General features: G+C 42.8%; 1 protein-coding gene across 1 annotated transcript; it reads left to right on the top strand.

Annotated features, from left to right (window-relative positions):
- The first annotated feature begins 1,746 nt into the window (after window positions 1-1,746).
- Window positions 1,747-27,231, top strand: LOC137431518 (uncharacterized). Its single transcript, XM_068122902.2, has 6 exons — window positions 1,747-1,786; window positions 4,897-4,953; window positions 6,529-6,679; window positions 18,331-18,582; window positions 18,845-18,909; window positions 24,148-27,231. The coding sequence occupies exons 2-6, from the start codon at window positions 4,897-4,899 to the stop codon at window positions 25,012-25,014; spliced, it is 1,392 nt and encodes a 463-aa protein (XP_067979003.2). The 5' UTR covers window positions 1,747-1,786; the 3' UTR covers window positions 25,015-27,231.
- Window positions 27,232-60,948: the final 33,717 nt, after the last annotated feature.

Below are 60,948 nucleotides of genomic sequence, written 5' to 3'. Positions count from 1 at the left end.
GCGTCACCAAACACCGGAACCAATGCGATTCGAGCATTTGAAAAAATATTTCTAAAACCAAATCACGCAATGGAGGCCGCCATCGACCGGATGCGGAAGTTTGCATAAAACAATTGAGAAAAAGTTCAATAGGAGTTTGTTTCACCCGTCTTTCTTTGATTCACAATCTAATGCACCTCTAATTTGTAATTAAAATACGTTAAAACCAACCTCGTTATCTTCAACGAAAATCGTTACCAAACACCGGAACCAATGAGATTCGAGCATTTGATAGCCGGCGAAGCCGGTGTTGTCAATAAACGCATACGTATTATGTCGAAAACCAGATTATGCCTTGGCTTGAGAATTCCGAAGCGCAATAGAGGCCGCCATCTTGCGGATGCAGAAGTATGCATAACAAATTGAAAAACGTTCAATAGGAGTTTCTTTCACCCGTCTTTGTTTGATTCACCATCTTATGCACCTCTAATTTATTATTAAAATACTTTAAGACAAACCTCGGTCCGCACGGGCCTGGTTATCTTGAACGAAAAGTGTCACCAAACACCGGAACCAATGAGATTCGAGCATTTGAAAAAATATTTCTAAAACCAAATCACGCAATGGAGGCCGCCATCGACCGGATGCGGAAGTTTGCATAAAACAATTGCGAAAAAGTTCAATAGGAGTTTGTTTCACCCGTCTTTCTTTGATTCACAATCTAATACACCTCTAATTTGTAATTAAAATACGTTAAAACCAACCTCGTTATCTTCAACAAAAATCGTCACCAAATACCGGAACCAATGAGATTCGAGCATTTGAAAAAATATTTTTCTAAAGCTTATTACGCGTTTCGGAGGGTGAAAACGGCGTCAAATATTCTAAAATTGACGAAGAATTATTTTTTAGAAATAACGGCGCTATCGTCTGATCTGTCGGCACTGATCTTACTGCAAGCTAACTTCTTCTGGTGGAGGACGAGGCAGTGCCCGGAGAGAACCAGCCCTGACAGCGACTGAAGTTAGAAGACGGCACACATACTGTGAAAACGTATGTTAAGCCCAGTTAAAATTTCTTAAAATAGGCCCTGAGCTAGCACATCGTATAGTTACTTCCTTAAGCTTGTTGTGACATTTATTGTATGTAGGTATTGGGGAGGACTGTCTGCTCTTCTCTTTTACCAAGTCTTACCAGGTACGGTACCTACACCGACCTACTATACTATCAACTACCTAACCTACTGATGCCATAGTGATGGGTAAAATAGTGGCAAGAGGCTTTGGCTTCGCCGGCTCATTGCGGCTTTGCAGTCGGGTACTAGTATTGTTAGAAAGAGAATTACTTCTAGCTTGTCGGAAAGTTAAAATGTAAAAGATCAGACAAGAATTAAGCGAGTTATGATCAAATAACCTACACCGTTTCCATAATTTCCGGCTGTAACACGTGCCCTTTTGTGGTTTGTTTTCAACGTATCCAATCACGTGACTGTTGTCGCGAAGGGGGCACTAACCGGAAGTACGTAGATCCGCGGGCGCCTATGGGGGAGCTCAATCTGGCGGTTCCAAAGGTAACATTAATTTTATTATACGACAGCACGAACCCTTTAGAAGGACACGGAAGAAGCAAAGAACATTATATATACTGTACTGGAGTAATATTTCTTGAAACAATAGAAAAAAATTATAAAATACATGGAAGAGCACACAAACAAACAACAACAACAACAATATGGAAGAAGAAGAAGATTAAGAAGAAGAAGAAGAAGCAGAAGAAGAAGACGAGTAAGCTGAAGAAGCCTTTACCAGTAAGAAGGTTAATAATAAAAAGAATGAGGAAGAAGAGAAAAGCGCAGAGAAGGAATTTTAAAAGATCCTTTTATACGTGTTTTACTTCATTTTACATTCTCGTTGATTCTCACAAATACTCAAATAGACATGTAATATCTTTGCCTTTGTGAAGTACAACAGGCCGTCTTTTGATTAAATCTGTCAGTATACTGTATAGCGACGGATACGGGATAGCAACGTCTCGTAATCCCGTACATTCATTACGTCACCGATAATAGTAATAGTAATAGTAATAGTAATAATAATAGTAATACATTCATTCGTTTGGGGCGATTTTAAGAACAACTTCCTCTAGAGTCTAAACTAGATTGAGGGGTTCGTCGAAGCCGCTTCACCGCTCACAGTAAAGCTGTGTTATTATTTTATTCGATATGCAAACAGAAATACTACAGTGGCTAATGTAAATTACTTTCAGGACTATTCGATGGATATTCTGTCCGTGGTTGAGTGAGTTGCGATTTTAAAATATTTTAACGGAAGTGACGAACGAGTGGACTTCCTGTACAGTTTTTTTTGTACAGTTGTGTCGGTTTTTCGTCAGCATTTGCGGTGAGGTTTTAAAATATATATTTCCCTTTTTAATGCAGCTCTTTCACTTTCTTCGTGTTGCAATTAGCGTGTTTCTAATGCTAAGGAACTGGTTCACTACAATACTGTATATGATATGTATATATATATAGATATATCATTTTTTGTTTGTTTGTTTACGGTACCATTTGTGGTGAAGGATGTATTGCACCATTCCCCCAATCGTCGCAGTGTATGGGTTGAACTGTATTTCGAAGGATGGTCGCACCAGTGACTCTCAAATGACAAATGCAACCTTAAAATGGTTTGGACTGCCTCACTCATGGATAGATGTCTGAGTACCAAATCCCAGTGATGAAGTGAATTTGAATAGATCTGCATTTTTAGAATCGTGACTGTGTTTATTTTTCTTATCCCCGCGCTATTAAAAACTAGAGCTTCCAGGGAAGCAGAACTCAACTGAACTGACTGGACAACATTAAAGTCCTAAATTCTTGTGCTTTTCTTAAGAGCTGAAAAAAATATGCCGGCCTATGGCGGCCATTTTGTGACAGATCGGGTTGACATGCGATAGCAACCTACCTTGTGTGGTAAGAGTCTCACACACACCAAGTTTGATCAAAATCCATAAATATTTGTGGACGTTAAAGTCTTAACGTCGTTTCGGAGCTGAAAACAATATGGCGGCCTATGGCGGCCATTTTGTGACGGATCGGGTTGGAATACAATAGCAACCTACCTTGTGTGGTAAGGGTTAAACATTCTAAGTTTGATCAAAATCTGTTAATATTTGTGGAAGCTAGAGTGTTAACGTCGTTTTCATGACCAAAAACAAAATGGTCGCCTAAGTCCGCCATTTTACAACGGATCGGGCTGAAATGTAATACCAACCTGGTCCTTGGGGTAAGGATGCTGCATGTCAAGTTTGATCAGAATCAGTTGACATTTGTGGACGTTGGAGTGTTAACGTCGAAAAGTTAACAGACGACCGACGACAGACGCCGGAGGGTTCAGTATGTGATGAACTCAACTGGACGGTCGTCCAGTTGTTAAAAAAAAAAAAAAAAGAGGGGATGTTGTTGGAGTCTGTATGGAGAGTCCTGATATGGCGTGTGTGGAAAATTCTGGTCACGTGGTCCGTGTGCGCCATTTTGTTTCCATTTCCCACGAATCTGTCCGCTTCATTATGAGAGAAAATTGGATATGGTGTTTGGATATGGATATAGTTGGATATGGAGAGAAATAATGAATAACACATGATTGCATATGGTGTTTTGGTGGCAAAATATGATAAAAACATCAACATGGGAGACCTTTTTCTTGATGCCCAAATGCAATTTAAATGCAGTAACTATTTTTAATCTTTCTCCTTATAATTATTTATTTAATCTTCACTCACTCATGTTCACTATCCATCTTTTTCTGTCTGTATTTCCATACTATTGACTTTCATCTCACCTTTTTATCTTCTTATGTATGAAAACATGGGCTTCTACTATGCATAGGATGGATAATGTCAGAAATAGCGACGCCCGATAATGGCGCGAACCAGCAAGTCTGTACCAATTACCCAAAGCTGTCATATTGATTTGCTTGTTTTTAACAAGTCGCACATATTCAAAGATAAAGGTTTTGGAACCTGGGTAGTTGAATCGAAGCCGTTCAAAAATGCCAGGAGTGTTCCTGGCTCTTCACCTTCACCTAAATGTATTCACCTGTGCAACGGTGGTAAATATAAATGGGATGGTAAAACTTGGAGACAACTTGCACATAATTTTCTTTTGTGATATGAAGGGGAGAAAAATACATTGTAGGGGGAGGAGTGGAGAGGAGGAGCAGCTACTTTAATGAGGTGTACAGTTTATGACTTTTTTTTTTTTTTTTTTTTTTTTTTTTTTTTTTTTTTTTTTTTTTTTTTTTTTTTTTTTTTTTTTTTTTTTTTTGTATACTGAATCGAGGCTCGTGAAAGAGCTAACTCTTTATACAGAGCTGTAGATATATACTACAGTATATATCTAAGAATAATATATATATGTGATCATTAAGATACTTGAAGTATATTTCTTTATACTATTTCTTCTTTCTGTCATTGCTAACAAGGTTTTTGGTTTTGGCTTCTTTTAATTTATGGCCTCTTTTCGGTTTAATGGTTTCACAGAAACCATCTTTGTTGTGATGAAGCCTTCAGACAGAAAGAGTACCGTATAAGATGTGTTCATATAAACTTGTACAATGCAAATCCACATAACCATTGCATAGTAGTGCTCCCTCTGTGTAGTGCGTTAATCTTTGCGTAGTGCGTTAAACTTTCTGTAGTGTCTTAATCTTTGCGTAGTGCGTTAATCCCCGCGTAGTGCGTTAATCCCCGCATAGTGCGTTAATCCCCGCGTAGTGCGTTAATCCCCGTGTAGTGCGTTAATCCCCGCGTAGTGCGTTAATCTCTCCGTAGTGCGTTAATCTCTGTGGTAATCCCCTGTGGATATTTTTTCTTTAATCCGAACATGTTTTTGTTCATAGTTTTTCAATGTTTTATTTTCAGATGTCTTTTCCGAGTGACAGCGATGACCTATCAAGCTGGACTGAACTTAACCCAGAGGTATGCAAATTGTACGTTTTGACGTCCGAATTGCGATCTTGAAAAATAATTTGTGATTATGGTAGGAAGGGTGTGCGGTGGAGGAGAAGCTGAGAGGGTGTGGGGCTGAAGGGGATGGGCAGGGGGGAAGCTGATATTGGGTGAGATGGAGGGGTTTGCCACCATTAATGTAAGTGAAGGGGAATTGATTGTTGGGTGCACGCAACCTCTGCAAAATTGACCTCAGGTTTTCCAAACTGAACATGTACGGAGATAGACATAATGGGAGCAGTGGGAAAAAAATGTTAAGGCCACGGATGAGAGGTTGGATGAACTAAGGACTTAGGAGTGAAAAGGTTTTTGGAAATAAACCTTGTGAAAAAGAATATGAAGAGGTGAAGAAGAAGAAGAAGAATGCATGTGTTCCTGATGGAGTAGTATGGAGAGAGACATTTTAAAAACAGTGAAGATTCAGTTTGAGGATATTGAAAATGAGAAGGGATGGATAATGAAGAAGGAATTGTGCATGGTCGATAGAGTTCATTTTTTGTTGTTATTCCTTTTGGAGCAAAAAATAGCTTTTGGTGTTTGAATTTTTTTCTTTTTTGGAACAGGGAGGGATCAAGCTGAGGGATCAGAAATGATAATACTTGGGAGAAAGAAGCACAAAATAAGCATGTGGGGTCACAACAGGGACAGAAGCAACTAGATGAGTGGGCTGGGCTTTAATAGGGACATCAATTCGACAATTCAACATGACTAGCTATGGTTTGGCATGGAAAATTGGACATAAACGTGACCAGCAATACAGGAATGAAAATAAAACGGTAAACGATCTGACGAAACACAACTTATCCGATCTGAGAAACGTATATTTGATGAGCTGGAGGGTGGACTCGTGAAGCTGCGTCACACGTCATGGGAACCCGGACCCAGATTTCCAAAAGGACCGTAATGGTGCACCCAACCTTCATCACCTATCATCTTATCTCCAGTCAGTCAAACTAGCAAAACCACTCAAATTGCGACACTTCTTCTGGCAAGATTTCGCCCGTGCCATTCCGTTAATCTCCTATTACCCCACCGCATGTAGCTTACTCTACTGTACTTTTGAGGTGCGCCAGAGGGACAAAGTTTTGCTCGTTTTCATTTTCACAGGGGGGAACCTATAACGGAAATCATTTTAACATTATCGATAAATAAAAAGTACAATGCCATAAACTAAAAATTGCAGTTTCAGTGGAGAAAGGAATAAAACAACACTGTACTAATTCACAGTTAATTAAATTTTATTGTTCCAAAACAGTAAAATGGAAATCGACATAAACTGCTGGTCGTACTACGTTCAACAGGTGTACGTATACCACCAGCTGTTACAGAGCATCGACTTGCTGGTACAGTAAGCAGCTGGCTTGTATATACAGTATACACAGTTTTGACCATAACGTGCAATCATTTTGCATAAAGACTTAATGGGACAATATTTCAAAAAAGTACTTTTCACTGTCGCTAAATAAGCAGGATGTAACTTTTAATTTCCATGTCGTTGTGCCATAAGCATTCAAATGTCTAAATACAAATTTTTTTTTTTTTCAGCAACAAATGGAGGGCAAAGCTGGAGTTGATGATGATGATCATGACAGTGGAGAAGATTCAGATATAATAACTCTAGACATTGAGCCTCCACAGGTGCTGCAGCCTGGAGAGCAGGAGGCTGATGTGACCAACAGACCACTGTGCCTCACAGGTATGGAGCAAGCAAAAGGTATACGATTGAGATGTGTAATTATATTGGTCACATGTGATACTCAATATGTGTATGCATGTCATATTCACGATAAATTCCTTTACAGATGGTTTAGTTTATATAGTTGCCTCTTGAGGATGAACAGTATTTGATTCAAATTTCCCCAGAGCAGCAATTTTTAAATCCCTACTGAGCAGTTCCACAAAACTGCAAAGCAAAGGGTTGAATTTTCAAAATGGTCCAAATAGGGTGTTGTAACAGAAAAGGACAGGGACAGTCTTTGCTGCTATGCTTGCATGCGTGAACGTTTTTTTTTTTTACTGCCCACAGAATCTTGTTTCTCAGTCTGAGAGTCCTTTAGGTGCTTTTTTGCAAACTCCAAGCGGGCTTTCATGTGTCTTTCACTGAGGAGAGGTTTCCGTCTGGCCACTCTGCCATAAAGCCCAGATCGGTGGAGTGTTGCAGTGATGGTTGTCCTTCTGGAAGTTTCTCCCAGTTCCACACAGGATCTCTGGAGCTTAGCCAGTGACCATCGGGTTCTTGGTCACCTCTATTACCAAGGGCCTTCTCCCCCGATTGCTCAGTTTGGCCGGGCGGCCAGCTCTAGGACGAGTCCTAGTTGTTCCAAACTTCTTCCATTTAAGAATCATGGAGGCCACTGTGCTCTTGGGAACCTTCAATGCAGCAGAAATTTTGTTGTAGGTTTCCCCAGATCTGTGCCTCGACACAATCCTGTCTCTGAGCTCTGCAGACAGTTCCTTCGACCTCATGGCTTGGTCTTTGCTTTGATATGCATTGTCAGCTGTGAGACCTTATATAGACAGGTGTGTGCCTTTCCAAATCATGTCCAATCAATTGAATTTACCACAGGTGGACTCCAATCAAGGTGTAGAAACATCTCAAAGATGATCAAGAGAAATGGGAGGCACCTGAGCTAAATTTCAAGTGTCATAGCAAAGGGTCTGAGTACTTATGTAAATGTGATATTTCCGTTTAAAAAAAAAAAAAAATTTGCAAAACTTTCTAAAATCCTGTTTTCTCTTTGTCATTATGGGGTATTGAGTTTAGATTGATGAGGGAAAAAATGAATTTAAACGATTTCAGCATAAGGCTGCAACATAGCAAAATGTGAAAAAAGTGAAGGGGTCTGAATACTTTCTGAATGCACTGTATGTATATGTATGTATGTATATATATATGTATGTATGTATATATATATATATATGTATATATATGTATATATATATATATATATATATATATATATATATATATATATATATATATAGTTGCGGTTTTGAGTTTGTAAAGTGAGTCGAATAAAGGTTAAAATTTGCCCCCCATAGTTAGTCACACAAGCCACATGTAGCCTCGCGATAGTATAGTTATGTCTTAGTATTTGTGAGCTTAGTTCCTTTCCATTGTTAATTCTGCGTTGAGTAGGAGCCAGGGGAAAATAGGCCCTACTGCCACCGATCATCCTACGTCCGTAGCCTCAATCCCTTTTGCGTTAACGTTGTTTCATTTTGGGCGAGTTAACACGAGGCAGGCCTAGGAAGGTTGGGGCGGAGCGGCGGAAGCGCTGACGGTAAGCGCCGCCAATCAGGGCTCAGGGGTGGTGACGGCGGCGTTGCGTCACAGGGCGTGGTGAGAAGGTTTGAGAGAGTGCCAGAAGGTTCGGGGGGCATAGCTATAAAACCCGCTGCGCAAAGCCCTCGACAGGACTCGCGAGAGAGGGACGTGCCTAAAAGAACTGCAGCAAAGAGAGAGGATTACACAGGAGTCGCGTTGCACAAGGGTTTGTAAGAGGACTTGAAGCAGAGAACTTGCACGAGAACGCGCGCACAAAACGAGCTCGGAGGATCGAAGAAGAGGAGTTGGCCGCGTGTGAGAACTGTACATATACGCGGGCGCAGCCAAACGCGCTTGAACCGAATACAGTGCATTTGAGACGCGCGAGTGAGAACAGCTGAGTAATCGCCAGCCGCGCAAAAGTCCGCCCTTTGCCGTTCCGCCCCAACATCTGCCTTGTTCGGGAGACGCGCGACGAGTCCCTGCCTTCGCCTGCCACCATCTTCGTGGGACGTGCCGGGGCCGTGGAGAGCCGGACTGAGGCCGTCTCTGGACGACCACGTGGACGCGTTGGGGAACATCTGAGTTTCACCGCTGATTTTTATATGTTTTGTTTGTCTGGTTGATTTGTTTGTGAAATAAATGTTAGCTCTTTCACGAGCCTCGATTCAGTATACAAAAAACAAAAAAAAACAAAAAAACAATCTACCCATCTGCAATTCCCTGTGTGAGTGTGAGACGGGCCCGTTGTCTGGGTATAAGTTAAGATTGTTTAAGGCTACTCTGTGTCTCTGCGTCCCTGAACATTCTATATACGTGTGGGAAATAATTAAACCCTTTGTTCTTCCTTTCTTCCTGATTCGACCGTTTCTGTGGTTTCTTCGATTGGCTAAGCGTGGTACGGGTAGAACCGCTCCAATCTGGTTCCAACATCTAAGTAACTGCGCGGACCACGTGCACGCAATCCGCTCGGCGTACTCAAACCACACGTGGTTCGTTTCCTCGCTCCCAGGGCAGCGCGGTGAATTAGGTACGAGCGAGAAGTGGTCCCGAAACCCTACTCCGCGTTTGTCCGGAAGGGACGTTGCAAGTCTCGGTTCCACCAAGCCCAGCAAAGACAAGGGGATTAATCCCCCCTTGGTAAGGGGAAGAAGGGCGGCGTAGAGAACCGTAACAATATATATATACACCACCACCACATATATATACACCACCACATTTGTATATATATATATATATATATATATATATATATAGTAAAACCTTGACTTACGAGTGCACCAACTTACGAGTTTTCCGAGATACGAGCCGTTGCTCGGGTGGTTTTTTGCTTTGAGATGCGAGCCGAGATCTGAGTTACGAGCTTACGCCACCCGCCACTCGGTGGCCCAACGAGCGTTCCGGTCACGTGGTTATCTTGCCGTGCAAGCATCTCTGCCGTATATCGCTGCTGCTTTGTTTTCGCATGTTGGTTATTTTGGAAAATTTCTTAGTTTTAACCATGGGTCCTAAGAAATTGAGTGCCAAGGGCAGTACTGAGAAGAAGAAGAGGATGATGTGCTTGGATATAAAACACGCAATCGTCGAAAAACATGAGCGAGGTGTGCGTGTTGTCGACTTGGCGAGGCAGTACGATCGAAACATTTTGAAAGGGAGGAAGAAACAAACCTCGTTGGACAGGTTTTTATTGAAACGCCCTGCAAGTGAAAGCGAGGAAAGTGTGGCGAAAAAGGCAAAAGTCATCTCCTCCACCTCCGCCAGCATCTTCGTCTGATCTTCAAGGTAAATACACTTAATAAAACCAGTTTATTTCTTTACATTGTGGCGGACACGGAAGCTCACTGGCGTGGTGACATCATTCTGCGCACCAAGTGGGCGGCGGCCACGCCGAGGGGTAGGCGTGGCCTCAGGATATACACCGGGCGCGCAGCCCGGAGCGCGCCAGTGTTACAGTGAGCTCTTGAATAAAGACTCTTACAAATTACCGCGTTGTCCGCTTCCTCCTTGTTTACAAGCAGCGCGCGTAACGCCGCTTATTATGTACAGTATATACGAGGTCGTGCTTGTTTATACATTATTTGTTATTTATAAAGTACATTTTTCTTATTTAAAAACACGTAACAAAAAAAATTGGTGTGGTTTTTGGGGGCTGGAATGGATTAATAGCATTTCAATGCATTTTAATGGGGAAATTTAATTTGAGAAACGAGCAAATTGAGTTACGAGCTCGGTCACAGAACGAATTAAACTCGTAAGTCAAGGTTTCACTGTATATATATTACATGGGAGCGTACGCTGGATCAGCACGTCGCTGTGTCCTTGGACGACTCCTCAGCATCAACCTGACACACCACTGTGTGTGCTATGGAATGAGGTGTTTTTACGGCGAAAAACATGAGCGAGGTGTGCGTGTTGTCAACTTGGCGAGGCAGTACGATCGTAGCAGTACGATCGAAACATTTTGAAAGGGAGGAAGAAACAAACCTCGTTGGACAGGTTTTTATTGAAACGCCCTGCAAGTGAAAGCGAGGAAAGTGTGGCGAAAAAGGAAAAACATCCGTGTTCACCTCCTCATCGATGCAGCCATCTATCAACACATCATGAAACTTGCCTTCACTGAGGAGGAGCGTGGTGACATGAAGACCTTCATGGAGAAGGTGGCTGATGGGAAGATGGGAGCCAGACACTCAGACCCAGTAGTGCCAGTGTTTGAGCAAAGGTTTGAAGAAACCTTCAAACGACTCGCAAAAGGAGGAAGAACACCTGCACTCTGGGTGGAGTACCACCACATGGTAGATGTGATCAAGGTCTTTATCAGAACCGAGCGACTTGCAGACCACAATGGGCATCTGTCCTGCATTGTTACCAAGATGCTTCACATCTTTGCCGCTGCAGGCCATCATCAGTATGCCAAGGGCGCACGGCTGTACTGTCAACTCATGAAGGAACTAGAAACTTTGCCTGTTTACAAAGACACCTTAGAACGTCTCACTGCCCACGGGAACCACGTTGTCCGTTACTCAAGTCATGAGTGGTCCGGCACATGGTGTGACATTTGCATTGAGCAGACATTAATGAAGGCAGCCAAGTCACAAGGTGGACTGAGCAGAGGAAGAATGAGAAACAGTTTTTCTGTGCAAGTGCAAATCCTGCCACCAACCTCCTTAAGAGAGGACCCAATACCCTGGTACTCATTTTACTGACCTCGGAAGGATGACGGGCTGAGTAAACCCCACCTGGTATTAATTCAACAGCTGAACGGGATTCCAACTCACAACCTTAGGATCCCAAGCCTGCCGCTCTGACCATTAGGCCAACACGAGGAATACATTTACTTTCATTTTCCACAACCAGCTGATCAAATATTCTCCTCCACAAAAGACGTCATCGTAATGATAGGCCCGCCTGCAGTTGTTGGTAACCTAGTTTCCTTGTGTAATAAGCATTTCAGAGTCAAATGAACCAACACCCAGGGAGATGGATACATATGGCAGTGAAATTTCCTTTTAAGATGTTGCTAATCAGCAAAATGAAGCGTATTTGAACGGACTTTGATAGCATAAGACTATATTACACTCTCGCACTACCAACGTTTCGCTGAGCCCATGGGACAGGGCTTCAATCGAGGGAGCAAGTGCACTGATTACATTTCCCCTCAAATGGGCAACAGAACTAACCACTTCAAAAGGACCAGTGACCGAGAACGATTCTAACGCAAACTGCTTTATTGAAACGGTGATCCAACCAGAGAATCAGCCAGGAATTGACATGATGTCAACCATTTGTAAAGCTGTGGCCAATTCATCACAACACCTCCACTCTAACTCCCCAAAACGAATCCACAAACAAGGACAATCACAGGTATTTTATGGTAAATGTAGCATATGAATGTTTTCCACACAACGCTGGGAATTATCACAGCGAGATGGCCTTTCACTCACTCACCACAACCAGGTAGGTAGTCTTTCTGTCTTCTACCGACTCCTCTCCGGCCTTGCTCCCCCAGCTCTCTCTGTGCTTTGTCCCCTAAATATTCCTACAGGTCGCACAAGATCTGCCAGCAACCCTCTGATGGTTAAACTGCCGAAATCTCGGCTCTCTGCTCACCTTCACTCTTTCATTCCTCTTTTCTCCTGCCTCTGGAACAAACTCCCACACTCCCTTCAATCCCACTCCTCCCTCCAGGTCTTTAAAACAGCTGTTCACCACCATCTATCTTTCCCCATCCAAAACCTTGATCTTTTCTACCCCCACTAATTCACCCCAGATCCACCTTGTTTGAAATTCCAACTTCTTTCCTGGAAGTCCCGGCAGTGTCCATATGTTTTATACCTTTCCCACCCCCCTCCCCTTCCCATGCCTCCCCCCCCCAAAGCCCTCTCCCTCCCACAGATCTCTCGATGTCCCTGCTCTCAGATGTTGTGTTTGTGTTCCTCCCCCTCTCGCCCCATCTTGTCTACCGCTCCCCATGTTATATGTTTTATGTGTCGGTTTGTCTTTCTGTGTGATTAATGTTAGCTCTTTCACGAGCCTCGATCTTGTATACAAAAAAAAAAAAAACCTGAAAGGCTGAAGGACCCGTTCAAAAGCATGTTCCCTTAATGGCCCACAAGAAATTTGTCTTTTAATGCAGCACACTGATGGACAAGCAAAGTTTCAGTCATGCTCAAGATGCAACTTTAGTCTTTGTAACGATTCGATGAAATGGCATTTGTAATGCGAAATAATGAATGGGGAAGTGAATTTTGGGCGGTCTTTCAATGCTTGTCAGAAATAGCGCATGAAACATGCGTTCCTGATAGTCAACATTATTTTATTGTACACCGCACCTTTCCTATGCCATCTCCAGGCGCTGCATAACGTCATTGCCGGGCACCGAAGGGGGCTCAGCAGTGACGCATGCTGAAAGGGAGTACTCAGTTTTCACTCTGGTTGTTGTACACCGATCCTTTCCGATGCCATCTCCAGGCATTGCAAATCGTCATTGCCGGGCACCGAAGGGGGCTCGGCAGTGACGCACGCTGAAAGAGAGTACTCAGTTTTCACTCTGGTTGTTGTACACCGCTCCTTTCCGATGCCATCTCCAGGCATTGCAAATCGTCATTGCCGGGCACCGAAGGGGGCTCGGCAGTGACGCACGCTGAAAGAGAGTACTCAGTTTTCACTCTGGTTGTTTGTTTGTTTTCTTGTTTTCTTTCTTGTTGTACACCGCTCCTTTCCTATGCCACCTCCAGGCATTGCAAATCGTCATTGCCGGGCACCGAAGGGGGCTCGGCAGTGACGCACGCTGAAAGAGAGTACTCAGTTTTCACTCTGGTTTCTTGTTTGTTTGTTTTCTTGTTTCCTTGGTTGTCCGGACGATATCTCAGCCATCCTTTGAGCTAGGAAGCTGAAATTTCGGCACAATAGTGAGCAAGTCCTTTGTCAAAAACGGTATTTTTTGTTTTTTGATTAATCAATAAATTGAGGAGTTATTTAATTATTAGCGATTAATTCAGTACTTATTTAATTAATCAAATTTCCTTTCTCTTCTGACCATTAACTCAGGCACCTTTTGAGTTAGGAAGCTGACATTTGGACATGCCAATGACCAGGTGATTTGGCTGCAAAGGATATTTTTGATTTATTAATTAATAAATTAATCGATTAATTATGTAATTATTTGATTAATGCCAAAAAAAAATTTAAATTTAAAGTTACAGATTCTGATGAAATAGTGGTAGTTTATGTGTTCTCTGACCAAATTGATTAATAATTTAATTTTTTAATGATTATTATTTATTTATTTTCATTATTAATCATTTATTTATTTTCTTTCTCATTTGGCCAATATCTCAGGCACCTTTTGAGCTGGGAAGCTAATATTTGGACATGAGTGACCAAGCGATGTGGCTATCAAGGATATTTTTGATTTATTGATTAATCATTTCATCTATTAATTATTTATTGATTAATCGATTAATTATTTATTGAGTAATCAATTAATTATTTAATTTTTTATAAATGACTTATTTAATTACATTTCTAAAAGATACATCTTCGGATGAAGCACTAGTGGTTTAGTTATGCGATTAGCCAATTGATTATGAAAATATTTTGTGATAATCTTTTATTGATTTTAATTATACAATTAATCAATCAATTAGTGTACACCTATCCCTCCCAATGCAGCCTCAATGAGCTGCACTGCGGTATTGCCGGGCGCCGGAGGCGCCCCGGCAATGCCGCGCTGCAGCATATTTAATTATTTGGCATGGGGCGGTGTACTTTGAATGTGTGTACTTGTTGTACACCGCTCCTTTCCTATGCCATCTCCAGGCATTGCAAATCGTCATTGCCGGGCACCAAAGGGGGCTCGGCAGTGACGCACGCTGAAAGAGAGTACTCAGTTTTCACTCTGGTTTCTTGTTTTCTTTCTTGGTTGTCCGGACGATATCTCAGCCATCCTTTGAGCTAGGAAGCTGAAATTTCGGCACAGTAGTGAGCAAGTCCTTTGTCAAATACGGTATTTTTTGTTTTTTGAATAATCAATTAATTGAGGAGTTATTTAATTATTAGCGTTTAATTAAGTACTTATTTAATTAATTAAATTTCATTTATCTTCTGACCATTATTAACTCAGGCACCTTTTGAGTTAGGAAGCTGATATTTGGACATGCCAATGACCAGGTGATTTGGCTGCAAAGGATATTTTTGATTTATTAATTAATCAATTAATCGATTAATTATTTAATTATTCGATTAATGACAAAAAAATTTTTTTTTTTTAAGTTACAGATTCTGATGAAATAGTGGTAGTTTATGTGTTCTCTGACCAAATTGATTAATAATTTAATTTTTTTATGATTATTATTTATTTATTTTCATTATTAATCATTTATTTATTTTCTTTCTCATTTGGCCAATATCTCAGGCACCTTTTGAGCTGGGAAGCTAATATTTGGACATGAGTGACCAAGTGATGTGGCTATCAAGGATATTTTTGATTTATTGATTAATCATTTCATCGATTAAGTATTTATTGATTAATCGATTAATTATTTATTGAGTAATCAATTAATTATTTAATTTTTTATAAATGACTTATTTAATTAAATTTCTAAAAGATACATCTTCGGATGAAGCACTACTGGTTTAGTTATGCGATTAGCCAATTGATTATGAAAATATTTTGTGATAATCTTTTATTGATTTTAATTATACAATTAATCAATCAATTAGTGTACACCTCTCCCTCCCAATGCAGCCTCAATGAGCTGCACTGCGGTATTGCCGGGCGCCGGAGGCGCCCCGGCAATGCCGCGCTGCAGCATATTGTACACCGCTCCTTTCCTATGCCATCTCCAGGCATTGCAAATCGTCATTGCCGGGCACCAAAGGGGGCTCGGCAGTGACGCACGCTGAAAGAGAGTACTCAGTTTTCACTCTGGTTTCTTGTTTTCTTTCTTGGTTGTCCGGACGATATCTCAGCCATCCTTTGAGCTAGGAAGCTGAAATTTCGGCACAGTAGTGAGCAAGTCCTTTGTCAAATACGGTATTTTTTTTTTTTGATTAATCAATAAATTAAGGAGTTATTTAATTATTAGCGATTAATTAAGTTCTTATTTAATTAATTAAATTTCCTTTCTCTTCTGACCATTAACTCAGGCACCTTTTGAGTTAGGAAGCTGATATTTGGACATGCCAATGACCAGGTGATTTGGCTGCAAATGATATTTTTGATTTATTAATTAATCAATTAATCGATTAATTATTTAATTATTCGATTAATGACAAAAAAATTTTTTTTTTTTAAAGTTACAGATTCTGATGAAATAGTGGTAGTTTATGTGTTCTCTGACCAAATTGATTAATAATTTAATTTTTTTATGATTATTATTTATTTATATTCATTATTAATCATTTATTTATTTTCTTTCTCATTTGGCCAATATCTCAGGCACCTTTTGAGCTGGGAAGCTAATATTTGGACATGAGTGACCAAGTGATGTGGCTATCAAGGATATTTTTGATTTATTGATTAATCATTTCATCTATTAATTATTTATTGATTAATCGATTAATTATTTATTGAGTAATCAATGAATTTTTTATAAATGACTTATTTAATTAAATTTCTAAAAGATACATCTTCGGATGAAGCACCAGTGGTTTAGTTATGCGATTAGCCAATTGATTATGAAAATATTTTGTGATAATCTTTTATTGATTTTAATTATACAATTAATCAATCAATTAGTGTACACCTCTCCCTCCCAATGCAGCCTCAATGAGCTGCACTGCGGTATTGCCGGGCGCCGGAGGCGCCCCGGCAATGCCGCGCTGCAGCATATTTAATTATTTGGCATGGGGCGGTGTACTTTGAATGTATGTGTACTTGTTTTCTTTCTTGTTTGTTTGTCCGGGCGATATCTCAGCCATCCTTTGAGCTAGGAAGCTGAAATTTCGGCACAATAGTGAGCAAGTCCTTTGTCAAAAACGGTATTTTTTTTTTTTGATTAATCAATAAATTGAGGAGTTATTTAATTATTAGCGATTAATTAAGTACTTATTTAATTAATCAAATTTCCTTTCTCTTCTGACCATTAACTCAGGCACCTTTTGAGTTAGGAAGCTGATATTTGGACATGCCAATGACCAGGTGATTTGGCTGCAAAGGATATTTTTGATTTATTAATTAATCAATTAATCGATTAATTATTTAATTATTCGATTAATGACAAAAATTCTTTTTTTTTTAAAGTTACAGATTCTGATGAAATAGTGGTAGTTTATGTGTTCTCTGACCAAATTGATTAATAATTTAATTTTTTTATGATTATTATTTCTTTATTTTCATTATTAATCATTTATTTATTTTCTTTCTCATTTGGCCAATATCTCAGGCACCTTTTGAGCTGGGAAGCTAATATTTGGACACGAGTGACCAAGTGATGTGGCTATCAAGGATATTTTTGATTTATTGATTAATCATTTCATCTATTAATTATTTATTGATTAATCGATTAATTATTTATTGAGTAATCAATTAATTATTTAATTTTTTATAAATGACATTTAATAAAATTTCTAAAAGATACATCTTCGGATGAAGCACTAGTGGTTTAGTTATGCGATTAGCCAATTGATTATGAAAATATTTTGTGATAATCTTTTATTGATTTTAATTATACAATTAATCAATCAATTAGTGTACACCTCTCCCTCCCAATGCAGCCTCAATGAGCTGCACTGCGGTATTGCCGGGCGCCGGAGGCGCCCCGGCAATGCCGCGCTGTAGGATATTTAATTATTTGGCAAGGGGGCGGTGTACTTTGAATGTATCTGCACTTGTCTGAATCGTCTGAGATTAATTTTTACCTGCGATACGTCGCAGGTCTACAGGAGCTCCGCACGGTTCTTGCTGCTGCTGTTCTTGTTGGGGGTCGATTTTTTGAAATATATATTCATTGGTTGGACAAGCTTACGGACCCCACCCACAGTTGTCGCTCGATTCCACCCACCATGGCCATATTGCACCCATGCAAAATAATATGACCGCCATCTTGGTTTTCTCATGGGCCTAAGACACCATGCCTGTAGGCCTCTGCTGATTACTTACTGTCTGGGTTTGTTGCGTCAGATTTTCATTGGCTTTGTTTGGGTCAAGTGTTGCTCACGATAAGTTGCCCTGAAATATCTAATCGATGTCCAAAAAAAATTATTAGTAACATTTAAAAAGCCTGTCAGCACACACATTACATGGCTCCCTAAAAATATAGCATTATGTAATTTTTGGACGGCCTCATATTTAGTTAAAAACAATCCGTGACCATGTGACAAGTCAGCTCGTTCTGATATAACCGTGGTGGCTGTTGTCATGGGTGAGAAGTGTTGAGTTAATATTTTAATAGCACAAGAAATTTGTTTTTCAATCACGCTATTCATCTTTTAAGAGTGCTTTAAATGCGCGTTTCCTAATCAGCCCGTTATCGGATTTTGTCACAGGCTGTGACCACATGGCGGTTAGTAATTCTTGTTGCAAGATAGTCGCCGTGTTATAAACTTTATTTTCATATTCTGGCTCTTTTCCTCTCTAGTTGCTGACCTTCCTTGCAGTCATAATGGAAGTGAAGAGACGGAGATGAGATTGGTGCAGCGGCGTCATGTTCTTGAGCAAAAGGTGTCCACTTCAGAGGGAATGGAAGATGCTGAAGAAGAAGCTGTGGAGGTTGAGACTCTGGGCCAAGTGAGAAGACCTCATCTCTCAAAATTCTCCTTATTCCTTGATGCTTGCATCATCGGCTTATTTTTCCTCCTCATCATTGGTACAGGCTGCAAATACATGCTTGGTAAGTGATACTGTAAAACCCAGAACAGATTGAGTATGAGTGGTACATGGATGGTAGTTTCCACACGACACATGGGATGTTGGAAAATTATAATACCATCAAGTTTGAGTGTTAGCATTAATTTTGAGCCAAAAACAGCAGCGTTAGCCAAAAACAATTAGAATTTGGAAAGGAAATTACCCTCTAGATAATGAGTATTGACAAGTTAAGCTTGACATGCATTTGTCAAATTCAATTTCACCAATATATATTGCATTTACAGGTGGTGACAACAAACTCGAGAGTAGCGAGCTGCATCCGAAAGATTTATCATTTTCAAACAGTCACGTGAGTAATGTGGATTATGAATGTACTACTACTTGTGTTGATTTTGACTTCAGTGACTGCTGGCACAATACCACAACTGGAAAATTGCCGCTAGCTGTCATACATTAGCATTACATACGAAATGGCCAGGAAATAAACAAGGTGGCGTCCACTTACCCGACTCTGGCATAATGATTTGAGTGTTCATTCTGAGTCTGGGAAGTCAGCGGCTCGATTCCGACCCTGGAAGAGTCATACCAAAGATTTTATATCAAAGACTTTTAAAAAAATGGTACATGCTGCTTCCTTGCTTGATGGCCAGCATTTTACTCGAACTGAACTGGGAGATTTTGAAGTATCCCAGATGGGTTGGGCGGAGGGTTGCTACTTACCCCCATCAGATCTGTCATAGATTATTTTATGAACTTGAAAATTTGCATACACATGGATTATCATGTAATGATGTAATTAATTTGTTCATATGTTAATTTTTCCTCTTATGCTAAATATATATGCATATATGAGCCTGGTGATGGCTTAGCGGTTCGGGTGCCGGCTTGGGATCCTAGGATCCTGGGTTCGAATCCCGGTCGATCGCTGAATTAACGCCAGGGGGGTTGACTCAGCCTGTCATCCTTCCGAGGTCGGCAAATTGAGTACCAGCTTGCTGGGATGAATGATCCCGGTGTGTACCCCGGTTTAGAGTAGGTACACCGTATCCCTGCGCATCGTAAGAGCGTGACCAAGGGTTGGCGTCAGGAAGGGCATCCGGCCATAAAAACATTGCCTCAAACAGGGAACCATTATTGTCATGGGGCCCGCAAGGCTAACCTCCGCTCTAGCGGGGAAAATGGCCTTAAAACGATCATTCATTCATTCATATGAAAAATATATGCTAATTTCATGCATTTTTCAGAGAAATCTATTATTCTGGTCATTGCATACAGTACACGAGATTACATGAAAAGTGTATGATATTGAAAAGAAAACATAGGGGCGGCAATACACCCGGCGATCACCTGATAGAACAAGCATTCTGAGTATTGCGCTGCAATACATGTCCCCTACCAAAGTTCAAAGTGCCATAACTTTGTCAAAAATGATCGAATATGCAAATTTATGCACGGTTGATGCTTGTTTTCAAACTTGATCTGAGGTATGCTGAGACACGTGTGTCACGCCTTGCCTCGTTGATAAGCCCGCAAGGTCGCTCCGTGGAGCGGCCTGCACGTGTTGCACTGTGTGAATTATATAAATTATTACCAACTCACGGTCTGAGGTACTAGCGATTCAAGAGATATCCATTTTTTTTGGGCACATTGGAGAAGCCAATGCGAGGTTTCTTCTTCCTCAGCTTGTCACAACTCTGTCAAATGCGATCGAGTTAAAAAAGTCAGAATTTGACCAAATCTGTTTTATTCGTTTGTTAATATACCTCAGATATTGACAAATCTTAAATTAGAATTTTATTTGAGGTTAAAATGACCGCGACAGGTCGTGTCCAACGATGCTTTCAGTCTGTACATGTGATAAATAATTAAATCCGCACACTTGACGCCTCTTCTTCTTCACGCAATAACAACTTCTAGCTTCCAGACCGTACATCCAATCATCTTGAAATTTTGCACACTTGTTATTCTTCATGACGTCTACTATAGTATGAAGTTTCACGTCGACCAATAAAGCGATTCAAGAGATATCCATTTTAAAAATATTTTCGTTTAATTAACGATATCTGCCAAACCACGTGAGCTATCGCAAATTCCAAAAGGACATTTTAGTAGACTGACATGCGGAACAGATCTGTGAAGTTTCCCCTCGATTGGATCAAAAATGAGAGAGGGGCTCGGTTGTAAATGTTCATGCTTAAAAACGTCATAACTCTGAAACCATGTGACGCATGACGTAATGCTCGCTGACTTTTTTGTTCGTCATGGGTATGCGATTCTGCCTGCAAAGTTTGGCCTCGATCTGTTCAGCCATTGCAGAGAAAAAGGGGTTTTCGTGTTTTCACGAAGAACAATATGGCGCCCGAACCACGTGACCTGTGACGTCATAATTCCCATTAAAATATTCTACAGACCGAGGCTCTCCTATGGTGAAAATTTGATCTCAATCGTTCCTATTATTGCAGAGAAAATCTTTTTTAAAGGAAATTAAAACTTAAAATGGCACTGAGTTAAGGATCATCAGAATTCCCAAAGTTCAAAGTGCCATAACTTTGTTAAAAATGATCGAAACGTCGTGAAGTTCGAACTTGATCTGTAGCTTATCATGAGGAAACGATGTGCCAAGATTGAAATCATTAGCATTAAGCGTTTAGAAAAAAAGTCCGGAAAACTGTTCTTTGCGTGACGGACGGACTGACGGACAGACGGACAGAGGGACAGCGTGCAAACCTATAGTCCCCTCCGGTGTACACCGGTAGGGGACTAATAAACAGTAAACTGCACAGACGAAAGGTATTTTAAACCAATTCCAATGCTTACTAGAAGACAGGGCAGCATGTAGAATCATATACTAACATAATCATAAGACTTCAAACAAACAACAAAAAATACCTATTTTTTTGGTGGTGGGGGGGGGGGGGGGGGGGGTTAACTTCCCCCTCCCACTCAGTGTACATCCTCAGACAGCAATTTTTCCAATGCCTTGAACAACATTGGCACATCACAGATGATGAAGGTTGTGGTGAAGTTTCATCGAAATTGTGTGTGTGTAGGTTCTGAGAAAAAAAGCAAATACCTATTTTTGGGGGCTTCCCACCCTCACCGCTTAGACCACCTTAGCCCCCAATTTTTTTAAATGCCAGGAACAAACTTTGTTATAACATGGGTGATTGAGGTTGTGGTGAAGTTTCATCAGAATTGCATGTGTAGTTTCTGAGAAGAAAGCAAATGCCTATTTTGGGGGGCAACCCTCCCACTCCCCCGGCCCCAGTGGCAGATTTTTTAAATGCCACGAACAAATGTTGGTACATCACGGGTGATGAAGGTTGTGGTTAAGTTTCATCGGAATTGCGTGTGTAGTTTCTGAGAAGAAAGCAAACACCTATTTGGGGGGCAACACCCCCCCCCCTCCCTGTCAACCCCAAAGGGGGCAGGTTCTTTAATGCCGTGAACAAACTTTGGTACATCACGGGTGGTGAAGGTTGTGGTCAAGTTTCATCGGAATTGCGTGTGTAGTTTCAGAGAAAAAAGCAGATATCTATTTTTCTGGGGGGTGGGTCAAACCTGGACCCGATTTGACCCCCCCCCCCCCCCCCCCCCCCGTGGACCCCCTCATACTTTGATTTTCTTAGTGCCGTGAACAATCTTCGGTATATCACGGGTGATGAAGGTTGTGATCGTTTCATCAAAATATTGTGTAGTTTCAGAAGAAATAGCTAATTCCTATTTTGGGGGATCAAACCTGGACCCACTTTGACCCCTGGTAAACCCCCTTAGACCCCGATTTTTTTTATTTATTTTTTTAATATAAACGCCGTGAACAAACTTTAGTCACAACACAACAAATATCATTTGTGCCAAATTTGGTCGCAATCCTATCAGCGGTTTTGGAGAAGAAGTTTCAAGTGTTGACGGATGGACGGACTGACTGACTGACGGACGACACACCATCGCATAAGCGTCCCTGAACTTCGTTCCAGGTGAGCTAAAAACCTTTTCTCATGCTGGAAATCATGACGTTCAGGTACTATTTGACCTCCCAATTGAAGTATTATAATCCTGAAAGCGTAGATTTCACTATAAACGAATGTGAAGTCAGCATAACCTAATGTAAATTAATTTACAGGAATATCCATACTCGAGGATGGTTATTTCACAATTTATCATGAGAATGAAGCGTCATTTTGACATTTTCCTGGTTTCTATCTTTTTTTAGAGTTTTTTTCATTTCTTATGTATTCTATTGTTTCTAATTTCATGCAATTTGTTTCAGGAGATAAGCTTAAAATGTTCTGAAGAAATTATTGGACAATTACTTTGTACAAGTAATGCCTTAGTGCATGCAGCATTTATCTACACGTCTGTTTTCTACATACACATGTGCAATAAATGCAGTTTTAATGGGACATGTGACTATTAATTGTCACATGACACCGGAATAGTAAGTCCCATTTGGACACACTTGGTATCAAAATGTGCGAAAGATTCTAGGGGGAAAAGGTCATAAAAGGAGAATTCGAAAACAAATCACAATGTCGAGGGGGTAGGGGAGACGCAATGTGCTCCCCCCCCCCCCCCCCCCCCCCAGTGCAGTTAGAGTTAAAGGATAGAGCACTGATGAACAACTATAAGTGTGGCACGCACTGGGAGGAGGACATTTCTCTTTAAAGGCCCCGCAGAATGTGGAAAGAAAAGTGGTTATAATGATGGCATTGTCTCTATCCCGAGTTCCCTGGGAGGTTACGTCCTATATCCCGCTTTGTCCCCCTGCCCCTCCCGGATCAAATCTCAGCAGCTGTTTGAAGTGACGTCTCGTGTTGTTTCATGTATTTGCTTGCATGCATGTGCATAATTTGTGTTTCAGCTCCTCCATGATGACCCTATGACCCTGTAAATAAATTAATAAGGGTGTTTGCTACCATTGAAGCCAGAAAGAGCTTTCATCAACGTCATTTTGTTTGCAGCCTGTGGCTGCTGGTTTCACCATTACTGGGAGTGTCGCTGTGCTGCTGAAGCAGAGCCCCCTGTCAGTTGGGGCATTAATTTGGAAATTTTGCCATGGTGCTAGTGATAGCTCGCCGACTCTTCATGAAGGTCACCGCAGGATCTTCAACATCGACCAACTAACTCTGACAGATGGGACACCCAGTTTAACATCCATCCTAGGGACGGCGGACATATTGATTAATCTTCTGCCTGGGAAACACCAACATGACAGTTTATAGCTGGGCCAGGATTCAAATCCAGATCAAAGACAAGTGTGTGCACCTCGAGTTCATTCTGCCAACCCACCAGAAATAGCTTGTAAAATGTATCATTAGGCTGAAAAGTGAAATGGCTTCAGTTTGTGGTGGTGCCTATATCATGTTGATAGGCCTCAATGAGAGTCTACAGCAGTCATAAGCCAATGCATATCTATAATATTCACAATGTTGTCATTGTAAGTTGTTTTGCATTTTTGAAAGCAGACATGCAAGAGGTGCTGCATTGTGATATATTAGTATGCCAATGAAAATAACTTAACATTAGCTTTCAAAGCTTTGAGAGAGATTTTTTTTTTTGATCCTTGCTTTTCTTTCTTTCTTTGTAGGATCAAGAAGAATCCCAAATAGCAAATGGAAAAGTCATGGATTCATCCCATTGGCAACAGCAGGAAAATGCACAACCTTTGGCTGCCACTGATAACAAAGATGAAAATAAACAAAAACGATCATTTAAAAATATATTAGTTGAAAAGGTGGTCAAACTTGGACACACTCTGTCTTCACTTCATGATGCCATCTTGAATTCTGGCATTTCTACAACACTGGACAAAAAACGAGAAGGGGAAGAATGCAGAGGAGAAGACTGTAGCAGAAACGGCCAATGGGATAGAGTTGAGGCCTCTGAAAGAAGGATATGGACACATTTGGAATTGTTGAAAGCTGAAGTTCAAAAAATTCAAATTCATCTGCAGCAAAGTATAGAGACGTCCAAACCTTTTGGAGAATCTGTGGATTTGAAAATTCTACACAAGCTTATGAATGACTTTCTAGATATGGTCGAAGGGATGAAGAAGATGAGAACTGTTGTCCCAGGGATTGAAACGCAGTCCGTATTACAGGGTGTTGCTAAAGGAGATTACTCCAAAAGGGTTGTAGAGGATGGTGAAAGCAAAAGGCATGCTGCTAACCAGGATGACTCGACTATGGATAATCTATTTGACAAAGTGGATGTGAATGCAGCATCAAAAGTAGATCCAACATCTGAAGGCGTGTATGAAAACGGAGCAACAAAAACGAAGGTGCAAAGAGCTCTGAGTAAAGCCAAAAAGTTTTTCCAGGGCGTGATCCAGAAGCAAACCCGGCAAACCAAAAAACTTTCCAATTTCGTGAAACGCAAAGTGAAGACGTTGTCACAGTCAATTGGATCAGCTTTTAATCTGTTAAAAGGCAAGGCAAAACATCTATTCTCATAGAAACAGTTATTAAACCAAAACATGGCGCACAAATGACCAGTTTAGCTGAAGTCACTTTAAGAAATAGGAAGCGATGCAAAATTGCTTGACGGACTAACACACTTGAAAGCAATTAAAATATAATCTTCCAATTATGGCTGTGAAGCAATATGAGAAGAGGGTTATTGAAGGGGTGATGGGGGGGAGGAGTGGGGGATCTCAGGAAAGGAAAGAAATTTAAAGCAACTTGCCAGGAAATAAAATAAAAATTAAAAAGTTTTTATTTTTATTTTTAGGTTAACAGTTCATTAGGTGACTAAGTTAGTGTTTGAAGCTTGTTAGGTTACTTGGTTAGTGTTACTATTCGGACTAGTCACTCTTAGAAGTCTGGCTGAAGTCACTTAGAAATGGGAAGTGAATGCAAAATTGTTTGACGGACCAATCAATATATATCTTTATTCTGGAGAGATGCGGTGGTATCGATTTACAGTTTATCTTTGAAAACCTTTTGTTGGTTCACGTTGTTATATATATTGTGGTTGTTCAGCTGGTTAGTTTTGAGGCTGTGCACTTTTTTCTTATTTTTGATTTCATAGTTGAAAGGTTTTGTTCCTTGCTTCTTGCTTATTTATTTATTTATTTATTTTGTGTTGTACCTAAGGCTACCGGGTTAAAATCCCACTGCAACCTGATCTATAGTCGTGATATAGGTGAAAGTTTATACTAAGAGCTGTTATAAAGGTAGAGAGAAATGCAGTAATAGTTTTGAAAAATGTGACGTGTGGATTTAATAAAACCAGCGACTTTTGTGAGATTTGACCACTAACTCAGGGAGGAGTTTCTCCATGTGTCGTCAAGATTGTAGACAAATGGACGACTTCCGTTTAATTGAGCATTCATTTCAGACAAATTGTACAGGGTAACCACAGGGCGAGATCAGTGAACTGTATGCTTGTCTTCGATCATATAGTCACCATCATGGTCTGTGAGTTCATTCACAAATTACGGTCTCCACTACTTCAGGAGCAGACCAGTCTATCGCTTTCCGCAAGTTCGTTGAACTGGTTTTATGTGGTTCAGCCAAATGCTTGTGTGTGGACTTTCTTGGGGATCGTGAAACGGACTCTTTCACAGCCGGTGCATTTTCAACACGTTACTTCAACCACCACAATGTTGTGCATCACGAACATTTAGTGTGGAGCATTTGCTTCTTCGATTCCCACATAACCCCATGATGTTGGGGTTATGTGGGAATTGGTTTTCCATAATGCTCCTCAAATGTGCGTCTTGTGTCTGAGACTTTCTGGTTCTTCACTTGCTTGTGCGTCGACATATATATCTCCTCTATGGTGCTGTGTGATCATAGGTCACCAGAAAGAAGGAAACTGATCGCTCATTTTGAAATTGCTGATAGCACAGGGTTAGTGTCTTAGCCAGAATGGCCAATTACCCTATCCGAGATGGTGACAACACATTTGCCACTTGAAGAAGAAGCTAAGAAGAACTGACCCATCTGGGACGTGTGAACGGGAAGCTTAAAAATCCAAATAGGTAAAGTGGAGATGTTCCATCGCATGAGGCTTCTTTCGACACCAATGTTAACACGTAGGACACGGGTCTTTTGTGGCCATCCTGCTCATTCCCATCAAACCAAGATGGTTTCCAGCAAAATCCACACTGTTACAAAGAACTCTACTGCAGGTAAATTTAATTGCATGTTGATTTGCTTTTCTTTCAAACTCGGTGATGAAGAAGGTGGGGGTGAGCACTGTTGTTAAAGCCAAATGTTATTTTCCTCTGAACATGAGAGAGAGAGAGAGAGAGCTTTACAGAACAAAAGTTTTCTCATCACTTTTGTTCATTATTTGCACATAAGAGCATTGATGAGTCATTTTAATATTGGCAAATAATTGTAAACTTGGAACTTAACTTAATTTTTCTATCGTCTGATACTGTGTAAAGTTTCTCCTTGTACTCTCCTTTTACTCCTCTCGTTTCTCAGCAGCATGTAGTACTTGCATTTGCATGTTATGACATATTTTGCTGTGAACTTGTTCGAATGTACTAAGAATGCATCTGAACCGAAAATGTCGTATTTTAAACCCCCTCCCCCCCACCCTCCTCATCCTCCCCATGATTAAATTTCCAGGAATATATATATTTGGTGCAATTTGTTTACACACTCCTTGTGTGAAGAAATTAAAGGTTTTTAAAAGTATAAAAAACAAACAAACTTGAGATTCTTGAATGTGAGCTTGTGAATCGTCTCCATTCTCTCATTACCTCTGCCACCGAATGTGGAGCAAATGTTATATTTTCTTCCCTGTCTGTTTGTGAGCAGGATATCTCAAAAGGTTATGGATATATTCGGACGAAATTTGGTGGAGAGGATGGATGTGTGACGACAGAGCGATTAGATTTTGGTGAAGATCCGGATAAGATAATTTCTCATTCTTCACCACTGAGATATGGGGCGAAACACAATGAACGATATCTCAAAAGGTTGTGGGTGGATTCTAACAAAACTAGGCACATGAGTTGAGAAGGTGACGAGAACAAGCCGATTAGATTTTGGTTCAGGTCCGAATCCAGATTCGGCCTATTAGTGGGATAGGAAACGTAAACTGTTCGGCCTGGTGGATGTATGCGCTCTAACAAGTGCCGTGCTAGTTACAAGTGGGCGAATTTTCATACAAGGTGTGTTCCGTTAGCAAGCACCTTTCTATCACTTGCCAAGCCAGCCGTTCTGTATCATTGCTTTGCAAGCTGCTTGGCAAGGAGAGAAAGTGATTCAGAGAGATCCTTCTTTATTTTATCAAAATGGTCGCCATAGTCAGATTCAAAATGAGACTGCATCCAATGAAATGTTCAGTCATACTCTTGTTATGTATACTCATAATATTATTGAAGCATGAAAAGCCTGGAGTTGGCTTTATGGTTAAGGTGGCTGGCTAAGATCTTTACTCCCACCAGGGAGTGGGAGTGGTGTGTGTGTGTGCGTGCGTGCGTGTGCGCGTGCGTTAACAAGATATCTGGAAAAGTTCTGAACGGATTTGGATGAAAGTTGGTGGGATGATTGCCCTTGGGATAAGGAAGAATCGATTCGTTTTTGGTGAAGCTCAGGATATTATTCCGGATCCAGGAATTTTTTGAAGGATTTTTTTACCATTGGAAGATGGGGCTCAGTAGCGGCCACCCACGGCGGGAGTATGCGCTCTACTGAGTGGCGTTCTAGTTTGAGTCTTGAGTTTGCAAGAGGATCGAGTAAAATTGAAAACCACGGCCCCGGACACAAATTTCTTTCCCAAACCTATTAGTTAGGGCATTTTATAATTTTTTTGAAAAATCTGTGTAAAAATTGCTTACCAATAGCTTTCTTCACCAATGTGTTCATGTAGGTGTCTACAAACACCTCTCAATTTATTCCTTCCCAAATCCTTGGGGAAAAGTCAAAATTCAAAATGGCGTCCAAAATGGAAAAATTGTAGATAGTCATAGTTTGGCCAGAAATTTAATACTTAATATGGGGAAGAAACCACAAAAATATTGTTCTAGGACAATTGTGAACTCTTGCTAAGCATATTTGTATTATTATCTTGCTTTATATCCAAGATGGTGGCCAAAATGATGTCCAAAATGGCCGCTAAAATGTGAAAATTGTGGATGAAGTCATAGCTTGGCCAGAAATGTAATAATTATTATTTTGCTTCAATAATAGGTGTCTACTGAGACCTCTCAATTGATTCAGTATGGAAGGGGATGTAATAGCTGCACCTGGCCATGGCTTGAGGTGTTTCATCTGTGATGATCCTGGGACTGAGATGCAGAAGCTGTCAAAAGTCACCCAAAAAGGCCACTCACATATGTTATCATCACGTTCGACCTGCCAATATGGTTGAAAGCAACTCAGATAGTCCTCCAGTCTGAGTTGCCCATCATCACAAGATTAGGCGGGTTTCACCTCCTGAAAAGCTTCCTGGGGTCCATCGGGGCAATCATGGCAGACTCGGGACTGCAAGAGCTGATACAGCTGGTTTACCCAGGCAGCAGCACTGCAGAACACATCCTCTCAGGTGGTGCTTATGCCAAGTCCATCCGGTTTCACCTTCATGCATCTGTGGGAATTACCAAGTTCGTGCTGAGAGATGTTGTGTTCAGTGAGCAGGAGTTCAAAGACATGGAGGACTTCATCAAGAATGCAAAAGATGAGAAAACAGGTAATTGCAATCTCCCCAATCTGTAAATCTCCAACTATCTCTGAATACTCAAATTTCCGTGCCAAATGAAATTTCTCATATTATATAATTAATATCAATTTCATACTTTTATTTTTCAACAGGTACAACGTATGCAGCAAGGATAGTCACTGTGTTCAAGGAGAGGATGGAGGAGAGTTTGAAGACCTTGGCTGAGGGAGGAAGGACACCTGCACTCTGGGTCTGGTACCACGGCAGAATCGACCTCATCAAGGTGTTCATCAGGTGTGAGCGTATCCCGGATCACACAGGTCACCTCAGCTGCATCATTGCAATGCTGAACACCTTCGCAGCAGCGGGCCACCATCAGTATGCGAAGGGAGCAAGGTTGTACGTACAGCTGATGCAGCAGCGACAGGACAGTCCGGCGTTCCAGGAAACTTTAACCAAATTCACCGTGTATGGCAACCATGCAGTCAGGTTCTCAGACCATGAGTGGTCAGGCACATGGACCGACATCACGATAGAAACCATACATGTGTGATGCCAAGTCCTCAGGCGGTCTAAACAGAGGACGTTTCCGGAATGAATCTGCTTATAAGTTTTGGGTTCAGACGCTAAACCACTTCTCGTTCATTCACCAGGAGCTGGAAGGAGGTATGAACACACGTGGAGTACCTGTCCACACAGACATCACAAGAGCCCAGATGAAGAAAGACGATGATACTGTCAACGCCATTGTTGGATGGTTGGAGGAGGTTAACCCCTTCGATGCAACACGGGACTCGAAGACCCTGGTATCCTTCTCCACGGGGTTCAGTAGCACTCCCGAGGACCCAGTCAATGCTGATCAGGCAGAGGAGGTTGGCAGAGCCATGCAGGCCAAGATAGATGGAAAAACTTTTTTGGATACAATGGAAACTAAGCACAAGGTCAAATCATTAGAGAGCTTCAGAAGTGGACCCAAAGTCAATGGGAAGAAGCTGGTTATTGACTCACTCAAGCTCTTCAACCGCCTCATCATCATCAGTGAGCGTGAAGTCAAGACCAAACAAGCCCGGCGATTTGAGTTGACGCCAACACCGATGTCTCTATTTGATAAAGACCAGAAGTTGCGAAAGCCAGACAAGGCTGCCCTAGCAAGGGTCCTGAAAGCATTTGTGGAACCCGTTAAACAACACCCCTGCACGAGCCTGGTGATTGATGGTGGGTGGCTCCTGCACAACGTCAGATGGGAGGCTAAGCTCACCTGGAAGGACATCGCTGAGAGCTACCTCCAGTTTGTGAAGTCCATGGGGAGCCATTGCCTCAGGATCACTGTGGTCTTTGACGGATACGGCAGCTCCACCAAGGACCATGATCACCTGAGACGAACAAAGAACGCATGCTGCGACATTCTGATTCGCCCAGACATCAAAAGCCTCGTTCCAAGAGAAAAGTTCCTCGACAACAAGAGCAACAAGACCCAGCTCATTCGGCTACTTGCTGAGACATTCGGTAGAAATGGGATCAGCGTACAGGAATGCCCCGATGATGCAGACACCTCTATCGTCCGGGCAGCTCTAGATGAGGCAAGAGAGTCCCCTGTTGAGGTGAGGGCTGAGGACACCGACATCATGGTTTTGCTGATTCATCATGCTGCAGACCACCCGATCTTCCTCACAACAGCCAAAGACACATCTTACGATGTCGGAAAGATCCGGGAGGCCCTCCCAGAGAGATACCAGAAGTATCTGATCTTCTTGCACAGCTTCTCCGGCTGCGATACAGTGTCCGCGATTTCTGGGTTTAGCAAATCAACTTTGCTAACCAAGCTCTGCAAGACTGACAAAGCAGAGAGGGCCATGGACGTGTTTCTGGACATCCGAGCCAAGAAAGATGACATCATCAAAGCCGGCTGTGAACTATTCAAGCTCATGTTCCGCGGGAATCCATCCAAAGACTTGGGGGACTTGAGATTTGACATCTTCAGCAAGCGGGCCGCTGCTGGGAGCATCAAACCTGAGAAACTGCCCCCGACAACAGAAGCTGCAGCACAGCACTCTCTCCGGGCTTATCTCCAGACTAGAGATTGGCTGCTGCTGCAAACTCCACCATTGGATGTCCTGGACTACGGATGGAAACTCGGTGACCAAGGTTATGCGCCGGTCCCTACAACAGACCCTATCGCACCGGACTATCTTCTGAAGTTTGTCTGCTGCAACTGTGAGGGGCACACTCAGGTGCTGCTGTAAAAAGCAAGGAGTCAAGTGTATTTCTGCTTGCGGCAACTGTCATGGTAACTCTTGCCAGAACATCAACCAGCCAGATGACGAGAGGAGTGTGGGATATGCTGGGGATTAGGATGAGTAGGGTGAACTAGAGAACTGACTAACCGAGGTTTCAATTGAGATACATTTCTATTTCTATATAAAGCTATGACTTTATCCACAATTTTCACATTTTAGCGGCCATTTTGGACATCATTTTGGCCACCATCTTGGATATAAAGCAAGATAATAATACAAATATGCTTAGCAAGAGTTCACAATTGTCCTAGAACAATATTTTTGTGGTTTCTTCCCCATATTAAGTATTAAATTTCTGGCCAAACTATGACTATCCACAATTTTTCCATTTTGGACGCCATTTTGAATTTTGACTTTTCCCCAAGGATTTGGGAAGGAATAAATTGAGAGGTGTTTGTAGACACCTACATGAACACATTGGTGAAGAAAGCTATTGGTAAGCAATTTTTTCACAGATTTTTCAAAAAAATTATAAAATGCCCTAACTGTATGAATGTGGTGGGTCTTATTCGTTAAAACACGCATTACGTCATGTATTACGTCATTACCTTCCCTCCTAACTCCCTCCTATTGAATCATGCATGCGACATCACAATCTTGTCGTGGTTGTAAGGAGGCTATTTCGGGACATAACTATTAACTGGTCTTCCCTAAACTTTCGGTAAGTTTAGTCTTTCTTGTTATTACCCTCGCCAGAGGAGAGGGTATTGCATTTGAGTCCGTCTGTTTGTCTGCACAGAATAAATATGATTTTCTCTGCAACCGTTGGTCTGATTGACAGGAAATTTTCACCATAGGTGCAACTCCACCTGTATAATTTTTCTTTTAAATTATGACGTCATAGGTCACGTGGCTTGGCCGCCATCTTGGAAAAACCGAAAAACGTTGCACCTCGATATCTCCGAAAGAGCTGAATAGAAAAAATTGAGACATGGCTCATTGTAAAGAACTCTATATGGAACTAGAACGCCACTCAGTAGAGCGCATACTCCCGCCGTGGGTCAAGTTGGAATAGTACGATTTCACAAAAGTTTGAGGGAGTAGTTCAGTGACAAGACAAGACAACACAAGACAGACACTGCACAGATATATATTTCGAATATATAGAAGATAATGTTAAAAAAAAAAACAAGGCAATTTCACTTACATTTTCGGATTCAGCATTCAATTCCATATAGGTGAGTGTATTTTGAGGCATGTGTGACTTCAAATTAAATTGTAAGCCAGGAAAAACGTTCGTTTCATTCCTTAGGGATACAACATGTAAAACTGGCCCAAACGTGAAAACAAAACTCGCTCATTTTAAGTCGTACAAGCTAATGCGACCACTCATTCTTCTAGGAAGAATCCCGTGCACATGCTTGTCACACTTATAAGTCACCTAAGTCTTTATAGGTTCATCAAATACTGACACCGCGATTGACATTCGCTGAGGTAAATGTTGATATCTCTTCTGAGGTATTAAAAAAAAACAACAGTTTTAAAGCATTATACGTATCAAACGATACATTTTATGAAACGGGGAAACCTAATACACACTTTGGTGGTTTTAAAATGACAGAATATGTCTTTATTAGAAAAAAAAAAAATGAACATTGAAGACGACGCTGCTAAAAAAAATACACCGCTCTAACGCATAACCACGACTTTAAACTACATTTACAACAAATATGAAAACTATTTTCATATCACAATGTTAAATATAGAATATATAGAAGATAATGTAAAAGAAAAAAATGAGCCCTATCTTCCAATGGTAAAAAAATCCTTCAAAAAATTCCTGGATCCAGAATAATATCCTGAGCTTCACCAAAAACTAATCAATTCTTCCTTATCCCAAGGCAATCATCCCACCAACTTTCATCCAAATCCGTTCAGAACTTTTCCAGATATCTTGTTCAGAAACACACACACACACACACACACGGACGGACACGAGCTAATGCATTACTCCCTGGCGGGAGTAATAACATCTGTTAATGATGATGTCATAGGTGCCTCCAGTATGACGTCATAATTCGACAAGTATAAAACTTCATCCGATAAAGATTAAATTTCTTGAGCATAATCTAGGAATAAATTTGTTTAGAAAAAAAAAATGATGACGTCATCGGTCACGTGGTTCGGCCGCCATATTTGTTTTAACACAAAAGCCTTAAAAACCACTGAAAATACATCCTGGCGAGGGTTTGCAATCTCTGATTGCTCTTTTTCTTGTTAGTCGTTTGCTAATGGAACACTCCCACCCTCCTGCTAATGCACTCTTTCACAGCCAGCGAGAACTTCTTAACGATGTTATCGGTGAAAGAAAATCAAACTCCTGGAAATTGTACAAATCGGGGTCACACTAAACACCACCCAGAGAAATCTAGAGACACGCTTTTAGCAAATGAACATTTTTTTCGCAATCGGAACTACTGTTAAACTCATTTCCGCAGTTCAGGTTAAGAGATTGTTGAGCGTGTTCTGGTTAAGAGAACATATTAGTTTTAAAACGTGTGCGGAAATTAAATGAAGGCACGAACACTGCCCAGGGAGGAGCGAGGCCATTAAACCTCCCATCTCATACATTTTATGTCATGAACAGACTTTGGTACAGCACGGGTGGTGAGGGTTGTGGTCAAGTTTCATCGAAATAGTGTGTAGTTTCAGAGGAAAAAGCAAATTCCTATTTTTTGGGTGGTGGGTGGTGGGGGGGGGGGGGGGGGGGGTCAAACCTAGATCCACTTTGACCACGGTAAACCCCCTTAGACCCCAATGTTTAACAAATATCATTTGTGCCAAATTTGGTCGCAATCCCCTCAGCGGTTTCGGAGAAGAAGTTTCAAGTGTTTACAGACGGACGGACAGACAACACACCATCGCATAAGCTCCCCTGAACTTCGTTCCAGGTGAGCTAAAAACCTGCGCTGCTGCTCTTGCACTTCCTCTTCCCCTTTTCATTCTGCCATTTACCATAGGTCATCATCCATCTGTTTGGAAATCGGCCAACATCACAGCATTACATGAAAATAGTTGTCATCTCTTGGCTGACTGTCATCTCTTGAGGTTATAGTTCAGACTTCTGCTGATTTTTGGGGAGGCCCCCTGAAACAGAGTCAAAAAATCTAAGACTGAGCGATCCTGCAGATCAGAGTAGAATGGTTGTATCGGTTCTCAGAGCAATCAGGTTGGGATGATTAGGGATCCGAAGCTTCAGGGGGTAACCCCACACGGGGGCTCCTGTGATCAGAAATCGAAAAAGCGAAGCCTGAGCAATTGTGTGGGCTGCTGTCTTGTACTCATGTGGCAGGTTTCAGAAAAATCAGCCATGTGATAGGGAGAAGAAGTATTTATCAACAAACATTACCGCTTTACACAAAAAGGTGCAAAAACAGATCCTTGCAACTACAGACCAATCAGCCTGCTCCCAATTATCAGCAAAGTCATGGAATCCATCATTGCTTCTGATATCAAATCCTTCCTCTTCTCCAATGGCTTGATCTCTGATCATCAATTTGGATTCAGACCAGGTCACTCTACTCTGCACATGCTGCTTCTGCTGTCTCAACAAGGGATGAAGGTCCTCAATGTCAAACAGGAAATCAGAGCTGTCTCCCTTGACATATCACGTGCCTTCGATACGGTCTGGCACCCAGCTCTGCTCACCAAACTCTCCTCCTTTGGTATCCATGGAAATCTCCACACATGGCTTGCGGACTTCCTCTCTAGTCGTAGTCAACGTGTGACCCTGAATGGATTTCTCTCATCTCCCCTTCCTGTTCAGGCTGGAGTTCCCCAAGACAGTGTTCTGGGCCCTGTGCTTTTTCTCGTCTTTATCAATGATCTCTCAGACTCTCTGGAAAATCCTCTCTATCTCTTTGCTGATGTCTCCACTCTCTGCCGCTCCATTCCTCTTCCCTCAGATTGGCAGTCTGCAGCCTCCTCACTCTCTGAAGACCTAGCCAAAATCACAGACTGGTCAAACAATTTGAACATGTCTTTCAATCCTGAGGATGCCACACATTCACTCTCACGAAAGGACCATTCCGCTAAGCCTCCAATTGACTTTCTCAACAACCCTCTCAGAGACTCAGTCACTCAAACTCTTGGGTCTCACGCTCAGCCATGATCTCTTGGGCAAGCCACATCACAAAGTTTCCCTCCAAACCAGACGATGACTGGGCATCCTCCATCATGCAAAGTCCTTCCTTGTCGCACCTGAGCTCATATCCACCTACAAGGCATTCATCCACAGCTTGATTAAGTACTGCTCTCCCCCTAGGCTGGCTCCCCTGCCTCACATCTTGCTCAGCCTGGTGCTGTGGAAGCCAAGGCTTTCAAGATCATTGGAATCTCCTGTGATGAAGCCGAGTCTACGAGCCTGTCACTTCACCATCGTCGACAGGTCACACCGGTCTCTCTATCTTCTTCCACCTCATTTGTGGTCTTGCATCCTCTGCTCTCTCTGTGCTTTGTCTCCCCCCCCCCCTCCCCCCCCCAGTATCTGCAGGATGCACGTGGTTCCCTCCATGTCATACTGCCTAAATCCAGAACCACTGCTCACCTCCACTCATTTATTCCTCTTTTCCCACATATAGAACCGCCTTCCACACTCTCTTCAATTAAATGTTTCTCTCCCGGTCTTCAAGACAGCTGTTCACCATCATCTCGGGTCACATCCCATCCAAAGCCATGATCTTTTTACACCTGTTAAAGCACCACCACTCCTCCCAAAGTTTTCTTCTGCATCAATTTTATCCACCCCTTGCGTTCTCCTGTAACCCTCATCGTTACCTGCATCCATTGTTTGTCCGTCTCTTTATAGCTTCTCCCTCCACCGTCTATTGGTGTTTCCCCTTTCTCCTGCTGTTCCCTTTATGTTGTGTCCCAACTCTTTCACAAGCCTAGACTATTTTTTTTTTTTAAAGTCCAAATGCAAATTGATGGAGGATCCTCAATTTCAGTGATTCAAACTGTCTTTTAAACTTATTTTTCAGCATTTAGACAAAAGAGTGGCAAATTCAAGATGGTTAGACATAATTGTTTTGTTCCTAAATGTTCTGTTTGCACTCAAATATAAGAATACAAGAAATATCTGTGCATGAGAGGTGTCAAGTTCCTAACATTTTCTGTTGGTACAAGCTAGTAACAGCAGTGGATATAACTATAACACACACACACAAGATGGCTACACCTTCCCTAAAAAGAGGCAGAGTCGTGCATCAAAGTACAATGTGTTACGGATTCGTCATTTCCGCTGTTGTGGTTTTCATCCACTTGAAACACTTCTGGTTCTATGTATTATTATTGTCATTGTTTAAGTGAAATGGCCATTAGTATTATCAAAATGTAAAAGCGTTAATGTTAAAAAGAGACAGGAAGCCGGATCGGGAACCGGAAGACGGGGAAGAAGAGGAGGAAAAAGGCGTGGCGAGTGAAGTCGGACAAGAAGCGAGTAGCTTCCAGCTCCGTAGCGAGCGTTGGCGAACGAAAGTCGCAAGTGACCTTTGAGTTTCCTTGAAAGGAGTTCTTGCGATAGGTGTTATCGCTGGGTGATTGAAAAACCTGTGTGGTCAGGTTTGGGCGTTGCGATTCCGAAGAATCATCGCCGGGTCGTGTCGACTCAAGTAAGAGCCGTCGGCCATTTTGACACTAGCGCTTTGTTCAGTAAAAGGTCTTGGCTACGCGTCAGCTTTTTTCACCATCCTGTCGTCTGTCGGGGATGTGTGTGCGCAACGCTGAGTTTGAAGTTTAAGTGGCGGTTCGCCGACTGAACCGGGAACGTTCATTTCCCATTCTGCCGCGATTTTGCCTTTGGTTTTGGACTACGTGACTTTTTGCGTCGCTTCGACCGCCTACGCCTGAGAGCTGCTTCGGCGGTGCGACTGCCCTTGCCATCCGCACGGGATTCTGGTCTCGATTGGACATTGTTCTAGCGATTGCTGGAGCGAGTCAACTTCGTCTTGAGGAAGGGAATATAAGAGACATTGGGGAAGGTTTTTCCACTCACTGGGAACACCGTGAGTTATCCTATGCTAGTTGATGGTACCATCATAAGATGTATTGAGTGTACTTTTGATTGCTATTTGTTGTACCGTTATTCTTGTGTGATTTTTAATACAATATTTGTTTGTTGATCATCATTGGTGTGGTTTCACTATTGATTTCTGACACAGAATAACATATTTTTCTGCCGTGGCCCCTCTCGGGGCTCGGAGGTACATCATGACCAGGGGTTCGGGGAGGAACACGTAACAGAAATTGGGGGCTCGTCCAATTGACTCGTGGGCTCGAAATTGGGTCTTCATCCAGGATAAAATTCCCTAATAACATCCGTTCGGGATTGACCCAGATTGAAATTGGGGGCTCGTACTGTGGAGAAATTGGGGGCTCGGCTTTGCAGATTAAATTCCCTAAATCTCGTACTGTGGATTAAATTCCCTAAATTTCGTCCGGGAAAGAATTCCCAAATTTGGAATTTTTTCCAACATTCCCAAATTTTTCAAAAAAAGTGGAAAGATTTTTGTGAAGGTTAACAGGTGTTAACTGATAGTCACCATGGTGTTTTTGCGGCGTCCCCGAGTGAGGCACAGTTCCAAGCATTAAAAAAAATCGGAACTCTTGATATTGGCCAGACATTTTAACTTGGAGGTCCGAGCTAATATGAAGAAAGCGGAGATGCAGACATTGGTGATAGAATCTTTGGTGGGACAAGGAACATGGAAAGAGGTAGCCTTGGATTGGTTACCCGGGGAACAAGAAAATGTGGAGCTCCGGAAAATGGAGATGCAACTGCAGAGCCAGGAAAGGTTAAAAGCAGAGGAAAGGAAAGCAGAACAGGAACGAGAACTCGAGGAAAGAAGAGCAGAGGCAAGGAGAGCTGAAAAGGAAAGAAGAGGAGAACAGGAACGAGAACTCGAGGAGAGAAGAGCAGAGGAAAGGAGAGCTGAAGAAGAAAGAAGAGCAGAGGAAAGGAGAGCCGAAAGGGAGTTAAAGGAACGTGACATGGAGTATCAGAAGGAACTTAAACTCAAGGAGCTGGAATTACTGGGAGAACGGAGAGAAGTGGTATCCATGCCGGCTAGTTCGGCAACTAGTCAGAACACTTGGGATGTTGGTCGGCATGTGAGGCTGGTTCCACCCTTCAATGAAAAGGAGGTAGCCAAGTTTTTTTTACACTTTGAGAAAGTGGCTAAAACGGCCTGTGGGGTCCTGGACTATGTTAGTGCAAAGTGTTTTGGTGGGTAAAGCTCAAGATATCTATTCGGCTTTACCGATTGACCAATGTGCAGATTATGAGATAGTGAAGAAAACCATTCTCAAAGCCTATGAATTGGTCCCTGAAGCTTACCGGCAAAAATTCAGGAATGCCAGGAAGAGGGAGAGTGAGACCCATGTGGAGTTTGCCAGAATGAAGGAAACCATGTTTGATCGGTGGTGTGACTCGAAGGAGATTGGGAAAGACTTCAACCTGTTGCGACGATTGATTTTGGTGGAGGAATTCAAACAGTGTGTCCACATGGACATTAAAGTACATCTGGATGAAAAGAAAGTACCAGAGTTGTACGAGGCAGCAACCGTGGCAGATGACTATGCCTTGACACACAGGATGGGGTTCCACAAACCTAACTTCCCGCCTAGAGTTAGCCAGGGGAGTTAAACAAATATTCATGGAGGCGGCCTAGAGAGGAATATGGGGACAAATCTGATACCGTGATTTTTAGGGATCAGAAGACTGCAGTTCCAAGACATACTTATCTTCCAGGGGGCCCGAGGCAGACCACGAGTTTTTCCTCCGGCCCTACTTGTGCTTTTTGCAAGAAACCTGGGCATTTGATGTCCCAATGTTACGCCCTGAAAAGGAAAAATCGGGAGCGGAGTCAAACAAGTGCAACTCCAAATGCATTGGCAAATGCGAGAAATCGTCCTTGGAGGACAGTGCCTTGTGAAGGTTCCCATGCCAAAGTTACGGCATCACAGAACGACCTTGTTCAAGAGGGTTACAAACCTTTTATTTCAGAGGGGTTTGTGTCACTGGATGGAGACTTAACAAACCAGAGACCTGTTAGGGTATTGAGGGACACAGGAGCACATCAATATTTGATGCTTGAGGGCATTTTGCCATTGTCAGAGAAGACGGCAACTGGTGTTAGTGTTCTTTTACAGGGGGTTGGTGGCTATGTTAAAGCTCCACTTCATGTCATCCATTTGAAGTCTGATCTGGTGTCAGGACCGGTCACCGTAGGTTTACAAGCCACTCTTCCTGTAGAGGGAATCTCTTTTATTATCGGGAATGATTTGGCCGGTGGTCGAGTTTCTGGTAATCCGATGTTTGTTGAAAAGCCTCGTATGGAAAATAACACCGCACAGTTAGAGCAGGAGATTCCGGGTATCTTTCCATCCTGTGCCGCGACTCGTGCTATTGGTAGGAAGCGCTCTGAAGAGAAGGAGAAGGTACTGACGTCACGCTTTGCACAAGCACGTCTTGTCGAGTACCCTGAAACTAAGTGTCAGCACACACAAGTCATGGATGGAGGCAATGTTGTCAAGCTCTTTGTAGGTGGACTGAACTTTGACACAAGTGAAGATGTTCTGGACTCTATCTTTGGCAAATATGGACCACTCTTGGAAGTGCTGCTGATAAAAGACAGGGAGACGCAAAAGGCGAGAGGGTTTGGCTTTGTCACGTTTGAAAACACAAAGGACGCCAAAGATGCAGAACAGGATTTGAATGGCAAGGATTTGGATGGTCGGACCATAACAGTAGAGAAGGCAGGCCATGGGCGTGGAGGGGGCTACAGAGGAGGAAAACGTGGAGGTAGTTTCAGGGGTGGCTATGGCTCCCGGGGTGGGAGTCGTAGTTTTGGTGGCGGCCGCAGTCGTGATTACTACGGAGGCTCCCAGCAGCAGCAGCGCAGTTTTGGCAACTCTCGACGGGATGACTATTACGGTGGTAGCCGAGATGGGGACCGCTACTCACGTGACTACAGCACCCGACTCTACAACCGTGATTATGATTGTTTTGATCAAGAGAAGAGTTGGAAGCACTGAGTGCTCAGGAGCAGCCGAGCCAAGATTCCTACACGGATTAACCCGTGAACTCCACGTTCCTAAATGCGTCCATGCAGAGAATACTTCCAGGCCTCACCACCCAACCACCATGAAACCTGGCTCTCAGGTCGGCCTCCTTCAAAAAGTGCTAAAGATTTGCTTTGTTTTGGATTCACTGATCACAACCCCTTAACCTTCATTCAAAAAATGAAAAATAAAAACCAGAGGTTGATGAGATGGAGTTTGGCTTTGCAGGAGTTCAACTTGGAAATTGAGCATGTAAAGGGCAGGGACAATGTCGTTGCCGATGCTTTATCCAGAGTGAACTAACTTTGGAAATTCCTGTAGGTGGTTTGGAAGTTTTGTTGCTTTATTTTAGGGAATATTAATTATTGTTGTTCACGTGAATTGATCATTTGGGTGTGAGTTTTACTTTTGTTTGTTAAAAGAGTTTTTGCCTGCAAAGAAAGTTTTCACGATGTTCAAACTTTCTTTGAGGGGGGGAAGTGTTACGGATTCGTCACTTCTGTTGTTGTGGTTTTCTTCCACTGTAAACATTTTTGATTCCAAGTACTATTATTGTTGTTGTTTAAGGGAAATAGAGATTACTATTTTCAAAAGGTAAAAAAGTTAATGTTTTAAATGAAACCGGAACCGGACGAAGAGGAAGAGGAGGAAGAAAAGGCCAAGCGAGTGAGTCGGACAAGAAGCCGAGCTGCTTCAAGGTCCTGAGCGAACGTTGGCGAACGAGTGCACTTTAGGGTTTCCCAGGAAAGGGATTCCTGCGACAGATTTGTTATCGCGGTGACAGATAAACCTGTGTGACACGTGTTGTGGTTGATTCCGAGGAGAATCATCGGAGTGCCGTTACGCCACGAGAACGGGCCGTCGGCCATTTTTACCTCGCGCAGGATTTGCGCTTTGCTCAAGGTTTTTCACTTCGCTTCAACCATTTTCACAGCATTCAGATGTAATCTGGTGTGTGTGTACCGTGGCTTTTGAGTTGGAAATCTGCGGTTTGCCGATTGGGAGCCGTGGAACGTCCATACCCGAGGGTGTGATTTCCCAGTCGCCTTGAGGGCACCTTTGCGCAGCTTTGGCAGCGGGACTGTGACCGTCATCCGAACGGGATTCTGGTCTCGATACGACATCGTTCTGACGATCACGGAGCGTGGATCGACTTTGGCTTGATGCCGGGATGGAGACATTGGGAATGTTATTTTTTCGCTCACTTGGAGCACATGAGTTACATTGTACGAAACTGATGGTACCATCATAGGAAATATATATTGGTTGTACAATTGATTACTATTGTTGTTGTACTGTTATTCTTGTGTGATCTTAATACATTACTTGTTTGTTGGTAGCAATTGGTGTGGTTTCACCATTGATCTTTGACATACAGAATACCACATCTTTCTGCCGTGACTCCTCTCGGGGCTCGGAGGTACACCGTGACCGGGGTTTGGGCAGGAGCACGTAACACAATGTACCACCATCTAACACAACAAAGAGGCCTAGAGGCAGAACAGAAAGGATGCAAGAGAGGATGTTACGGAACAATAGACCACCTAAAACATAAGACCATACTTGAAAATTGCAATACGAGAAGAACCAAATTGTACAAAGCATGGATAGACTATAAAAAAAGCTTTTGACAGTGTCCCACATTCATGGATGATAAAGTGCATGCAAATGTATAAGATAAATCCCCAAATAATGAAGCTGATTGAGAAAGCCATGGATCTATGGAATACCACACTAATCCTGCAGCATGAAAAAGGAAAGATTGAAATACTAGGAGTAAATATATGATGTGGAATCTTCCAAGGAGACAGCCTTTCCCCCCTCCTGTTTTGCCTGCCCTGGACCCACTAAGTAACCTCATTAATGAGCAAGGGCACAGATACACCCGAACATCCAATAAAGGAACGTCCAAAGAACCAAGAAAAGTGACATCTACTGCACATAGATGATTTAAAATTATTTGCACTGAACAACGAAAATTTGACAGAACAATTGAAATGAGAGAAACGGTTCTCTGACATTCAAATGGAATTTGGCCTATATAAGTGTGACACGTGCACATTTGTGCAAGGTAGACCAACAACAACAGACAACATAAAAATCGACCTAGATACTACAATACAGGAGCTAGACAATGAAGCATCTTATAAATACCTTGGAATATAAGAGGGCCAGCAAATGTCATAAAAATGCACAAAACGATTAACAAACAATACCTGCGTAGAATGAGGCTGATCCTAAAAACATACCTTTCCCCAAGGAACAAAATCAAAGCCAAAAACCAACCAGCAGTACCAGTGTTCCAGTTCAGCTGCGGAATAAAAAACTGGCCACAAGCGGATATCACAAAACTAAATATCAAAACAAGGAAACTCCTCACTAGCCACAAAATGTTCTACAAATATCAGTGTATCCCAAGGATGTACCTGCCAAGGAAAGGAGGAGGTGTTAGCCTGATGGAACTCAATCAAATGCACAGAGCGACGATTGCAGGACCAGCAGAGTGTGTGGAAAAACTCAACAGACTAATGAATACAATTTGTGTACAAGCATGAACACAACAAACCAGAAACGGTATCTCTCACTTCCAAAAGTGCAAAACTTCCAAAAACAGGTGTGAATAGAAGACGTCATGCACCAAACCGAAACAGCAACAAATGCAGCCCCAACGATTGCAAAAAGGACAAAGAAGGATCACTGGAATGGCTAAGAAGATGTCAGCTCAACTGGGACAGGGAACGAATCAAAATAAATGCCCAAGACCAAGGAAACTACACAGATGGCATGAAGAAGATGTCAGGACTGAGTCAATCAGACACATAGTTTGTGCAAGGCAGAAACCGAAAGCACGAGTCATCTCATATCAGGATGTAAAAACACTCGTCGGAACAGCTGTGCACCCCTAAGGCACAACAAGGTTTGTAGAGTAATCCACTGGCACATCTGCAAAAATTTCAATATCTCAGTTCCACAAAACTCATGGTAACATGAACAAAAGCAATCACTGAAAAGAAGGACATAATGCTCACGTATTACCTGATTATCTCATCTAGTGTGAACATATAAAACAAAGCATTGCGATTGGACATAGTACTCAGAAACAAAAAAGGAAAAGAGGGCATTGCTAATTGAGGTTTTAGTACCCAGTGATTTTGGTCTAAATAACGCAGAAATCAAGAAAATGACCAAATATCAAGACCTCAAGAATGAAGTGAAAAGATCCTGGAAGTTGCAGAGCACCAAAATTGTACCAGTGATAATTGGAGCAACGGGAATGATAAAAAAGAACTTTACAGAGATCTTAAAAACCCTCCCTGGGAACATTACCACAACGGAACTACAGATGGGGGCTGTACAGGGCTAAGTGATGATCATGAAGAGAGCCCTTGGAACAAAACTCTGAGAATGAGAACAACACAACTGAGCCCATGAATCACAATCCTTCACCAAAGCGGGAGTGGATACTTCGAGTCTTGGAAGGACTCTGTTCCACCTTCGAAAACCCAAATTATGGAGATAACAATCAATGACACTTTCTCTTGCAATCACATGCAAAAATCGAATATAATTTATGTGACCCCTGAACCAAACAAACAATATATTTATAACGTCACTCAGCCCCTGTAGCTCCCACCTTCCAACATAATTAATAGTAAATATGATTTTAAACTTACCCGGTACATTCTTAAGCACCTGGAAACAAGTCAAATCCTTTTCATCGGTGTTCAGAAGCACGTAATTCAAATACATAGTCCATTCACTGGTAGTGATCTGTTGGGGTCAGGGGGGGTGGGTGTGTGAGGGAAGCACACGCTCGTCCACTCTGGCCTTGCACCGACTCACATGGTCAAGAGTTTGTTTGAACTATATACAAACGGTTCGACACGTTGAGATCTTTCAAATGTTGTCATTTTCAAATGTTCTCCACACCTTTCATTGTGCACAGGCACAGATCTTTCATGTATTTTCCAAGTATTTTTGACTTCTTTCAGAAGCATTGTGAGCCATTTTAGGGAACAATCCTTATCTCCGATGCGATGCGTTATCCTTTCGTTCGCATGCGCTTCAAGCATTCTGGAGCGGATTACGTCATTTCAAAAGTCGCATATTAACCAATTGCGAACCTAATGTTTGGAAAGATTCTGGGCCGAAAGGGTTGAAACTTCTGAAAAAGTCAGAAAATGTCTCAGTTGCTTCCAAGTTAATAAGGTTATTTCTTTTGGTTATTCCTTTTGATAAGGTTGTAAAACATTTGTAATGAAACCTTGTATATGCAAATAATGCAATCAACAATGGGGTACGCATGAAATATTTAGCGATTTTACAACCAGCAATTGACCTGTTAAATAAAGGTGACCTGTCAGCAACGAAAATGAAAGAAATTGCAAGAAGTGAGTTTGTTGTAAATAGTAACCAGTGTATGTTTCAAGATTATCGGATGAATTTGAAGCTGCTCACGATGTGAATGGCCGTATTGTGATGCTTCCAACGTGCGTGCAGCAGAGGGCTCCTCTCACCCTTCCCAGAGACGATGCAGTCTGAAGTAGGTCAGGCCAGCTGATGCAGTCCAAAGGATAATATGCTGGATTAGAGCATCACACGAAAATTGGAATTGCAATACCAAATTCGTAAATAAAATCGTGTGTCCCAGACTTCAGCTCCAATGCCCCAAATCACACTCATGAATCAACCTGACTGTGAAACACCGAAATGGTCGTTTATAGCTGGGCTGAGATTTGAAGCCAGGTTAGACAGCTTAGAGGTGAGTGTGCGGACCTCAAGGCCACCCTGGCAGCAGGTGAATGTGATTAGTAATTGAAGATTGTCAGGTTACTAGGTTAGTGTTTGATGCTCCTTAGGTTACTAGGTTAGTGTGTGATGCTCGTTAGGTTACTGGGTTAGTGAGTGATGCTCGTTAGGTTACTTGGTTAGTGTGTGATGCTCCTGAGGTAGTGTGTGATGCTTGTTAGGTTACTAGGTTAGTATGTGATGCTCGTTAGGTTACTAGGTTAGTGTGTGATGCTTGTTAGGTTACTAGGTTAGTGTGTGATGATCGTTAGGTTACCAGGTTAGTGTGTGATGCTCCTTAGGATACTAATGCTCGTTAGGATGCTCGTTAGGTTACTAGGTTAGTGTGTGATCCTCGTTAGGTTACTGGGTTAGTGTGTGATGCTCGTTAGGTTACTAGGTTAGTGTGTGATGCTCCTGAGGTTACGAAGTTAGTGTGTGATGCTTGTTAGGTTACTAAGTTAGTATGTGATGCTCGTTAGGTTACTAGATTAGTGTGTGATACTCGTTAGGTTACTAGGTTAGTGCCTGATGCTCGTTAGTTTACTAAGTTAGTGTTTGATGCTTGTTAGGTTACTATGTAATTGTGTTTGATGATCGTTAGATTACTAGATAATAGTCCTTGATGCTTGTTAGGATACTAGGTTAGTGTGTGATGCTCATTAGGTTAGAAAGTTAGGGTATGATGCTTGTTAGGTTACTAGGGAAGTGTGTGATGCTCGTTAGGTTACTAGGTTAGTGTTTGATGATCGTTAGGTTACTAGGTTAGTGTGTGATGCTTGTTAGGTTACTAGGTTAGTGTGTGATGCTCGTTAGGTTACTAGGTTAGTGTTTGATGATAGTTAGGTTACTCGGTTCGTGTGTGATGCTTGCTAGGTTACTAGGTTAGTGTGTGATGCTCGTTAGGTTACTAGGTTAGTGTGTGATGCTCGTTGGGTTACTGGGTTAGTGTTTGATGATCGTTAGGTTACAATGTTCGTGTGTGATGCTTGTTAGGTTACTAAGTTAGTGTTTGATGATAGTTAGGTCACTAGGTAATAGTGCTTGATGCTCGTTAGTTTACAAAGTTAGTGTTTGATGCTTGTTAGGTTACTATGTAATTGTGTTTGATGATCATTAGGTTACCAGGTTAGTGTGTGATTCTTGTTAGGTTACGAAGTTAGTGTGCGATTCTCGTTAGGTTACTATGTAATTGTGTTTGATGATCGTTAGTTTACTAGGTTAGTGTGTGATGCTCGTTAGGTTACTAAGTTAGTGTTTGATGATAGTTAGGTTACTATGTAATTGTGTTGGATTATCGTTAGGTTACTAGGTTAGTGTGTGATTCTTGTTAGGTTACTAAGTTAGTGTGTGCTCATTAGGTTACTATGTAATTGTGTTTGATGATCGTTAGGTTACTAGGTTAGTGTGTGATTCTTGTTAGGTTACGAGGTTTGTGTGTGATGCTCGTTAGGTTACTATGTAATTGTGTTTGATGATCGTTTGGTTACGAAGTAATAGTGCTTGATGCTCGATAGTTTACTAGGTTAGTGTGTGATGCTCGTTAGGTTACTATGGAATTGTGTTTGATGATCGTTAGGTTATGAGGTAATAGTGCTTGATGCTCATTAGGTTACTATGTAATTGTGTTTGATGATAGTTAATTTACGAGCAAATAGTGCTTGATGCTCGTTAGTTTACTAGGTTAGTGTGTGATGCTCGTTCGGTTACTACACTACCGGTCAAAAGTTTTAAAGCACCTCAATTTTTCCAGTTTTTATTGAAATTTGCGCAGTTTAATGTCTCAATGTACTCTGAAATTAAGCATAGAACAAATAAACAATTGGAGATAAAAAAAGAAATCGTAGAATCATTTTGTTTAACAAAATTTTATTTAATTTTTTGACTCAGCAAAGTGGCTACCTTTTGCAGATATAACCGCCGAACACACTCGTGGCATTTTTTCTACAATGGAAATCAAATATTGTTCGGGAAGTTCCTCTCGACACTGTTGCAGACGTTCCCACAAATGTGTTGCACTTGTAGGTTGCTTTGCTTTCACCCTTCTGTCCAGTTCATCCCAAACCAGCTCGATGGGGTTTAAGTCTGGAGACTGTGCTGGCCATTCCATGATTTGAAGCCTACCGTCTTGTTCTTTTCCTCGAAGGTAGTTTTGACATAGCCTGGAGGTGTGTTTAGGGTCATTATCTTGCTGGAGGATGAACCCCTGACCAACTAGGCGTATACCGGAGGGTATTGCATGGCGCTGCAAAATGCTGTGGTAGCCCTTTTGGTTCAGGGTGCCAGTCAATCTGTGCAAGTCGCCGACTCTGGATCCAGCAAAAGAGCCCCAGAACATCACGCTTCCTCCTCCATGTTTGACAGTTGGTGTCACACACTGAGGAACCATCCTTTCACCTACTCGACGGTGTACAAAAACCCTGCGTGATGAACCAACGATTTCAAATTTAGATTCATCGGTCCATAAGACCTTCTTCCAGTCTTCAGTCGTCCACTGGCGATGCTTCATGGCCCAGGCAAGCCTCTTTTTCTTATTTTGCCATCTTAGCAATGGCTTTCTTACGGCCACTCGACCTGTCAAACCTGTAGCTCGAAGTCTTTTCTTCACAGTTGAAACTGAGACTCGCTTACTTCGACCAGTGTTAAGCTGTGCTTGAAGCTGTTGTCCTGTGAGCCACCTATCACGCAAGCTGTTGACTCTCAGAAACTTGTCTTCTGATTCTGTTGTGGCTTTGGGTCTGCCAGACCTCTTCCTGTCAGTTTCCTCCAGTTTCCATTATGCTACTTCCTGCAGTGCAATATTGTCCAAATAATGCTTCAGAGGGTGTAATAACACTGTTCCAATACTGCTTTTATACAGACAGGGGGTTTGTAATCAAGTAATCAGCAGAGGTTGGGACACCTGTAGGAATTGTTTGCATCAACTTTCAAGGCTTAATTTACTTACATTGCTGCAGAACAGCTGTAAGTTGTTAACCCATTACTTGTTCCCTGAAGAAGGCCTTTTTTTTTTACAATATAACTGCAATTTACATTATTTTCCCGTTTTTGCTGAACGAAACTTTTTTTTTTAAACCTCGAGCAGTTCACTGCTTACCTTTGTACCATTTCAGGTTATTCACTGGACTTGAATTGCTTAAATTTCAATAAAAACTGGGAAAATTGAGGTGTTCTAAAACTTTTGACCAGTGGTGTAAGTTCAGGTGTGATGCTTGTTCGGTTACTAGGTAAGAGTGCTTGATGCTCGTTAGTTTACTCGGTTAGTGTGTGATGCTCGTTGGGTTACTAAGTTAGTGTGTGGTGCTCATTAGGTTACTAGGTTAGTGTGTGATGCTCGTTAGGTTACTAGGTTAGTGTGTGATGCTCGTTAGGTTACTAGGTTAGTGTGTGATTCTCGTTAGGTTACTAAGTTAGTGTGTGATGCTCGTTAGTTTACCAAGTTAGTGTATGATGCTTGTTAGGTTCCTAAGTTAGTGTTTGATGCTTGTTAGGTTACTATGTAATTGTGTTTGATCATTAGGTTACTAGGTTAGTGTGTGATGCTTGTTATGTTACTATGCAATTGTGTTTGATGATCGTTAAGTTACTAGGTAATAGTGCTTGATGCTCGTTAGTTTATTAGGTTAGTGTGTGATGTTCGTGAAGTTACTAGGTTAGTGTGTGATGCTAGTTAGGTTACTAGGTTAGTGTGTGATGCTAGTTAGGTTACTGGGTTCGTGTTTGATGCTCGTTAGGTTACTATGTAATTGTGTTTGATGATAGTTAGGTTACTAAGTTAGTGTGTGCTGCTCATTAGGTTACTAGGTTCGTGTTACGATTTGGTCTAGAGGAGGCAACTGTAGGCGTTAAATTGAGTGTCGACCATCGGAAAGTTGTGAATTTTTGAGCTCGGCAGGTACTGCTGGAGTTTTTCAGGTTACATGTTTATGTTTGTGTTAAAGTCGTGTTAAACACGTGTAGGTCACTATATTGGTGTTAAAAGTTAGTTTGTGGTGAGTCTCTGGATGGAGAAAGCAAACAAGGCACAAAAAAAATGTAAGAAAAATAAAGAATAAAAAGGTAAGAGTGATGACGTTCCCCTGTGTTGTGCACTATACGAGAGATTCTAAACAGTGTGAAAGGTGCTTTAGGTGGGCAGTGTCGATGATGGTGGTGACTAGGTGGGAGAAGGGAGGGAGCTTTCCTGTGGGAAATATTTGTAGAGGGGTTACACCTGAGGACTGTGGTGGATGGGTTGAGGGAAGGGTGGATGCAGGTGGAGTGCGGTGGGTGGTTGTGGAGGTATAGCAGATACTGGCAGCAGTCGAGGTGCTGCGGGTGGTGCCTGGTGGTTGGGGCACTGTGGATGCGGGCTGAGATGGGGTTGCTGCTGATGCGGGTGAGATGGTGGTGGTTGGGTCGAGTTGGGTGGGAATGAGGTCCAGGTGATGTTTTTTTTTACACTGGATGTGGATTTTTCAATTCTGCATCTTTTTGTTGTCCTCGTGAAATTTTGTTGGACATAGAAATGATAGGATATGTAGGATTTTGTGTTATTTTGAAGGAACAAGTGTGAGGGATATTTAAGGAAGCTTGATGACATGTGTCAGGTCATGGCAGGAAGACGTTGGTACATTTCGGGGCAAGTTATATGAGGAAAGTTTATGCAAAATATTTGAAAAACGTGCGGAATGTTGGGTCGATGACAGATGATAAGGGTTGTCATGTAATCTTTTTTTTCTGGTGTTCTTCCGAGAATAGGAAATGGAATTGGAAATAGGAAATCTCAGTAGTGGGGTCCTCCTGGGTCTCCTACCATAGAACCCCCTTTCATTGAGTTGGTGATGGATGGTGCAAGTTGAAACTGTCGTACCTTGTGTCTGTAGGTCAGCTTTAATCTGTTTGGCAGTTGATCGAGGTCCTTTCTCCACCATTCGAACAATCCTTTGCTGCAATCTTCGATCAAGTTTTCTCTTGCGGCCACGTCTAGGGAGGTTGGCTACAGTGCCATGGGCCTTAAAGTTCCTGATAACATTGCGTACGGTGGACGCAGGAACATCAAGGTCTCTGGAGATGGACTTGTAGCCTTGAGATTGTCCATGCTTGGCTACAATCTTGTGTCTGACCTCCTCAGACAATTCTCTGGTTTTCCATTTCTCTGTGCTCATTGTGGTGCACACAGTGACACAAAACATCAGAATGGCTCCTTTTCTCCATTCAAACTGGTTGAATGAGTGATTTTTATATTGCAGGAACCTGCAACTCACCACAAGTGAGTTCAATTTCAAAGTTAAGGAGAATCACCTGCTTGAAATATAATTATTTCTAACAACTTCTAAAAGGTACCAATAATATTGTTGCGGATTCCAGGGTCTGTCAATGTAGTAACGGGGGGGGGGGGGTGGGGTGAAGACTCCGTTTCCCCCACAGTCACCGGATCCACGGGGTCGTTGATCGCGACTAAACTCGCGGTCGACGGGTTGCTAAGCGACTTCAAATGCCAATCCCCCAACCACGGGTGAAGGGTTATTGGTCACTACCCAAATACCTTCAAGACCGCCTGGTTAGAATGACCGGGAAATGAACCCCTCTCGCGATTTCACACCTTACTCCAATCGAGTGTGCCGAGCGGTTTTATTGCGCTGGTGTGAATCACGGTTATGCTGCGTGATTTATGGGCATGATTAAAGAGCCAAATTCGGGTCGGACTATGTTGGGCCAATGGGGGAAAAGATTTACTCGAACAGGTTGAAAGGAAACAAAAATGTACACGTCTTTTATTTATAATTCACAGAAAAAGGACGAGAGGCAGACTATCTAAATCCCGACAGGCGCTTTGCACACACACACTGGGAATGAATCGCACAGGTTAAACTCGTACCGAGCAACGCGCAGCCGCGGACTCAGGTTCGCCAGCTTCCGCGCACAGCTCACAGCCCGTTCAGGATGCGCAGCTTGAAGAAGGTCCGCAGGATAGGCCGCCGCGTTAGAGTCAGCACGAACGATGGTCCAGGTCGGGGAACGATTCAGCGCAGGAAACGACCCAGCTCGGATGAAGCACCATGAGGATGAAGGTCGAGCGCAGGACGAACCAGCACTGAGGACAGCCAGCTCGAAGGATCACGACGAGAGGGCAGTGAAAGAGAACAGAGAGAGAAAAGTGGAATGGACATGGGGTTTATATCAGGTGGAAAAGCTCCCTAGAATGTTCCACGGCCTCTCATTGGTTGTTTTTCGTGTCCACGAGCTCTCATTGGTCGAAGTTTGCTTGTAAGTTTTGCTGGGGAAGAGTCCAGACCTAATTGGTTGTTTACGTGTCTACGACCTCTCATTGGCTGATTACGCGTCTGCGACCTCTCATGGGCTGCTTGTTGGTGACGTGTCCACACCCTCATTGGTTACCTGCTGGTGAGGTGGGCGGTTCTTTTAGCCATGCCTACCACAGTCGGGTTGATCATGTGGACTGTGCTTGTAGCCACACCTCCTTGCTTGCAGCCATGAACCAGCATCTTCCATCCACTATACGAAGGTTTGAATCCTGCCTAAACTCAACGCATATTTGCTTCAATTACTACACAATGGGAAGTGAGCTAATCTTTACATTTAATAAGAAATAACTGACTAAAGCAAGCTACATGTTGTCGTGTAATTAACTAGAGGGGGTGTTCTTTATTGCAAAACCACAAAAATATTGTCCTGGCCATTTTAGGACTTCTGTGTGGAATAAGTTAAGATTTAGTAGTTTTTTTCAGCTTTTTTTGTTTTATTCCACTGCAAACCAAAGAAATACATATGTGGATACCAAAATATTTTTTAATATCAACAATTTCCTGGAAGAAATGGTGCATTATTTGAAGAAAGTGCAAGGGTGCCAATATTTTTGGCCAGGACTGATTGTATCGTTTTTGGCCCTATCTCCCAATGGTGAAGAATCACTTTAAAAATTCTACAAGCCGGATCCAAATCCGGATCTTCACCAAAATCGAATCATTTCGTCCTTGTCACATACGCTACATCTCTGCCAAATTTCGTCCGAATCCGTCCACAATCTTTTGAGACATTTTGTTCACAAAAGGACAAACAGACAGGGGTGAAAACATAACCTTCATCCACCTTTGGTGGCGGAGGTAAAGATGTCCTATGGATAAGGGTGGTCCACAGATATATGTAATATTTAATACAATTAAAAATCCATGCTCCACAAGGCTGCCCTTGTTCTTATTTTTATAAAGATCATATGAACCAAATATGAGGTCAATTGGAACTTATTTAGAGGTTGCTCCAAAAATAACATTTTTTATTTATCCTGTTTTTTTCAGATGGCAGAATCTCGCAGCTCTTCCACAGTTTGGTTGCTGGACAAGTCTGAAACGGAAATAATATGTGGGGGGCTACCAACCAAAGGACACACATTGCAGAAAATGGTGTACCATCACATACAAGAACACCATACAGTTCGTGAAAGTGCCAAACGTAGTGTACAAGCTGTGTGTGCATACTGGGAGAAAGCACGAATTCCAGTACAGAGAGTAGATTCCTGTGAGCGCCAACTTTTGAAGTTGTATGATGCCTACAAACTGGTAAAGAAAAATAGAAGCAAGACATTCGAAAACTATAGAGTGAAGGAGCAGATGTTCAAAGATGATCTTCAATCCCTCTTCGATATCTCACCAAATGATGCGCTTGAGAAAATGACGAATGAAGAAGACAAAGCATTCCTTATCATGCAGCGTGAGGATCCCTCAAGTTCACGTATGAGATCTGTGGACAACACTCTGGCAGTGAAGGAGAACAGAAAGCGTATCAGGCTTGAGAATGAAGAAACATGCTGCTGAGACTCTAACAGCAATGCAATCTGTTCCATCAACATCGGCTGTGGTTGATGATGATGAGTCTGAGATTGAAAGCTCCATGCTCCATCACACATGACACATTTTGGTGCATGCAAAGCTCCATCACACGTGTTGATTTGATACTATTAACTAATTAAACAATCCTCATGTTCTGTTACTGAATTTGCTGGTTGAAGTTAGTAAAGAAAGGGGTTTGGTTGTCCAGGTGTGCCTTGGTGCACGTCTTGCGATAGTATGTAGACATTGTCTGCCCCTGATGTATCTCATGGTTGCACATTCATCTAGCCTGTCGGACTTGTATTTGGATGCACCTGTGGTTGCATACTCGATGTATTTTTTGGAAACATTGAACCATTATTTCATCCATTGATTGAAGTATTGAATCTGCTACCTGCAATGTATCTTTGCTGAATAGTGCTTTTGTATCTTTTAGGGTTCTTTCATTACCTGCATATTCGAATACAGCAAGTATCAACCACCACCCTGTCGTTTGATGAATGTGTTGGTTTGGCGCATGTGTTAGTTTGGTGCATGTGTTAGTTTGGCGCATGTGTTAGTTTGGCGAATGTGTTTGTTTGGCGCACGTGTTCGTTTGATGAATGTGTTGGTTTGGCACATGTGTTGGTTTGGCGCATGTGTTGGTTTGGCGAATGTGTTGGTTTGTCGAATGTGTTGGTTTGGCGAATGTGTTGGTTTGGCGCATGTGTTGGTTTGGCGCATCTGTTACTTTGACGGATGTGTTGGCTTGGAGGATGTTTTGGTTTGGTGGATGTGTTAGTTTGGAGGATGTGTTGGTTTGGAGGATGTGTTGGTTTGGCGGATGTGTTAGTTTGGCGAACGTGTTGGTTTGGCGAACGTGTTGGTTTGGCGAACGTGTTGGTTTGGCGCATGTGTTGGTTTGGCGCATGTGTTAGTTTGGCGAATGTGTTGGTTTGGCGCATGTGTTAGTTTGGCTAATGTGTTGATTTTGCGAATGTGTTCGTTTGGCGAATGTGTTGGTTTGGCGCATGTGTTGGTTTGGCGCATGTGTTAGTTTGGCGAATGTGTTGGTTTGGCGCATGTGTTAGTTTGGCGAATGTGTTGGTTTGGCGCATGTGTTGGTTTGGCGCACGTGTTAGTTTGGCGCATGCGTTGGTTTGGCGAATGTGTTGATTTGGCGCAAGTTTTAGTTTGGCGGCTGTGTTAGTTTGGCGGATGTGTTGGTTTGTCAGATGTATTGGTTTGGCGGAAGTGTTGGTTTGGCGCATGTTTTAGTTTCGCGGATGTGTTGGTTTGGCGCATGTGTTGGTTTGTCAGATGTATTGGTTTGGTGGAAGTGTTGGTTTGGTAATTGTGTTGGTTTGGCGAATGTGTCGGTTTGGCGTATGTGTCAGTTTGGCGAATGTGTCGGTTTCACGCACGTGTTGGTTTGGCGCATGTGTTAGTTTGGTGCATGTGTTAGTTTGGCGAATGAGTTGGTTTGGCGCATGTGTTGGTTTGGCGCATGTGTTAGTTTGGCGGCTGTGTTAGTTTGGCGGATGTGTTGGTTTGTCAGATGTATTGGTTTGGCAGATGTGTTCGTTTGGCGGCTGTGTTCGTTTGGCGCAGGTGTTGGTTTGTCAGATGTATTGGTTTGGCGGAAGTGTTGGTTTGGCAAATGTGTTGGTTTGGCGAATGTGTTGGTTTGGCGAATGTGTTGGTTTGGCGGATGTGTTTGTTTGTCGGATGTGTCGATTTGGCACGTGTTGGTTTGGCACGTGTCGGTTTGGGGTATGTGTTGGTTTGGTGCATGTGTTGTTTTGGCGAATGTGTTGGTTTTGGCGAATGTGTTGGTTTGGCGCATGCGTTGGTTTTGGCGCTTGTGTTAGTTTTGCGCATGTGTTGGTTTGGCGCATGTGTTAGTTTGGCGAATGTGTTGGTTTGGCGGACGTGTTGGTTTGGCGAACGTGTTGATTTGGCGCATGTGTTGGTTTGGCAGATGTGTCGGTTTCGCGTATGTGTTTGTTGGGTGGAAATGTTGGTTTGGCAAAAGTGTTGGTTTATCGGATGTATTGTTTTGGCGGAAGTGTTGGTTTGGCGCATGTTTTAGTTTGGCAGCTGTGTTAGTTTGGTGGATGTGTTGGTTTGGCACATGTGTTGGTTTGGCGCATGTGTTGGATTGGCGCATGTTTAAGTTTGGCGAACGTGTTGGTTTGGCGAATGTGTTTGTTTGGCGCAAGTGTTCGTTTGATGAATGTGTTGGTTTGGCGCATGTGTTGGTTTGGCGCATGTGTTGGTTTGGAGAATGTGTTGGTTTGGCGCATGTGTTAGTTTGGCAAATGTGTTGGTTTGGCACATGTGTTGGTTTGTCAGATGGATTGGTTTGACGGAAGTGTTGGTTTGGCGAATGTGTTGGTTTGGCGTATGTGTTGGTTTGGCAGATGTGTCGGTTTCGCGTATGTGTTCGTTGGGTGGAAATGTTGGTTTGGCGCATGTGTTAGTTTGGCACATGTGTTGGTTTGGCGGATGTGTGGGTTTGGCGCATGTGTCGTTTTGGTGAATGCGTTCTTTTGGCGAATGTGTTGGTTTGGCGAATGTGTTGGTTTGGCGCATGTGTTAGTTTGGCGAATGTGTTAGTTTGGCGAATGTGTTGGTTTGGCGAATGTGTTGGTTTGGTGCGTGTGTTGGTTTGGCGCATGTGTTGGTTTGGTGGATGTGTTGGTTTGGAGCTTGTGTTAGTTTGGCGGATGTGTTAGCTTGGCGGATGTGTTGGTTTGGCGTATGTGTTGGTTTGGCAGATGTGTCGGTTTCGCGTATGTGTTTGTTGGGTGGAAATGTTGGTTTGGCGAAGGTGTTGGTTTATCGGATGTATTGTTTTGGCGGAAGTGTTGGTTTGGCGCATGTTTTAGTTTGGCAGCTGTGTTAGTTTGGTGGATGAGTTGGTTTGGCACATGTGTTGGTTTGGCGCATGTGTTAGTTTGGCGAATGCGTTGGTTTGGCGAATGTGTTGGTTTGGCGCATGTTTTAGTTTGGCGGCTGTGTTAATTTGGCGGATGTGTTGGTTTGTCAGATGTATTGGTTTGGCGGAAGTGTTGGTTTGGCACATGTTTTAGTTTCGCGGATGTGTTGGTTTGGCGCATGTGTTGCTTTGGTGCACGTGTTAGTCTGGCGCATGCGTTGGTTTGGCGAATGTGTTGGTTTGGCGCAAGTTTTAGTTTGGCGGCTGTGTTAGTTTGGCGGATGTGTTGGTTTGTCAGATGTATTGGTTTGGCGGAAGTGTTGGTTTGGCGCATGTTTTAGTTTCACGGATGTGTTGGTTTGGCGCATGTGTTGGTTTGTCAGATGTATTGGTTTGGTGGAAGTGTTGGTTTGGCAATTGTGTTGGTTTGGCGAATGTGTCGGTTTGGCGTATGTGTCAGTTTGGCGAATGTGTCGGTTTCACGCACGTGTTGGTTTGGCGCATGTGTTAGTTTGGTGCATGTGTTAGTTTGGCGAATGCGTTGGTTTGGCGCATGTGTTGGTTTGGCGCATGTGTTAGTTTGGAGGCTGTGTTAGTTTGGCGGATGTGTTGGTTTGTCAGATGTATTGGTTTGGCAGATGTGTTCGTTTGGCGGCTGTGTTCGTTTGGCGGATGTGTTGGTTTGGCGCAGGTGTTGGTTTGTCAGATGTATTGGTTTGGCGGAAGTGTTGGTTTGGCAAATGTGTTGGTTTGGCGAATGTGTTGGTTTGGCGAATGTGTTGGTTTGGCGGATGTGTTGGTTTGTCGGATGTGTCGGTTTGGCACGTGTTGGTTTGGCACGTGTCGGTTTGGGGTATGTGTCTGTTTGGCGAATGTGTTGGTTTGGTGCATGTGTTGTTTTGGCGAATGTGTTGGTTTTGGCGAATGTGTTGGTTTGGCGCATGCGTTGGTTTTGGCGCTTGTGTTAGTTTTGCGCATGTGTTGGTTTGACGCATGTGTTAGTTTGGCGAATGTGTTGGTTTGGCGGACGTGTTGGTTTGGCGAACGTGTTGATTTGGCGCATGTGTTGGTTTGGCAGATGTGTCGGTTTCGCGTATGTGTTTGTTGGGTGGAAATGTTGGTTTGGCGAAAGTGTTGGTTTATCGGATGTATTGTTTTGGCGGAAGTGTTGGTTTGGCGCATGTTTTAGTTTGGCAGCTGTGTTAGTTTGGTGGATGTGTTGGTTTGGCACATGTGTTGGTTTGGCGCATGTGTTGGTTTGGCGCATGTTTAAGTTTGGCGAACGTGTTGGTTTGGCGAATGTGTTTGTTTGGCGCAAGTGTTCGTTTGATGAATGTGTTGGTTTGGCGCATGTGTTGGTTTGGCGTATGTGTTGGTTTGGAGAATGTGTTGGTTTGGCGCATGTGTTGGTTTGGCAAATGTGTTGGTTTGGCACATGTGTTGGTTTGTCAGATGGATTGGTTTGACGGAAGTGTTGGTTTGGCGAATGTGTTGGTTTGGCGTATGTGTTGGTTTGGCAGATGTGTCGGTTTCGCGTATGTGTTCGTTGGGTGGAAATGTTGGTTTGGCGCATGTGTTAGTTTGGCACATGTGATGGTTTGGCGGATGTGTTGGTTTGTCGGATGTGTGGGTTTGGCGCATGTGTCGTTTTGGTGAATGCGTTCTTTTGGCGAATGTGTTGGTTTGGCGAATGTGTTGGTTTGGCGAATGTGTTGGTTTGGCGAATGTGTTGGTTTGGCGAATGTGTTGGTTTGGCGCATGTGTTGGTTTGGCGAATGTGTTGGTTTGGCGCATGTGTTGGTTTGGCGCATGTGTTGGTTTGGCGCATGTGTTGGTTTGGTGAATGTGTTGGTTTGGCGCATGTGTTAGTTTGGCTAATGTGTTGGTTTGGCGAATGTGTTGGTTTGGTGCGTGTGTTGGTTTGGTGCGTGTGTTGGTTTGGCGCATGTGTTGGTTTGGTGAATGTGTTGGTTTGGAGCTTGTGTTAGTTTGGCGGATGTGTTAGCTTGGCGGATGTGTTGGTTTGGCGTATGTGTTGGTTTGGCAGATGTGTCGGTTTCGGGTATGTGTTTGTTGGGTGGAAATGTTGGTTTGGCGAAGGTGTTGGTTTATCGGATGTATTGTTTTGGCGGAAGTGTTGGTTTGGCGCATGTTTTAGTTTGGCAGCTGTGTTAGTTTGGTGGATGAGTTGGTTTGGCACATGTGTTGGTTTGGCGCATGTGTTAGTTTGGCGAATGCGTTGGTTTGGCGAATGTGTTGGTTTGGCGCATGTTTTAGTTTGGCGGCTGTGTTAATTTGGCGGATGTGTTGGTTTGTCAGATGTATTGGTTTGGCGGAAGTGTTGGTTTGGCACATGTTTTAGTTTCGCGGATGTGTTGGTTTGGCGCATGTGTTGGTTTGTCAGATGTATTGGTTTGGTGGAAGTGTTGGTTTGGCGATTGTGTTGGTTTGGCGGATGTGTTGGTTTGTCGGATCTGTTGGTTTGTCGGATGTGTCAGTTTGGCACATGTGTCGGTTTGGCACATGTGTCGGTTTGGCGTATGTGTCAGTTTGGCGAATGTGTCGGTTTCGCGCACGTGTTGGTTTGGCGCATGTGTTAGTTTGGCGAATACGTTGGTTTGGTGCATGTGTTGATTTGGCGAATGTATTGGTTTGGCGAATGTGTTGGTTTGGCGCATGTGTTAGTTTGGCGAATGTGTTGGTTTGGCGCATGTGTTAGTTTGGCGAATGTGTTCGTTTGATGAATGTGTTGGTTTGGCGCATGTGTTGGTTTGGCGCATGTGTTGGTTTGGAGAATGTGTTGGTTTGGCGCATGTGTTAGTTTGGCAAATGTGTTGGTTTGGCACATGTGTTGGTTTGTCAGATGGATTGGTTTGACGGAAGTGTTGGTTTGGCGAATGTGTTGGTTTGGCGTATGTGTTGGTTTGGCAGATGTGTCGGTTTCGCGTATGTGTTCGTTGGGTGGAAATGTTGGTTTGGCGCATGTGTTAGTTTGGCACATGTGATGGTTTGGCGGATATGTTGGTTTGTCGGATGTGTGGGTTTGGCGCATGTGTCGTTTTGGTGAATGCGTTCTTTTGGCGAATGTGTTGGTTTGGCGCATGTGTTGGTTTGTCGGATGTGTCGGTTTGGCACATGTGTCGGTTTGGCGAATGTGTCGGTTTGGCGAATGTGCTGGTTTGGCGCATGTGTTAGTTTGGCGAATGTGTTGGTTTGGCGCATGTGTTGGTTTGGCGGACGTGTTGGTTTGGCGAACGTGTTGATTTGGCGCATGTGTTGGTTTGGCGAACGTGTTGATTTGGCGCATGTGTTAGTTTGGCGAATGTGTTGGTTTGGCACATGTGTTAGTTTGGCGAATGTGTTGGTTTGGTGCACGTGTTCGTTTGGCGAATGTGTTGGTTTGGCACATGTGTTGGTTTGGCGCATGTGTTAGTTTGACGAATGTGTTGGTTTCGCGCATGTGTTTGTTTGGTGAATGTGTTGGTTTGGCGCATGTGTTGGTTTGGCGCACGTGTTCGTTTGGCGGATGTGTTAGTTTGGCGAATGTGTTGGTTTGGCGAACGTGTTGGTTTGGCGAATGTGTTTGTTTGGCGCACGTGTTCGTTTCATGAATGTGTTGGTTTGGCACATGTGTTGGTTTGCGCATGTGCTGGATTGCGAATGTGTTGGTTTGGCGAATGTGTTGGTTTGGCGAATGTGTTGGTTTGGCGAGTCTTGGTTTGGTGCATGTGTTGGTTTGGCGCATCTGTTACTTTGTCGGATGTGTTGGCTTCGAGGATGTTTTGGTTTGGTGGATGTGTTAGTTTGGAGGATGTGTTGGTTTGGCGGATGTGTTAGTTTGGCGAATGTGTTGGTTTGGCACATGTGTTGGTTTCACAACTGTGTTGGTTTGGCGAATGTGTTTGTTTGGCGCATGTGTTAGTTTGGCGAATGTGTTGGTTTGGCGCATGTGTTAGTTTGGCAAATGTGTTGGTTTGGCGCACGTGTTGGTTTGGCGTATGTGTCAGTTTGGTGAATGTGTTGGTTTCGCACACGTGTTGGTTTGGCGCATGTGTTAGTTTGGCGCATGTGTTAGTTTGGCGACTGTGTTAGTTTGGCGGATGTGTTGGTTTGTCAGATGTATTGGTTTGGCAGATGTGTTAGTTTGGCGGCTGTGTTAGTTTGGCAGATGTGTTGGTTTGGCACAGGTGTTGGTTTGTCAGATGTATTAATTTGGCGGAAGTGTTGGTTTGGCGATTGTGTTGGTTTGGCGAATGTGTTGGTTTGGCGAATGTGTTGGTTTGGCAGATGTGTTGGTTTGTCGGATGTGTCGGTTTGGGGTATGTGTCCGTTTGGCGAATGTGTCGGTTTGGCGAATGTGTTAGTTTGGCGAATGTGTTGGTTTGGCGAATGTGTTGGTTTGGCGCATGTGTTGGTTTGGCGCATGTGTTGGTTTGGCACATGTGTTGGTTTGGCGCATGTGTTGGTTTGGCGCATGTGTTGGTTTGGCGCATGTGTTAGTTTGGCGGCCGTGTTGGTTTGGCGAACGTGTTGATTTGGCGCACGTGTTGGTTTGGCGAACGTGTTGATTTGGCGAACGTGTTGATTTGGCGCATATGTTCGTTTGGCGAATGTGTTGGTTTGGCACATGTGTTAGTTTGGCAGATGTGTTAGTTTGGCAGCTGTGTTAGTTTGGCGGATGTGTTGGTTTGGCACAGGTGTTGGTTTGGCGAACGTGTTGATTTGGCACATATGTTCGTTTGGCGAATGTGTTGGTTTGGCACGTGTTAGTTTGGCGAATGTGTTGGTTTGGTGCACGTGTTAGTTTGGCGAATGTGTTGGTTTGGCACATGTGTTGGTTTGGCACATGTGTTGGTTTCGCGCATGTGTTAGTT

This window comes from Myxine glutinosa, chromosome 7 (genome assembly GCF_964187855.1).
Source record: "Myxine glutinosa chromosome 7, kmMyxGlut1.1, whole genome shotgun sequence".
NCBI lineage: Eukaryota > Metazoa > Chordata > Myxini > Myxiniformes > Myxinidae > Myxine > Myxine glutinosa.
The sequence above is the reverse complement of the archived record's forward strand: the minus strand, read 5'-3'. Positions and strand labels throughout refer to the sequence as shown.

Bases quoted from the DNA above. Each gene is read 5' to 3' on its own strand.
- LOC137431518 (XM_068122902.2), top strand. From the start codon at position 4,897: ATGTCTTTTCCGAGTGACAGCGATGACCTATCAAGCTGGACTGAACTT. The intron at 4,954-6,528 runs GTATGCAAATTG...TTTTTTTTTCAG, and splicing joins GGACTGAACTTAACCCAGAG to CAACAAATGGAGGGCAAAGC. The intron at 18,910-24,147 runs GTGAGTAATGTG...CTTTCTTTGTAG, and splicing joins TATCATTTTCAAACAGTCAC to GATCAAGAAGAATCCCAAAT.